The sequence below is a fragment of the Carassius auratus genome, chromosome 21, assembly GCF_003368295.1.
Source record: "Carassius auratus strain Wakin chromosome 21, ASM336829v1, whole genome shotgun sequence".
Taxonomy (NCBI): domain Eukaryota; kingdom Metazoa; phylum Chordata; class Actinopteri; order Cypriniformes; family Cyprinidae; genus Carassius; species Carassius auratus.
This window is the reverse complement of record NC_039263.1, coordinates 21915385-21976332: the sequence shown is the minus strand read 5'-3', so window position 1 is coordinate 21976332 and position 60948 is coordinate 21915385. Positions and strand designations below refer to the sequence as shown.

General features: G+C 36.5%; 1 protein-coding gene across 2 annotated transcripts; it reads left to right on the top strand.

The window, feature by feature from the left end:
- Positions 1-2056: 2056 nt before the first annotated feature.
- LOC113038945 (noelin) lies at positions 2057-32411 on the top strand. Of its 2 annotated transcripts, none has more exons than XM_026196760.1 (6): positions 2057-2517; positions 15133-15282; positions 16045-16200; positions 18984-19203; positions 25062-25168; positions 30102-32411. In XM_026196760.1, exons 1-6 carry the CDS (start codon positions 2452-2454, stop codon positions 30774-30776), a joined length of 1374 nt encoding a protein of 457 aa, XP_026052545.1. In that variant the 5' UTR covers positions 2057-2451; the 3' UTR covers positions 30777-32411. The 2 variants fall into 2 exon arrangements, with proteins under 2 accessions (XP_026052545.1, XP_026052544.1); XM_026196759.1 differs by lacking the exon at positions 2057-2517 and adding an exon at positions 13329-14009.
- Positions 32412-60948: the final 28537 nt, after the last annotated feature.

The window sequence follows — 60948 nt, the reverse complement described above, 5'->3', positions numbered from 1 at the left end:
GTATGACTTCACAAACAAAACTGCAAACTGGACTAGTACTCAGAAACTTTTACAAGTTTGCATTTTCATTAATTCATTCAAAAATGATTTGTATTAGCCATTTTTGTTTTTTCATTTTATACATTATGCTTCTGATGACTAAACTGCATTATAATATGACTTCAGGATACACCACAGGAGATCATACAGTAGCTCCAAGTCTTCTACAGTTAACAAGACCATTATTTCTCATGCGACGTTCAATGTAGCCATCTGACTTCTCACCCTAAAGTTATGGATACATTGAGAATCAATGAAATGATCATTTTCTCATTGCACAACCAGTATCAATAGACCAGGCAACCTGACGTGTTGCTCGGCAACAGAACCTGTTATAAAATGTATTAATTAATCAAATAAATATGCTGCCAAATGTTTGAATGGTGATGTCACCCAACATTTTGGCAAACCGGCTCAGACAAACAAAGCGGATAACCAGGCTTGTCTAATTGAAAACATTTTCTATTACAAAGTAGGAATTAAAACTTCCTTTGCAAACAGAGCCAATAGTTTTGTAATGCATCTCGAGAAAGCATCCACTGAAGATTAATGAAAAAAGCTAAATTGCATATACAAAATAAGCTGCACTACATACATTTACATGTGATTGTGTTTGGTCATAACATGAACATATCAAAACATGCTTTACTTTCTGCAAATCGTTGTTGGTCACAAAGATGTGAGTTTATTTAATAAGACAGAGATGTTAGAAAAGCACCTGCTATGATTTTATTCATAAGCACTGGCACAAATTTCTAAACCAAACTGAATCATTAATGCTTCTACTGAATCGTAATATGTAGCCTTCTCATAATTATATTAAATCCTGTGCTGCTGATATGAATCATGTTAATATTTAATCATATTTTTAAACACCTTACTAAATTATCTAGATGGTTGCTAGTCTGTATGTTTTAAGCACATTATTCGTCGATTCTGCAGTGAAATAAAGGCATATAAATTTGCCATAATAGCTTCCACACACCAATCAATAATGCACAGGACTGGAATAATGATGCTATTGATCATATAAATCTTGCAAACTGACCACAAACTTTCTACACACACAGAGAGAGTAGACCTAATAAATTTTTGGATACTTAAAATGTCTGAGTGTTATTGGAAAGATGATAAAAGATCAATTTAAGTGGCATCTTGACAAATGCCGCAGCATCTTTTCGGGAATTACTTAAATTTTCTTCATTTTTGCTCAATGACTTGTAACTTTAGTTTTTAGAGGACCAGTACAGTATATCTTACAATCTAAACTTCTTTGTGTTAAATGTTTTGCTTGAAAAGTGTTATGTGCTTACTTTCTTCAAGATAAATGACACTTAACCTTATGCAATTAAGTCAATATACAATTTACAGTAAGTGTGGCTTAAGTCACATTTAATAATCTCACAAAATTGTAGAGGTGATTATACAGTACATATGCCATGCTCACCTATAGGCTGCATTTATTTAATCAAAAATACAGTAAAACTGATTATTGTGAATTATTATTACAATTTATAACAAGAAAAAGCACCATAAAACTCCCAAGTCTTATTTGGTCAAAATGATATTTCTTTCTTTTATGCCAAAAATCATTAGGATATTTAGTAAAGATCATTTTCCCTTAGAGATATTTTGTAAATTTCCAACCGTAAACATATCAAAACTTTTGAGACAGCTTTAAAGGCTATTTTCTAAATATATATATATAAAAAAAACAATTTCCACCATCAGATTAAAGATTTTAAAATAGTTGTATCTCGGCCAAATATTGTCCTATCCTGACAAGCTTATTAATTCGGCTTTCAGATGATGCATGATTCAAAACAACCCTTATGGTTTAGTGGTCAAGAGGCAGATTTTTGTGGAAACCGTGATACAAGAATTACTAGATTTTCTTTATATACCATCTGACGCCGTATGCAGATAAGATGTCCTTACAAGTGTATTAAGACTGTTTTGACGCAGCAAGGTTCGACCAATTAGCTCAGTCCTGCTCTTCCTCCTCTCGCTCATCCCCGTTGAATTTCCCACGCGCGCTGTATGTCACATCCGGTTTCAGCACCTAGGACAGCTCGCGCTCGCGCTCAACAGTCTCTCCGCCTCACACAACCAGATACACACAAAGTTTTGGGCTAACCAGACCTCCCTGCGTGACGCTAGACCTCCAGAGCCGCTCATTTAACGGGAACGGGAGTCGCAGGGACGCTCTGCGCGCGAGATGCCCAGAGACGGCTGCGCGAGACCGAGTGCTGTTTCTCTGTCATTCTGTTGCTGAGAAGAGAGAGAGAGAGAGAGAGAAAGAGAGACAGCGAGAGACCGGGGACAGAGGAGAGAGCACCGAAGAGCGGGTCTTAACGAGGCACCGGACCGGATCTGCATGCGAGAGCGAGACCGAGCGAGCGGAGGCGCGAGATGCAGCGCGTGAACAAGCTCTTGAGTCTCATCGTGCTGGTGCTGATGGGCACGGAACTCACGCAAGTAGGTCTATCGCCATCTTTACCTCACACTCTCTCTTTCTCTCTCTCTCTCTCTCTCAAACACACACACACAGCGCGCGCGCGCGCACACACACACACACACACACACACACATAAACATCTATCACAGATCCGACTGCGGTGAATTAGCCGAATTAATGGGCAGAAGAGATTAACGAATGGGATTACAAACCCAGAAATATGAAGAGTCAATTCTTATACTCAGTGACAGCTCACAGCAAACAATCAACGCACGACCAAGTTGCAGGAAAAGCGAGTTATTTACATATTTGCACCTCGTGTATTAGAGCAAACATTTATGTTACTGTGTATTCAGCCCTCGTGTACTGTTTAATCTGACTTTGCATTCTTTGTTTGGGGTCCCAGGGACTACAATTCTGTAAGAGTAAAAATCATAACAGCTTTGTGAAAATCCTAACCATATATTAAGTACACGTTAATTTTACTACTTAAATGTATAATTACACTGTAGCAAGGACACCTTCAAATAAAGTGCAACCTAAGCTTTTTATATGTTCTTCTAATGGAATCAACCTCCGTCCAGCCGATATTATCCTAAAGACGACATGCACTTTACAGAAATGTGACCAAATGCTTCTGTTTGGGTCATTTTGAGCATTGAAAATATACAGTACATTTGCAGAGAAACACAAAACAGATCTAGCAGAAGTGTATTTTATGTTGCATTTCATTGCACGTATTCATGTTTCTGAGTCCTAAATTATGTTTTAAGTTTGATATAATAAACTCACATATATAATATATCAAGCTGATATAAGTACGTTTTTAAACTATTGAAGGCCTTGGGAGAACCCAAACAGAACTTGAGAAGTGCTAAGTAATATTAATGCACTTCAGATTTTGTAGAGCTGTAATTGCACATTGCTATTATTAGCACTACTAATTACATGAAACAGAGTAATTTGAAAAAGTGCACATTAGGGCCTAATTATGATTATTTCACAAAAAGAGAGAGAAAGAAAATTTACATTTCTCAAATTGGGGCTGGCAAGTCACCACCTGTCATAATGGTTTCTATATACCTTGGGACATATGCATATTTAATTATGCATGAATGAAAATATGATACAGATGTATAGTGTTTAATGGGTTAAACTGTACCTCTATGTTTATTTTAATTGTTCAGCCAATGCAAAACTCAAATGAGACACACACACACACAAACACTGTGATAAATAAACATGCCAAAACAATAAAACCTATAAATGCCCCTTACTTTCATTCATGTCATATTAAATATGGCATCTCCCCCAAAGGTTTACGTCCCTGGTGAAATGGACAGTAATATGGTAAAGTGTTACAAAAAGAAACTAGAGCTCTGCACTAGAGAATTGAAGAGCATTTGGCTGCTCTTACTAACATTACCCAGAGCGCAGTGTTCTTGGCTCCTACATATGCAAACAGGGCTCTTCACGCTTCAGTTATTCCTTTAACCAGCATCTCACTGTAGCATGTATTTTCATATTGATCAGAAAGGATGAGCATGTGAACCATACAGCCTGTGTAAATGTTGCATTAGGCTCGCTGCGGGGCAGCATGCTTACTCGGCGTGTGCGCGCAAGTAAATCTCAAACTGACTCTGCCAAACCCATCAATTACCGCCACGTGGCTCTGTTCATCTTCTCATCTCTGAGATTTACAGCCCATTGAATCGCTGACAATTTGGCATTTTCCTCAGCTTTAGCCAGTTTGAGAAGAAGACCTCGCAACATATACACAAACACATCAAATGTATTCAAGTATTGGATGAAAGACATGTCATATACAATCATTTCATATCCAAAATCACAACTGTCCCATAAATACACAAGAACAAAAAAAGCAAAATGCCATTCTGTGATTAGGCTACGGTCAGTGTTAAATTAAACACATGAAGTACCTTAGGAGCACAGGTGTGAGCAAACACAACAAAGTCATATGCTCGTCTCTCACAAATGCAGTGATCTAGTTTCAAACTCAGGAAATTGTCATTGTTTGGTAATTGTGCTGTGGAAACGGAGTTGGCCTTCAATTTGTGTGTTTAGGAGGAGCTGAGATGAGTCACAGGGCCCAAAGAGTTCCTCAAAGAGCTTTTATATCTTTTAGCTCTTTAGAAAACCAGTCGTGTAGTGGTGCTTTAATGGATCAAGAACCAAAGCACTTACCTCAAATATGTATGATGTGACTTCAATATCTTCCAAAGAACACTCTTAAAAATAAAGGTTCTTTATTGGCATCTACGGTTCCTTGAAGAACCTTCAGAAAGAAAATGTTTCTGACAACAGAACTGTTCACTGAAAGATCAATTGGGGGGAAAAAAATGGTTCTTCTTAAAAATAAAGGTTCTTTATTGCCATTGATTGTTCCATGAATAACATTTTACTTCCATGGAACCTTTCCATTGCAAAAAAAAAAAAAAAAAAAAAAAAAAACACCTTTCATTATAATGTCCTTCATAGCTAAAAAAAAAAAAAAAAAAAAAAAAAGGTTATTTTAAGAACTGATTACTGAAAGGTTCTTTGGGGAACCAAAAAATGGTTCTTCTGTGGCATCACAACAAAAAGAAAACCCATTTGGAACCTTTTTTTTAAGAACTCAAGAAAACTACACATAAAATCACATTGATGGTCACATGAAGAACCTTAAACATCCATGGAACCTTTACAGTCCACAAAGGGTTCACAACAGGGGAAAAATGTTCTCTAGATTTTTAAAACGCTCCTCACACTAAGAAAAAAAAGGTTATTTTAAGAACTGATCACTGAAAAGTTATTTGGGGAACCAAAGATGGTTCTTCTATGGTATCAGTGCAAAATCACGCTTTTGAAATCTATATTTTAAAGAGTGTATCAATTGTTTTTTTCTTATCAAGTTGAGAATTTTTTTTTATTAAAAATCTTTATTTTAAAGAGTGTATAGACCACATCCTAACACCACCTTCAAAAAAAAAAAGCAACACTCATTACTCTGAATGCAAACAAATACAGTACATGGACCATGGTTCCTAAAACACTACTTACTGAACACCATCCACAAACATCTCCTAAAATGTAAATACTCATCACAGAACACCCCTAAACGCACACAAAGCACTGCTTAAAACTGCTTACAGCAGCTGAACCTAAACTCAAAAGCTCAATAAGTACACCTACACAACCCACAAAACATCTCCTTAATGGAAATAGCACTCACTGAACACCACTAAGAAAAAAAGCCCATAACACCACCCACAGAACAGCTGATGGATCTCATACTACAGATTCCCATCATTTCACCCACTCATTATCAACAAGTTTCCAACCTGAACCCGTTTGACAGAATAAGGTCTAAACTGATCTCATTTGAAAATCAGTAACATTATTTAGGTCAGAATGCAAGCTGGAACAAAATATTTCCCCTGACCAAGTTATGCACCAACCATTGATTGGATTCAAATTGATCCACAGCAGTTTTTCTAAAGGGCTTAATAGACCTAAAATGATTTGAGTTTGTTTTACAGGAACTTTCAGATAGATAGTGAGGATAGAGATGAGAATCTGATCTTCCTAGTCAGGAGCATCATGCACCACTTAAAGTCCTAGGAAGACGTAAGACCAAATAATTTCTAATAAATGTCTAATAAATGAGTAGCTCTTTATTTGTATGTTAGATATGTCCCGCCCAAATGTCCTGTTTTCAATAGAAAAATCACAACTAAACTTGACAGCCAGGGATCATCATGAATTTTTCTGTAGTGAAAATGGTCTTGTGACATGAAGCCATAATGACAGAATGTACTTTTCAGAATGACATAAGTGCAACATTATTTTTTAAACTTCTAGTAATATTTATTTGTATTTGTATTTGCATTTATATACATATATATATATATATTTATAATTTTAATACATAATTAAAAAATAGTTTAATTGGAATTCATTTAAAATAATCTTTTGTATAACACTTAGCTAATAATTCTGACAGGGCACATGCACATTTAGTTTCATGGCATGATGCTTCTGTTCCCAGCGGTGCTTATGCTGTCTTTTCAATTTGTGTTAATGTCCTAATCGTATTTCAGTATGTAGCCCAAGTCCAAATGTAGAATCCATTCAAACTTCCATTAACGAGAGAGAGAGAGAGAGAGAGAGAGAGAGAGAGAGAGAGAGAGAGAGAATGGGGATAATGTCTCCTTCTTCACCAGCTATAGAATGAATGAGATTAGTTTTTGATTACCACGGTACAGATACACATCTTCTATGGTCTTATCACCTTCATGGAGATAAAGGTCATCACTACGCTCTCATAAAAGAGAATAATCTAGCCTGTGGATGAGAAGAATTATATTATTAGTAATGGCTCTGCCTTTAATCGATTGTGTCTGGTTTTGACTATGAAAGGGAGATAAAAGGAAAGTGTGTGCCTGCGTTTAAAAGGAAACACAAGCTGTTGTTTATATGATGGCATTTCACCAGCAGTGACACTCATTGTTTCTCTCTAGTAACCCAGAAATCACATGCACACACGTTTTTTTGAAATCACCAATCGATAGCAAGACCAATCTATCATCAGCATGCTCTAAATCTTTATATTTGTGTTGTCCATCATATAATTTTGTAGCATCTGAACTGTGAAAGGGCAAGTGTGTGTGTTTACTGCTTTGTAAAGAAAGAGACAGACAGCAGGAGGATACAGAGACACACTGACGGTCCCTTCTGTGTTAAGGGCAGTGAATGAAACGAAAAGGTGTGTTGTTACTTTCTAATAATCAGAAATATTTAAGGATATTATAGAGACTATAGGGCAGGCTGTTTTAATCTTTGCCACTAAGAAACTACCTTAAAACATCCAGAAACCTTAGCGAGGGAGAAAATATTAGCAAAAATATATTAAAAATAAAGATTAGCAAACATCAATACATTTAATACATGAGTAAACAGCCTAAACAGCAAAGCAGACAAAAGATAATATACGAACAACCATTCAGAACAGCCAAGAAACTGCATAGCAAAATATTAACAATAACTAAAGTACACTTAGCAACCAAATTTTTACAAATTACACTCATAACATCTATTCAGACCACCCTAGCAACACTATCATTCACTAAGATTACTTTAGGAGCCTAGCAACATTCCGGGAACTACCCAAAACACCCTAGCAATCAAATTGCTACACACAAACAACTATTTAAAACACCCTAGCAACTGCAAAGCAACACACAATCACTAAAAACATTTTAAGCAGCATAGCAATGCCCTGGCAACCACCCAAAACACCCTAGTAAACAAATACCACTAATAACCACAAATAACACTAGAGCAACACAAACATCACAAAGTATGCTTTAGAATCATATCAACAGCCCTGGTTACCAATTAGAACATGTTAGCAACTGTACAGCAACATATTTAGTACAAATGTACACTTTAATAGCATAACAACAACCCATAACACCCTAGCAATCCAACTGCAACACACAAACATATTTTCAAACCACCCTAGCAATTGCAAAAAATAAATAAAATAAATAAAAATACAAATTACTAAGCATACTTTAATAGGATAGCAACACCCAAGCAAACACCAAAAACACATTATCAACCATCTGCAACACACAAACAACTATTCAAAACACCTTAGCAACTGCAAAGCAACATAAAATCACTAAACACACTTTAGTAGCATTATCCCACCCTGGCAACCACCCAAAACACCCTTGAAACTGGCCTGTGAAATTTGCACAGCCGAGCACGACTCATTTTCTTCAAGGAAATGTAAAATCTACCATCTGTTCACACACGAACACACATCGCTCTCCTTCCCCTTACCAAGATATAAAACAGTATTTCCCCAATCACAAAATAAACCTCTATGTTCTGAAGTTTCTGAAGCAGATATTCTGTAAACTAGCAGTGAAAACAGCAGGAGGAACAGACTGCTTGGAGAGGCAGAGGAGGAGGTGCAGGGGTAGGGGAGAGTAAGTGTTCAAACAGCAGGGCTCCGTTCCAAACACCTCTGCAGTATCACGGGCACCACCACGCAGACCATTTCAAGTTGTGCAGGAGAAAACTTTGAGCTTTACTTCTTCCTCCTCTTCCTATCCACACTGCAGAACCATTGGGGAGGTCTTCAGCACAGACGATTGATAAATCACTCATATCGCATTGGACTGTTTTTTTACGCCCAGCCTCAAGCTGAAGGCTTTACAGACCATTACAGATGAGTAACTGCTGCCACAGTCTCCTTCTGTCCACCAGCTCAGATGGTTTCTGCTGGTTCATTCTGAGCCAATCATCATCCAGCACTCCTGATCTCCAGGATATTATCGTTTTGCTGGGGGCTGCAGAAATCGCACAGCCTACACATGAATTATTAAAAGATGATAAAAAGCAGAAAGAACAGTGTTAAAGGGAATCCCAGCTCAAGATTATGGTTTTGTTGCTCTCACATTGATGACAGTAAAATTGATCGCTGTTGCAGCTATAAAAAATGTATATTAGATGTTTACTGCATATCTTGTTTTAGAATTAATAGCAATATTGACCAATACCGACCAATACTTTTGTAAAACTAAAGCTGTTCACCTACAAATAAAAAAAATGATGTATTTGCCCTCATGTCGTTTGTTGGACACAAAAGCAGAAAGTGAATGTCAACGCATGCTGTCAAGTTAAAAAATGACAAAATAAATAAATAAATAACATGAGAGTGAGTACCAGAAAATAAAAAAAATAAACATTTTTTTTTTGAGTTTATATGTCACAGTTCTGACTCTATAACATACAACTGCAAGTTATAAACTCATAATTGTATGAATATAATCTTTTTTTCAGTATTGGACTTTGTATCACACAATTGCAAGTTTACATTTCAAAATTCTGATTTTTTTTTCAGAATTGCATGATATAAACTTACTACCGTATTTTGACTTTTTTCTCAGAATTATGGGATTGAACTCATAATTGTGTGTTATATAGTAAGAATTGCAGGATATAAACTTATAATTGCAAGTTATAAACTCAGAATTGGGATAAATATTTGCAGTTGCAAGAAATAAAGTCAGATTTGCAAAATATAAACTAGTATATAAGTTATAAAGCCCAATAATGAGAATAAAACATAATTTTCTTATAATTTAAAGTTTATGTCTAATAATTATGTGTTATAGAGTCAAAATAGCAAGATATAAACTCATAGTTCTGAGAAAATGAGTCAGAATTGCAAGATAATGTGCAAATCACTTTTTTTTTATTTACCTTAATTTCTCTCCAACTCCATATGACTGACTTTCTCCTGTTGAACACAAAAGTAAATGTTTAGCAGAATGTTCCTGCTGCTCATTTCCAGTGAAAATAAATGTTAGCAGATGCTGTCGAGGTTCCAAAATGACAGAGTAACAACATGATGACAGTGTTTAACAATCCCTTTAAGGTTTAGCTTTAACCTCATTGGATGAGGTTGTATGTTGATTAGTTGATCAGTGTGCAGCTTAATTTACCACAATACAAGCTTCATTTTCAATTAGTTGTCTTAACTTCATCAAACAACTCATATAGAAAACTTTTCATTTTTATTCTAGTGTTAATGTTTATAGAGAAATAGCAGATAAACTCTGTGAAGTCCCTGGTGTTGCATAAATTAATGAGAATAGACATTTGGCATTAATTTTAATTGTTTGATTCATTAGCCAAAAACTTTTATTGAAAAGTATTATTTAGCATAGCTTTTTAATTAATAGATCGTCAGCTTTTATCAAAAGCCAGAAAGTAATCTAGGTTTGAAAGAAGAATTTAATTAACACAGTCGAGTTCAGAGAGTTTAGAGAGAACTAACGAGACCAAATGTTACATCAAAAATAAAAAAGAACGTCCCAAGGCCACTAATTTGTAAATAAGTGTCTATTACAAGGTTACAAGTCTGAGGCCGTGACACAAGGTCAGCCCAACATCGAGAGCGTTCTAAAAGTCTACTGCACTATTTTCATGCAAAACACAGTCCTACCACGTGCACTGATATGCTACTCATTAATCTCTGAAATAAAAACAAGCCAGTGTGTTTCAAGTTGTATTGTTCATTGGCAAACACGCTGAGGGATCTCAAGGCCAAACAAATTCAAGCCCAGAGTGATTTGTGCTGAAGTAACCTTATTTCTATGGCTCTATCTTTCATTCACTCCGTCTCTCTTTTATGTCTCTCTCCATCTCCTCTCACATAAAAATGCACCAAGGTGCAGGATGGTAACCATGTTCCCTATAGGGATGACATGTTCAAAAGATGTTTTATAGGATCAGTTTGCCCTAAAAATGAAAAAAAATCATAATTTACTCACCCTCATGTTGGTCCAACCTCTGATTTCTTCCATCGAGCACCAAAGGAGACGTTTAGCAGAATGACAAAGCTGCTCATTTTCATTCAGTAAAAGGTAAACTGTGAAAATGAAGGAAATACATTAAAGGAATATATCACAAATGTGAATTTGCTGAAAAGGTACTCACCCTCAGGCAATTCACGATGTAAATAAGTTTGTGTCTTCAATAAATTAGGATAAATGTAGCATTGCATTACTTGCTCACCAGTGGATCCTCTGCAGTGAATGGGTGCCGTCAGAATGAGAATCCAAACAGCTGATAAAACAACAAGCCACAAGTAATCCACACCACTCCAGTGAGCAAGTGATGTAATGCTAAAGAACTCCATATCTGTGCGCATGAAGAAACAAACTTATCTACAACTTGCCCTGAGGGTAAGTTCTTATTTTGGGTGAACTATTCCTTTACAAAAGTATACTTCAAGTCGTGCATTAAATTTCAAGTCACATCATAGCTCTGCGAGAAGAACAGTCTGAAATTTCAGTCTTAACATTTCAAACTTCACTGACAGCTGTGGTCACCATTCACTTGCACTGTAAGGAAAAGAACACCTTGGACATTCCGTTATAAATAACTATGTTTGTGTTCTTTGGGAAACCATACAGAAAAACATACAGATTTAAGGACAGGAGGATGAGTAAATGATGGCAGTTCTAGTCCTTTAATGCCAGTACAGAAAGATCGGATCATTGTGGATCCACAAGCAAACCAAAAAAGTGTGCATGGGTTTGTATGTAATAGACAGTGACAGGCCCGGAAAGAATATCTGCCCTAGATTCAGTGTTTTAGATGTTTTCTGTCTGATGTTTTATTAAAGTGAGGTTGGATATGCTGACAGAGACACAACTGGATGCCTGACACTCCCCGAATATCTCTCAGCCCGTTTCTCTCTCACTCAAAGGTCATTCTACGTAAAGTGACACACCTATGACATACCCCCCCCCCCCCGTTTACTTTGGAATTGTAAACTTTTATAGGGTTTTTGTCTGTTCTTTAAATTCAGCTTCTATTCTCTTTTAAGGGGGAACACACACTCGCTGCATATATACAGTGTGTGTGTATATATATATAACTTGATTTCCCTGTTCAGCAAAACTTTTCATATTTTAAACTCAAGTCTTAAAAAGGCAGGATACCATTATGACAACTTACGCCATTTAGTATGACAAAATGCAAGTGCAGGGGACAAAGTTAAACGTACAAACTGAACTGTATCTATTTTTCCCTGGGCAATAACAGTATAATTATTTAAAACTTTTATGTAGCCTGAACTTACAGAAAAATTGTCCTGAGAAATATTCACTGGGAAGAAGTGTGACACGTAGTCCCGGTTTCCCCAGATTATTTATATTATATGGTTATTTTTGGGATCACGATTCATGCACCTCTAACTATGACGTGTTTTCCACCTCTTACTGTGTCACGACTACTCACTGACATGTCTAGGTCTGTGAATAATAGGTGTTAAACGAGTGATGCATGAGACTGCACTACTCGTTCTGTCATAGTTCCAGATGTAATAGCATGACAGTACCGCGGATCACAGCACGGGGGCGCTCGAGTCATTCTAATGCTGACTGAATTAATGCACTTATGGCACTGAATGTGTTAGATGCATGCAGGGCGGGCACTTTCCGGGACCCTCTTATATATATAATCCATCTGCACATGTGCATATCAGATATTTACATATGTTTAAGGTTGCAATAAAGAGATTCCAAGCAAATATGCCACTTATGTTTCCATTTATTTCAGAGGCGCTTCTCTTGACACATCTTGTGAGTTCTTTAATGGTAGCTACTATTTCTGAAAAAAAAAAAAAAAAAAAAGCACTGATTAAAAGTGACTTATGACAGGGTGCTTGTTAACATAACACTTTAGCTGTGTGCATTTAAAGTCAAAACAACGTTTCAGTAACAACAAGTGACATTACAAGTCAGAAAACACCAAGTCGCGATCGCCTGAAGCTGTATCCATAGCAACAGTATCTCGCTTGCGTTTTTTCTTTTTTTACATTCAGAATAGAACAGAAAACTATAGAACTGTCCTTTTAACCTCATTTTAGATTTTCAAATTACATTTTTAAACACACACACACACAAAACCGCAAAAATGTTGTTTAAAACGTCTTCTTAAACGGTTACCCGTTTGGCACCAAAGAGAAAACTTTGATTGCGCGAAAAGAACCTCAGGAGAATTTGCTGAAAAAAATATATATATATATATAAAATAAAATAAAATAATAATAATAATAATAATTAATATATATATATATATATATATATATATATATATATATATATATATATATATATATATATATATATATATTGACCGAAAATTTGGTGATGATCTCAACAGAGCAACAGCAGTAAAGGGCCCGCGGGAGAAATGGGATCATTATTCAGTCGCATTGACCCGGACTGGGGCGTGACATTGGGATGCTCGGTTTACAACCGTTCCAGTCGCGTGGCTATGAAAATATCGGGCCATTAACGCGATCCGTTGCCAACTGCAAATCCCCGGTGGCGTGTCTCGTGAGCAGAGAGGCGCTTGACGCGTTCACGCGCTCCCTTATATAGGAACGTGTGGCGCCGCCTCCTTTCTCATCCACGGAGAGCAGTCGGTGTGTGCAGTTGTAATCTATCCTGAGTAATTCACTTGCGTGGGGAGGCGGACCAATAAGGGCGTGAACGCACACAAAAAAGGCACGGATAACGGAAAAGACACCAGACGAGAGCAGCGCGCGGAGACGAGGGTCACAGCCGTTCAGTTTTGATCACTTTAACAACATCGGACTCCATTCAGTCACTGGCAATCAAGATGAGCACAGTGAAACAGTCCGAACCGGGACCGTCAGAGGAGATGATGAGGATGATGGTGATGCACGAGGCGCTCACGGGCAGCGATGCTCGCCGTTACGGTTCCCCGGTGGCTTGTGTAGAATGAGAGTTTGGGTCAGTGCGCAGAGATGTCGGTGCCTTTGCTGAAGATCGGTGTGGTGCTCAGCACCATGGCAATGATCACCAACTGGATGTCCCAGACACTGCCATCACTAGTGGGGCTCAACACCACCAAACTGACCGCGGCGCAGGGCGGTTATCCTGACCGGAGTATAGGAGTAAGTCTCGGGTTATTTCCCCTCAAAATTCAAACAAAAAGTTCAGATATTAAGCCTTTAATATGTAAATTAATTTCCGCTGTTGCAGCATGCCACAACTTCCGTTTTCCACATTTAAAGCGATTTTATATACAAATATTCGATCTTTTGCATTCTGTTCCATTAATTCTTTAAACATTTCCAATGCAGGACCGTGTGTACACGCCTCCTTGCGATTTCTCCGTTTAAAAAAGTGGCGTTCTCGGACCTGCTGATTGTGATGTCATGGAATTTCGAACGCTGAGCGCATTAATATTACAATTCACAATGTTTTCTCGTTCTAACTAGTTCTTTTTTATATCTAAAACACAATTGCTGCAATAAGGCAATAGATATCCGGATCATTTTTTGTGTGATTTTATTTGAATTAGCATGAAAAGCCCACTGAAATAAACAAAGACATGAAGCGTTTTAACACGACTTGAGTCCCTAAAGTTCTTTCGAACGCAAGAACGTGTTTTGAGCACATTTTAACTTATGTTAAAAAATGAAACAAATAAGCTACATCAGTAAACACACTGTAGATGTAACGCAGTTGTGTAGCTCTTTCGTGGTTCAGTCTTTTATCACTTTCAGGGAAAATTAATATAAAAAAATCTGTGGGGTTTACAACGGGCCAGATTAAAAATGGAACATAACACAAAAGGCTGCAAAGCAGGCGGAATCAAAGTCTTGTGTAGTGTTGTAATGCTCCACTGGTGTGGAGACTGTGGAGATTTTGGATTTCTCCAGACCTGCATCAGTGGATGTTCATCAGTCCTCCATCTGTCCCTCACTCTCCTCAACTCCAGACAGACTGTGATTGGATCTGTAACTCAACAGTAGTTCAATAATGACACCGCTGAGCAGGACAGATCGCCTCTCTCAAACAGCTGTCAGTCAAATAGACTACAAAACTGTGTGAGTGAATGAGGCTGATGTAAAGCTGCTGCGTTTTGATTGGTGGGTGGGGATGTGGGCGTGGTCTGACGTGGCAAGGGCAGATGGGATTTTGCTTAATTTTGTGTCATGTGATTGTAATGACAATAAGTCTGGGATTATAAATGAAAATATGAAGTTTAGATATAATATATTTTCATTGCAGGTTTTACCTGCTAACCCAGAGGAGTCCTGGCAGGTGTACAGCTCGGCACAGGACAGCGAGGGCAGGTGTGTGTGTACGGTCGTCGCACCTCAGCAGACCATGTGCTCAAGGGATGCCCGCACCAAACAACTCCGCCAGTTACTGGAAAAGGTGACCTCCTGACCCATAATGCTCTATTGCTTTGCCCTTGGGAATCATGTTACCTATCTGAAGTTGACACAGAATCCATGACAACCAGAGCTTTCCTCCAGAGATCAAAGAGACCTAGAGGCATGAGCCTAACAACAACATTATTCACATACAAACACTGCGAGTTAATGAGCTCCTCTGGAACACTGCTGGCGCAAAGGCAAACAGCCTTTCCTCAGAAAGACAATGATGCAACTCCTCGGACACATCAAATCATTAGAAGACGTGGTATAGCTGCAGAACTCGCTAGTTTAGTTTGCCGAAGGTCACTAGATTTGTTATATATTGATGTTTAGAGTTGATAAATTTAAACGTTTCTTCAAAAACTGATCATTTTAAGACTGGTGGAAGTTCAAGAAAAAGTTTTTGGTAAAAAAGGATAAGTTAAATATCAAATTATTAAAATATAAAACGTAATATCTTGTTAAATATGTAGTTATATTAATCATCGCATGTTGTCATAAAAATAATAAAAATAATTTTTGGAAATGAAAGAATATTATAAAAAATTAAAACACTGCAGTTTTGTTAAAGAGGATAACAAACTGAAGATATATAATACATTCATTATCATTTTATATTTATTTAATATATTTGTTTTCATAGTATATACATAACATATAACAAATTTAATAAATTAAAAATTCTAAACTAAAAAAATAAACTCAATATTCTGTGTATATATGTATATATATACTCTTCTTATTCTGTGTGTATTTTAAGGTGCAAAACATGACGCAATCAATCCAAGTATTGGACCAGCGGACCCAGAGGGACCTGCAGTACGTTGTAAAGATGGAAGATCAGCTCCGTGGCCTGGAGACCAAATTCAGACAGGTGGAGGAGAACCACAAACAAAACATCGCCAAGCAATACAAGGTGAACACACAATGAAATGCAAGCAGTGCACATATTTCACATGAATGCACACATCGATCCACACTTTCATACACAAACACTCCAGATTGCATGCACACTTATAAATACTTGTGTGATTTTTGCCAAATGTGCAGACCTGTCTGATTCGATCGAAACAATCAGTGAACTTATTAGTTTTGTATTTTTACGTTTGAGAACAGAAGAATGCAAAACTAAATATGCATTATTAAATTAAAAATAATAATAATAAGAACAAAAATAAACTAAAATAGAAATAAACATTACATATTAATTATAAATAATGGATCTGCACATTTCGCTTTTTCTATTATGTACCAATCAAAGAATCCCATGACACACTATACGACCTGACACATGCATGGACTGTAATTTTGTTTGCACTTTGTAACACAAGCATGAGTGTGCGAGTGCATGAGATGTGCGTGTGTGTTTGTGAGAGCACGTGAATGTGTTAGCTAGGTTAGTGAGTTAGCTCCCTGTGCTGAGTGTGTTGTTTCTTGCTTGCAGGGCTAACTATAAAGACATGATAGGAGAGCCAGAGGCCAGAAGAGGCAGGTCTAACCCACGATTGGCTGAAGTGGGCGTCAGTCACGCTGTTTATGTCACGATTCTCATATTCTATTCGACATTAGCTGTAAGAAACACTTCTTCCCCCTCCCTTATCCAACCACCAATTAGATCTCCTCCTGCATGCTACTCTAAAGAATTGTTACCTATTATTACGTTTCATTGCTATATTGCTATTATTATTACTACCATTATTATTCTCATCTTTGCTAGTATTGCTTAAGTTTTTTATTATTATTATTACTCTTATTATTTGTCACTATGAGTCTTTGGTTTTTGAAGTAATATGCGTTTTTGGAAGTCAAAAATTTAATCTTAACATCACATTGTTGTATGTGAGTTGTAATTTCAGCATGTGTCCCTTTCTGCTGTTGCATTCTAAACGACAACTAATAAAGTCTTTTCCCAATTGTTTACCGTGTTCAGAGCGTTTGATTTCGTCGATAAATGTTTGTAGATATATGATTTTTGTACGAATACGAGTAGTTTTACTGCATCTTGGCCTCTGGTCTCTCACTGGCTCTACAAGCATACACACACACAAACATAACCTGCTAAAATAAACTTTTTATTGGTTTATTGAAGAACTTCAGCAAAAAAATCCTCTTATTAAATATCTTTTCTCAGGGTTCTTGATGTGCTATATGCTAATTTAAGTATGTATTACAATTATGTTCTTGATATTAGCATCATTTGTTGTTAAAAGTATATTTTTTTAAGAATCAGTACATGCACAAAGTGGCCAAAAGTATGTGGACACATTAAATTTAAAAGATTTTCCACTACAACGTCACTTAAAGATGTATAAAATCAAGACTATAACTCAAAACACTATATTTACCTTGTGAAAAATAATTACACAATATAATATCTTTTATATACTTAAGTGCAGACTGACACTTACAGTAAGTGCATATTATTTACAATTAAACTGTTTTAGTTTACATTTATATTAAATTAATTTAGAGTGATTTTAGGACTTAAGTTTATTGTACTGCTGAATGTGCAGACAGGCATTTATGGTAAATTAAAATCATATCATTATTTACGGGTCCTTTGTAATGATTATATTGCGATTTAATAAATTAAACGTAACATTGCATAACACAGTATAGTTAAAATTATAATCAAGTACTTACGCCTTTAGTATGTTAGTTAACACACTGAATTAAGTGTATTTCTTCAAAGTAAGACAATTTGACATTATAACAATTTAACAAAGTGTACCACATCTGCCTCAAAGTAAAACATCTGAAAGCATTATCTGCAAGTACAGCGTTTTAAAAATATAATTTTAAAATATTAAGTACAATACAAGTGCACATTCAATACAACTAATACTATTCTATACGAAAAATACACTTCTTTTGGACAAGGGTAAACAAGCATTTAAATTAGAAGAGAGCATTTTTGCACCTAGCAAAGTAAAAAAAAAAAGTTATAATAATATGTATAAAGGTTAATCCAGTCGTTTGGTGGGGAAAAACTGGACTGACCTGCACATAACCCAGACCTGAACATAGAAGACCTTTGTAACCTTTTTCGATCATCCAACATTGATTCCTGAGCTGACTGATGCTCAGGAGCAGATCTCTGCATCCTTGTTCCAGCATCCAGAAAAACTTTTCCAGAACTGTAGAAACTGTAATAGAGGCAAAACAAAGATGAAATGCTCATTAACACCATAATCAATAGTTATAAAGATGACAATAACGTTTAGCATCCAGACCGATGCAAAATAACTTTTTCTTTATTATAAGCGCACTGCAGTTTTGTTGTCCGCTTGTGCTCTTTATAGTCAGGTGAATTATAAAATAAGCCATTATCAATATAATTGTGGTGTGGCCTCTGCCGTTCTTTTAAATTGAGAACGATATCTTTATCGCTATAGTTTTATCCTTGATGTGAACAGGTCTCAACTCATCGTAAATGCCAATGATTTAGAAAATTTTAAGCAGATTGGTGTGGTGTTTAGATGTCCACATACTTTGAGGCAGATGTGGTTTTCTATAAGAACTCCAATGGCTGTAAAACCCCTTTGAAACTTTTATTTTAAGAGTGTCCAGATGAACAAACACACTATACACAACAGTATTCGACACCTAGATTGTTCAAATTAAAAGCAAGGGTTCAGACAGGTTACAGAACGCACAGTAGGCAAGACTTTCCAACATTTCAACGTTACATACTTACAGGCCATAAAGGCAAAAATGGCGGAGCTGCGTCCGCTGATTCCCGTACTGGAGGAGTACAAAGCGGATGCGCGACTGGTTCAGCAGTTTAAGGAGGAGGTGCAGAACTTGACGTCCAGCCTCGGCCTCCTCCAGCAGGAGATGGGAGCCTATGACTATGACGACCTGCACTCCCGCGTGATTAGTCTTGAGGAGCGGCTACGTGCGTGCATGCAGAAGCTTGGTAAGACACACAACAAATACATGTTTATCTTTCTCAAAAAAGTTTACCCAAGACATGATAGTGGCTCAACACTGTTTGAATTTCAGGTACAGTATAAAATAAACTCAATTTGTGGCACAATGTTGATCATCCCAAAATTTGTTGAATGTTGAAAAATGTTGAAATACTCACTGTTTCAATATTACAGCCACAAGATGTAAACCATAGGCATTCTTTTTTGTGTAGATTCCAATTTTACCACTTTAGCATGAAAAAAATAAGTTTGATATTTTATGATATTTTATATTTGTTAAACATAACCATACATTTGATGTGCAGTGAAATGCTTTTTCGACTTTCTGCACAAATAAAATGAAATAATAATAAAAAACATAAAATTACATAAATTAACATATATTAGAAATATTAGGATTTACAACACCATGTAGTTAAAAAAAAACTTTTAAAAAAGTTTAAAAATTGTAAACCTTTACAGCTAAAACAATACACATATTAACAGGACAAATTTTATAAAATAATAATCTCACTGTAAATACTCCAGAAATCAAAGTTGGCCTGTTAACTTCCATTGTACGTGTGTTGTTATCACATATAATTGTCAAATTATTTTTGTGCCAATTAAAAGTATGCCACATGTTTGAACCAACGTTGTAGAATTAATTTAAGAAAAGCTATCATTTTAGAATTAAAACAAGCAGTATTTACTTAATTTATGAATAATTCTTTTTTTATTTGAGGACATTGCCGAGAGAAGAAGATGACTTTGTCTGATTTAGCTGCTCACAGACTAAACATGAGTCACAAATATACCGACTCAAGTGTGCCAGTAGACGCTGGACTTTCTAACACAAGTCAAAAAGTCATGGGTATGAGCCGCCATGTGTCACAATCAACTGACCATTAATCAAGAGTGCGATGGTAATCAAGTAATAATTAACGCTTTTAAAAAATAAACGTTCTTAGCAGCATCTCAGGTTCAAAGAATTTTCTGATCAAGATTTATTTTGGCCAGTTCCAAATTTTCTGTGTGGTTCTTTGGAAATTGAACAAAGTTTTTATCACTATATAGGTTCTTATGGTCATAAACACATAAAAAGAAATATCTTTATTGGCATCCGTTGATTCATTAATAACCTTTAATATCCATAGAACCTTTCTATTTCAGGTTTTATATAGTGGAAAGAGTTCTTGGAAATGGAACTGTTCACTGAAAGGAAAATGGTTCTTCTATGACATTATTGCAAAAAAAGAAAAAAAAAACTTCTCTAGGTTACGCATGTAACCATGATTCCTCAAGGGAATGAGACGCTGTGTCAAAAAACGCTATAAGGAACGCGTTTAGTGTGAGCGACTGAATATCGTGTGCAATCTGTCCAATGGAAGAGCATAGCACACTAGCAAATGGTCCGATTTTCTCCACAGGGCAGCTCTGTGGACGTAGGTGTACAGCACTTGAACTGGACACATACAGTTTATCTTCTCTTGGTCAGGCTCCCAAAAGGGAAGAGGGCAGAAGGCCTGGAGCACTACAGGTTGTGGTGTGACAGAGGGAAACTTAGGGACATATCCAGCTCGAGGGTATATGAACGCTTTGGCCATGGCAGATGAAAAGCCAAGATAAGTAGGGGCCACTGAGAGGGCCTGAAGATCTCTGACTCTCCTCAGAGAGGGGATAGCCAACAGAAAGGTAGTTTTGAGGGTTAGATGTCTGTCTCATATGTCTTGGCTCAAATGGAGCTTTACAAAGGGCCTCTAACACCACGACCATGTCCCACGGGGGAATACGGGACCGTACTGGAGGTCTCAGCCTCAGCGCACCACGGAGGAAACCGAGAGGGACATGGTTGGCCGCATTGGCCGCTACATAATGAAAAAAATGGAGTGGGTCAACCCCGCAGAGAGCCTGGCTTGCAGAAACTCCAGAACTGTAGCAACTTGGCAGTTAGCTGGGTCAAGCTGATGGTCTCTGCACCATGAGGTGAAGAGTTTGCACCTCAGGGCGTACAGTTTCCTCGTTGAGGGAGCTCTGCATTGGAGGATGGTCTCAACATCCTCGGTTGAGCGACCAGATGCTATGAGCTGTGGCCCTTCAGGGGCCACACCCACAGCTTCCACAACTCCGGGCGAGGGTGAATTATCGTGCCCTGCGCCTGTGAGAGTAGGTCTGTCCTGATCTGTATCTCCCACAGAGAGCTGTTGAGGAGCGGGACCAGATCTGCGAACCATACTCAGCCCGGCCAGAACGGGGCTACTAACAACAGACGGACCCCGTCCCGGCGTACTCTCGCCAGAACTCCTGGGAGCAGAGCATTAGGGGGAAATGTGTACAGACGAAGCCTCTCCATATATCTGCTTCACCACCTCGGGGTGACGATTCCATTCCCCGGGCCTCGGCCCCTGCCTCAACAATATGTCTGCTCCCATATTTAATTTCCCAGGAATATACACTGCTCTAAGTGAGAGGAGTTTGCCCTGGGACCACACAAGGATCTGGTGCGCCAGCTTGTACAAGGGGCGGGAACAAAGACCTCCCTGGTGGTTGATCTAAGAGACCACTGATGTGTTGTCGGTGCGCACCAACACATGGTGACCTCTCAGGTCTGGGAGGAAGTGGTTTAGTGCACGTTAAATGGCTAGCATCTCTAGATAATTGATATGCCATGTCAGATGGCGACCTTCCACAGACCACGGGCAGGGTGGCCACTTGTGACCGCACCCCAACCAGTGAAGGACGCATCCATTGCTAGTGTTACATGGTGACAAGGAGCTCCCAGCACCGGGCCCTGATTCAAGCACCAAGGTTTCTTCCACATCTAATGCACGTAGGCATCGCCACGTGACCTTGATCAGTCGAAGTGGATTTCCCCTCGAGGAAAAACCCTTGGTCTTTAGTCACCACTGTAGGGGTCTCATGTACAGCAGGCCAAGAGTTGGATGTTGAACGCAGCTGCCATCAGACCCAACAATCTCTGAAATTGTTTGACAGTGAGTGACCTTCTTTGACTCTCTCGACTGACATGAGAATCGATTCTATACGAGCAGGGGACAAACGTGCCTGCATCATGGTCGAATTTTACACTATGCCTAGATTGGTGATTCTCTGTACACTCTTCTTGGTGTTCAGTCTCAAACTCAGCTCCCCCATGTGTGCGAAAACGATATCTCGATGTCGAACCGCCATCTGCTCTGACTGAGCTAAAATCTACTAATCGTCGATATAATTCAGAATGCGGATGCCCTGCATTCGCAGAGGAACCAGAGCTGCATCTACACATTTCGTGAACGTGCGGGGTGAGAGTGCAAGGCCGAAGGGAAGTACTCAATATTGGTAAGCTTCACCCCCGAAAGCAAACCTCAGAAATAAAAGTGTTGTGGAAGAAAGTGTTGTGGAAGGATGGAGATGTGGAAGTATGCATCTTTGAGATATATTGTGACAAACCAGTCCTCGGATCTGGACCAGCTATCTGCACCGGGGGACAGATAGCTCACGAGCGTCTGTTCCACCCGTGGCATCACTCTGTAGCCACACTCTCCCATCCCCACCACATTGCAATAGTAGTCAGAGCGTGCTTCCGAACCCAGGGATTGGGCGCGGGATCTGACCGAAGTGGAAGGAGATTGGGACTCGCCCGTCTCCATTCCCTCTGCAAGATCCATTTGCGAACCTCACGAGTGTAGCTGCCGCTCTGCCTCGCGAATGCTCCCTCCTCGAAGAGAGCCCTCCGGGATCTAAGCAGCCGCATTGGCAAGCAGGCAGACCACGCACAGACTGTGTATATCCCCACCTGTTATATATCGCCGGCAGGGAGGAACACAGCCTGAAACGTGATCCGGATTCGCCTTTTAGATGTTTAGTTTACGCCTTGCTCTTTGACATACTTGGAGCTTATACTGGTACAGACAACAGTAAATAAGACTCACAAGACAAACTGAAGACATTCACACACAGAGCGCTTCCTGAAAGACGCGAAGCTGACGCTGGCTATGTGGCACATGTCTGTATCCCCCCGCCCGTGACGTCACACTCTTCCAATGGACAGATTACACACGATATTCAGAGTCGCTCTCGCTAAACGCGCTCCCCATAGCATTTTTTTACGCAGCTCGAGTTCCTGAATAGTAACCTTTGTTTTTAAATGTGAACTAAAGAATGATTTAAAAAGATTGGGTACTAATTAAGACATTTATAACAAGAGAAATGAAGTCAATATCAGAATCTAATCTCACCTGTCTCTGATTCACTCTAATCTGATTTCTCAAACACGTTTTCTGCCATTTCTTAATGATGAAGAACAATTTCAAACAAGATCTCTTTAAATTGACTGTTTCCTCTTGATGAAACGGAGAGCAACACAAGACTTCTGCTACTTCTACTAAGATCAAATGTTCTGAGCTGCTCTCCACATTAATTTTACAGCTCTGTACTCTTTACTGCATGTCGAATATTCTTTCATTTGGGTCTGTTTTTATTTTAGCAGAAACATCTGAGATGTAGCTGATACTTAAATGAAGCATTACTCAGAACTCAAGTCTCTTGAGCTATAAAAGAGTAAAAATATGCATTCACCATCACAGCCTCCATTTCCCAGCATTTACAGTATGCACACCAGTATCTTTTCTCTGGTGTGTATCATCTTTCTTTCTCCTTCACGCCGAGTTTCTGGAAGAGAAATCTGGGCCAGTTTCACTGTACGATCAATACGACTTTAAAACAACTGATTGATCTCTCCTTTCTCACACACACACTTGAACTTCATCTTCTGATGAATATGAAACATTTACAGGAAAACCCTATGAATTTCACATATTCCCATACACATTTCATCCCACATGTGACATGAATGAGTCTGTGCTTTGTGGAGGAAAGATGTATTACTATTACTGTTCAAATCCATCAGATTTACAGCAAAAACCACATTTTCATCAGAAACATAAAAATGTAGTTCACTGTTTCACTTGTTCAAACATAAATTGTCAAATGCCATTTTGATTTAAATTCATGTTTTGTTTTTCCTGTATGGTGGACAAACAATTGCCACTCAAAGATTACTAGTAAATGTCACAAATAATGAAAAAGAAACAGCAAGTAAAATCAAATTAAACGTGAAATAGAAGTAGAACGACTGAAATCCTATTCTCTATTCTATTCTCTATCTATTCTAATAATCTGTAATGTAGTGACTACATCCAAAAAACAATAACTTTTTTACAGTGTATATTGACAATAATGAATCAGTGATCTCATATGTTGCTTCATTACATTGTGTGAGAGGGTTGTGTGTTTTTTGCAGATGTGTGTCTGCAGTGTGAGAGAATCAGGGCTTTAGTCTAAAGATAGTAGCGTAATAATTTAGTCCTGTATCTCCCCCCAGACAACTGATTACAGCAGCTCAGTGTGTTAATCTCAATCGTGTGTGTGTGTGTTGAATGGGCAAGGCAGAGTAGGAAAACACACACACACACATACACACTATCACCACACAACATCAAAAGCAATAATTTGTTTATCTTATGATTTATCTATGTATTATATTCTCTCTCCCTGTCAAACACATGAAAAACATTTGTATGTTTTCCTCTATTATTAATGAAGACTTTCTCTCTCTTCATCATGAAAACTCATAATGAAGCTCAGTGTGACTCAATTAAAGTCATTTAATCATAACCTTCACACCAAGATATAAGATTACCACAGTAATTATGACTGAATCAGACTCATCATAGCATTACAGCATTAAATCTCTAAACTCATTAAACTTGAGTGTGTGATAACATGCTTCTCGTGAGAAAGCGTTTGTGTGTGTGAGTGCAATTATATATGTGTGTGTAATTAAATGTGTGTGTTGTGCATCCTGCAGCGTGTGGTAAGCTGACCGGCATTAGTGATGCAATCACTATTAAAACATCCGGGTCTCGGTTCGGATCCTGGATGACAGACCCTCTTGCTCCTGAAGGAGACACAAGGGTGAGTGTAAACGCAAAAACATATACATATTCAATAATTTTAATTATCTGTAGATGCCATCAGAGAAATGATACCATTCAAAAGTTTTAGGGAAATGAAGTTTCATGTCAAATGAAGACTTTTGCTCACCAAGGCTGCATTTATTTGACCAAAAATATGGTAAAATCACTAATATTGTGAAATATTATTACAAATGATCATAGCTGTGTTCTATTTAAATATATTGTAAAATGACATTTATTCCTGTGATCAAAGCTGTATTTTCAGCATCGTTACATTTCTTCTTATTATTAATGTTTAAGACAGTCGTACATCTTGATATTTTTGTGGAATTCTTTTTTTTTTTTTTTGTGGATTCTTTAAAGAATCCAAATAAAATAAAACAACAGCATTTATTAAAATAGAAATCTTTTGGAATATTATAAATGTCACGTTTAATCCATTTAATGTGCATTCCTTGCATTTCTTAGTATTTGTACAACAGAATTCCTTCTGTAGGACAAACAGGATTCATTTCTGAGATTCATTAACATGCAGGTGGTGGAGGATAGCTGCTTATTTTATGCCGGCAGTAAAAACCCACAAGCACATAGCTGCCGGCAACCGCTTTATAACTATGTTGCTTTATAACCATAAGAAAAACAAACCTCAAGGCTGAGCCATCATACACAAATTCTGAAGTACACAGAGAAAAGTTAAAACACACAATGAAGTTCTTTACCCTCATGCCCTTTCAGAAAACACGTACATCATCTAAATATTAAGTCCATCATCAGGATCTGTGAGTCCACTGAAACAAGAATCAGTTCACAATAAACATTTGTTTGCGAGTTTACTTTTACACTGTTTATCGTTTGGAAACATTTGTTAATCACTTGGGAACAAAAGAATAAAAAAACAAGCAGTTCATAATAACTATTCATTTGCTAGTTTTCTTTTACGTTGTTTATCATTCCAACAACTTTTGAATCACTTGGAATAATAATAAAAATAAATTCAGTTCTCATTTGCGAGTTTACTTTTAAAGCGGTTTATTATTCAATCAACATTTATGAACAGTTTGTGAATCACTTGGAACCAAAAGAATAAATAATAACAATAATTAAAAAAAACTATCTGAGAGAACTATTTGTTTTCAAGTTTACTTTTACACTATCATTCAAACAACATTTCCAAACAGTGTGTGGGTCCACTGGAACAAAAGAAACAAACAAGAACAAGCTGGCAATAATTGGTTTGTGAGTTTACGTTGACACTGTTGAATTAAAACACATCACAAATCACTTGGGAAAAGATCCAGTTCAAAACAGCAATTCGTTTTCAAGTTGGACATCCATGGAGCTGAAGTCAGGTCACTAACACTCGTGACGAGGGGACAATAAGTGAGGCCAAATAATTTTCCACTCGTCCAGATGTGAAGTGCTCCAGCGGGGCTCGTAATGAAGGCCGCCGAGGGGCTTGTGATAACGGGTGGAGGTTAAGAAACAGCAGACTGTGGAGGATGAATAAGGGCAGCTGGGAATGAGTGTGAGACGTTCAGCCCGTGTGAATAAGCCGATTCTTTGCCTAATCGTTTCTCAGACATTTGTGAGAGTGTGAAGAAGGTTTGTGGTGATGTATGGAATAGCAGAAGTGTGCTATGACATGTGACTTATTTATCAGTCAGATTGCATGCCATTGTGGTTAAAGATCTGGGCCGGTTACAAAACGTTATAGTATCGGAACCAAAACACACATTCACCTCAAAATACACAATTACGAACCCAAAAAGCCATTAAAGTGATGCCTTGCTCAAGCTAGTCCCTTCAATCACCATAAACGCAGCAGAGCAATTATAAATCAGGCTGGTGAACACACAGTATAACCTTCATTCACACCCACAGACCCGGTTTTAGTGCGTCCCCCTCCCTCTTATTCTGTTTTTCTCACTTTGGGTTGGAGGCTCTTGTTCTCAAAGAATGATGAGACCGTAGGCTGTATGTGTGAGACAGACAGAGCGTGGAGAGAACGTGTGTGTGTGTGTGTGGGAGTGAACAATAAGCAATATCTCACAGCGAGCGAGTTTTTGGCTCTTCAAAGATAAAAGCTTTGGCAGCTGTTGCTCTCAGAGATAGCAAGGAGAGATGGAGCAGCATTCAAGCTCTGCATGAGCATTAAGTTAAAGCTGAACAAATACCCTGTGACCGACCAGAATATGGTCAAATATTAATGCTGTGTTCTATATTCTGATCATATTCCTATTTCCAACTTCTGACCATAAAGGTATTTTTTGTGGCCTGAAGATGATGCATAAAATAGCAATGCTACAAGAAGCTTTACAAAGCGACAAAAAATGTCCCCTGGCATCCAAATTGTTCAGGATTAGCTAATATTTATTCTGCATGAATATGATTATCAGAAAGGATTATTTACTGTGTTTTACACACTTGTCATTGGAAAGGAGTTTTATCAGCGTATAATGATTGACAGCTGACTCGCTAAAGCAACTTATTTGCATATACAGTAAACATCACATTTCAAAACTCAAAATGAATAATTTTGTTGTACTGTTTATTATAAAATTGTGTTGCCTAATACATTATTTTTTAGTTAAGTACACATTAATTTGATCAAAGGTGACAGTAAAGACATGTATAATGTATAAGACATGATTTTTATTTCAAATATATGCTATTCTTTAGTCCTTTCTATTTATTAAAAGCAATGTTATTGTAGTTAATTAAAACTAAAAATTAAAACCATTAAAAAACATGTTTTTACTTATAAAATAAATAAAATAAAATTTATTTTAAAAAGATTTCAGCTAGTTGCTAGTAGTTCTCATTTTTATTTAGTTTAACTTGATGCACTGAACTAATAAATAAAAATAAAAATAACAAAAACTATTGGCAAACTAAAAAAAAAAGAAAAGAAAAAAAGAAAAACACATGACCAAATTACTATAACTATTTCTAAACTTAAAATAAAAAATATACAAATCAAACCTGATTTAATAGCAGCTCAATACTAAAATAACACTGCATCAAAGAATTTACAGAAAAAATTATCACAAAAGATGCTTAAAATTCAGCTTGACATCACAGGAATAAATTACATTTATATATTTAAATAGAAAACACTTATTTTATTTTAAATTAAAAGAATATTTCACAATATTACTGTTTTTTTTATGTGAGCATAAGAAACTTCTTCAAACCACATTTAAACAACAACCCAGTTTTACATGAAAAGCTGACCAGATCCTGGCTCAAAAAAACATCAGCTTGGAGGGAATATTGTGTTTTTCATGGTGTTTATTTGGTGTTGCGCAAAGGATGATCTCCCTTGGCTGATTCTTGGCACTTCCTTCTACTTTTGGGGATTTTATAGTTGCCACTTCTGCCCAGGACTCACTCTCTGAGAGTATTGCCACACTGCTCTGTGTAAAGCTGCTTTGGAACAGTTTATATTGTGAAGAATGCTGTTAAAACACAACAAAATCTAATCAAATGTTATTGCTGCAGCCTTACAGTGAACAACTGTGGGTTTCAAAAGAGATAAAGGTTGTGCAGTATGTTCAAACATGCAGAAAGGGAGGGTTTGTATGTTGATATATACAGTAGATGTTGTTTACTGCCTCGTGCCTCCTATGGAGAGCACACAGACGTCCTGCTGGGCTGCGAGCCTCTGGAATATTCCATAAGCATGACTGCTCTACCTTTCCATTCGCTCACCAAGAGACAGAAGCTCCAGCCATGCTGGGAAATCTCCACGGAGAGTCGCTTTTATCCGGAATTATCTGGAATTATCCCCATAGGGTTCATAATGCCTGGCACACAGCAACTTCCTGGCTGTCAGTTTTCACTGCCTGCGTTCTGCCACAGTCAGGAGGGGATGGACACCTTCAGTCTGGAATTTAATTAAGACCTCGCTGAACACGTCTTGCTGTGCTGGCAAATTCATGCCAGAACAAAAAAAATCGAATGCAAGCACAGACAAAATAAAGAACAACTTGACCTACTTCCATTGATTGTTGAAAGGATGAGTCTGTGGTTTAACCTTCTGTACTCAATGTCAAGCCTGAATCACCAACCATCGATATATCCATCCAGCCATCCATCCATCTACCCATTCACACAACTATCTATCCATCCATCCAACCAACTATTAATCCATCCATCCATCCATGCATCCATCTACCCATTCACCCAACTATCTATCCATCCATCCAACCAACTATTAATCCGTCCATCCATCCATCCATCCATCCATGCATCCATCCATCTACCCATTCACCCATCTATCCATCCAATCCAACCAACTATTAATCCGTCCATCCATCCATCCATGCATCCATCTACCCATTCACCCAACTATCTATCCGTCCATCCAACCAACTATTAATCCGTCCGTCCATCAATCCATCCATCCATCCATCCATCCATCCACCCAACTATCTATCCATCCATCCAACCAACTATTAATCCGTCCATCCATCCATCCATCCATCCATCAATCCGTCTCTGTCTGTCCATTTATCCGCTTATCTATCCATCCATCTGTCCATCAATCCCTCCATTCATCAATCTGTCCGTTCTTCCTTCCATCCATTCAGCCAACATTCAAGATTCAAAATAAATCTGAATTTCAACTGAAGCTCCTGTTAGCTACCTCTCATTTAAAAATGGTGCACAACCCTGATGAACATCTTAAAAAGATTGCGTTCAGTATAGATTCTGACAAACATCTGCTGCATGTTGCGCAAACATCCGACAGGGAATGTTTCGGCAGACATACTCTAGTTGAGCAAAAGCTAAAAACGACATCCTCCAGATGAAAACGAATGCACATCTGCTCAACTTACTCTACAGCTACAGGGATGTGTCTCATTAACTCAATTCCTTGTATTGTTAAGTCATTTATATTAATCACTTACTCTCTCACTTCTGTTCAGGTGTGGTACATGGACGGCTATCATAACAACCGTTTTGTGCGGGAATATAAGTCTATGGCGGACTTCATGACGTCGGATAACTTCACGTCTCACCGCCTGCCGCACCCTTGGTCCGGGACGGGTCAGGTGGTCTACAACGGCTCCATCTATTTCAACAAGTTCCAGAGCAACATGATCATCAAGTTTGACTTCAAGACGTCCACTATAAGTAAATCTCAGCGTCTGGACAACGCGGGCTACAGTAACACCTACCACTATGCCTGGGGTGGACACTCCGACATCGACCTCATGGTGGACGAGGGCGGGCTCTGGGCCGTCTACGCCACCAATCAGAATGCGGGGAACATAGTCATCAGCAAGCTCCACCCCCTGACCCTGCATATAATCCAGAGCTGGACGACCAATCACCCGAGACGCAGCGCCGGGGAGTCATTTATGATTTGTGGGACGCTCTACGTGACCAACGGCTACTCGGGAGGGACGAAAGTCTACTACGCCTACCACACCAACTCCTCGACGTATGAGTACATTGATATCGTTCTGCAGAACAAGTACTCGCACATCTCCATGCTGGACTACAACCCACGAGATCGCGCGCTGTACGCCTGGAATAACGGACATCAGGTCCTATACAACGTTACGCTTTTCCACGTCATCCGCTCGGAGCAACTGTAACCTTGGAGGATTTGAGTGGGAGTATCTGAAGACAATCTTTAGCAATGTTCTTCGACGGATTGTTATAAAAAAAATGCTATGCTGAATGAAAACTAAACCTGAACAATAGACATGTGAATGGAAAATAGAACACAAAATCATGAACAGATGCCAAAAATATAAAAAATAAATAAACAATGCCACGCCTTTCTTTTCTTTTTTTTTTAAAGGACTTTACTTTCTAGGGCACTGTCTGATCAGATGTTTTCCAGTAGCACTAAAAAGATATTTCTCCATGCTTTTCTGCGCACTGAAATGTAGGGAACGTTGGGATTAGTCACGAACTAGTAGCCCACACTCAACCTCATAAACTGAGCGTGTGCAGGAAAACCGATGGTGCTTCACTTGGCAAACTAACACAGACGGTTTACCAGTCTGTGCAATATCCTAAGTCCAACCTGTGTGCTTTGCAAAGCTCATTTCTTTAGGAAAAACGAAAAAAATTTGATTGGGTGAAGGCGTTGACTGTTGAAAGCTCGTTCAAAGGATTCTCGTGAGATTTTACTTGAACTTACCTGCGATTAAGTTGCTGTGATGCGGACCATATCATGGTATTTTATAATGACCTACATGTATGTAGCACCTGAGAACAGACCAAAGCGTGCTATTAAAGTCGACATGAAATCACACATTCCCTTACACACTTAATATGCATAATTACCATAACTTGCTCCACCTCTGAAATGACCTTCACTTTTGGATCCAGAAAACGTATCCATCATTCTGGTCATATTTACCAGTGCAATCAATTCCCAATGAATAAAATCAAGTCTCTCGTACAGCGTTTTTCTTGTTGAATATCCTAATAACACAGAAACATAATTTCATGTTGACTTTAAATCTTCTCTGGTGAGTTTATCACCCTTCAGGCTACTGATACACACATTGTTGTGCTTGTAAATGGATGTCAGCTGCATCTGTATCATGATTGCTACGATACACCAACTCTGTGTAACAGATGTGCCAGTTTTACTAGCAGATGGTTCAGGTACAATCTTACTCCGATTTAGTCTCCGTGCTGGTGAATTCTTGTAAAATGATCCTTTAGTTTTGCATGAGCAGTTTTTACGTGCGCAGGTGTGCTCAAAGCAATGTTTACCTGTGTGATGCTGTACATGACTGATTTGGGATCGGGAGGGGGGGAGGTTGGGGTTGGTTATAGTCTCTTAAAAAAAAAAAGATGCTTGTTTCTATCTGGTTTGTTTCGAGTGGATTGTTCCTTAACGCCCATGCTTGATTTTTGTAGATTTACAGTTTGATGTTTTTTGTAATTTACAGTAGTACAGTCTGCTTGGGTGATGCTTCAGTGTCTTTGTTTTAGTTCGTTGGCGTTAGAAATCCACATTTCTGTCATGAAAAAGATTGATATCAGAATGTAAAATGTCTCATTTGGACAACATCTAAAATATGAATATGAATCATTGAGCAGTCTAATATATAATGTACTCATTTTATCAAGGCTCATACTGTCTTATGAAGCTAATTAGCTAAAGCTATTTCCAGCTGTCATTCTTTTTGTGCTTAGCTGGATGTGTGTTGTACCTACAATACGATGATTCTTATCAATAAAAGAGGATTTATGTCCTGATGTCATCATTTGGTATTAATCTTTGAGTTTGTTTCATTGGGAGGTCAAGGTTTCATCCCAAATGTTGAAAGAAAGTAGCACAAAAACTGGCTTCGGATGCTGGTTTTTGTTGTAATCTAACCAACAAGACTACATTAATTAACTAGATGTTAGTTAGACGAGCTTCATTAGCTGTTATACATGTGGAGGATAGGAAAGTTCATGAACAGATTCTGCATAAAAATGCTAAAAGGTTTTCATGGCATCCAGTTACGTAACATGACTGATCAAAGATTATTGCTTTCCTATTTTTAGGCCCTGTGTGAAAAATATTCTAATGATTATTACTGTTATTATACAGTACAAACTACAGTCAAAGCCCAGCAGGCACAAAACATTTGTACAAAGTTGCATTTTAGTTGCAAAAATAAATTTAATAAAAAATATATATATATTATAAAAATGTTTTAGCATCCACTAGCATCCAATTATATTAAAATGATATTATTTGCAGACACTTTCTGACCCAAATGTAGTGGTAGTACACAAATCACTTTACTGCCATCTACTAGGACTGGGGCTAATAATGACACAATATTAAACTTGCTAAGCTAGTTTTATAAGGGTAAAAGGGCAGGAGTGCACACCGTTTTGACTTTTTTTACTGTATTTCTATGTTTAATATCATTGATGTTTTGTGGATTGGAATGGAAGGAGCAGATACTAACACTAAAGAAACAGCAATGATTTTAGAAATGACATATTGAAAAGATGTTTAAATATTGATTTAAACTTTTATTGAAAACAACACTGCTATTCCATCCCAAATGAAGATGGTATACACACACACACAAACACGCGCGCACACACACACACACACACACAAACACAATGTGCGCGCACACACACACACCTATATATATAAGTGCTGTCAAACAATTAATTGTGACTAACTGCATCCAAAATAAAGTTTTTTTTTTAACATATGTGTGTGCGCTGTGAATATTAATTATGTATATATAAAGACATACACATACAGCATATATATTGGAAATATCTATTAACATGTATATATTTATATTATAATATAAATTATATCATATATATTTAATACATAAACGTAACATTTATCTTAAATATATACATTTATGTGTGTGTATTTATATATACATAATAAATATACAAAGTACACACACATTTTATGCAAGCAAAGTCTTATTTGGGATGTGACTAATTGTGATTAATCGTTTGACAGCACTAGTTTATATATACGTGTGTGTGTGTGTGAGAGAGTGTGTGTTTGTTTGTGTGTGTCTACTGTATGTATGTATTAACATATATTATTTAAGTTCAATTAGAATATTATCATTTATTAAAATACAAAATAAAACCTGACATAACACAATAATTTTATATAATTCTAAAATATAAAATAAAAGATATTGTTATTTTAAATATATAATTTTAACATTTTATCCTGAAATAAAAATGTATGTATATATTTAGACCATCCAAATAATTCTTAGTGGAGAAATACCTGCCATAGTTTTCTTACTGCTTCACCACTAAGAAATACCTGGAGCCAATGAGTATCCAAAGCAGTTTTATGTTGATTTAAAACACACACACACACACACACACACACACACACACACACACACACACACACACACACAGAGGAACCGTTTCATCAAAACATTCAGAGGAAGTGTTTCACCTTCTAAGTTAATAATAATGGAACTGAAATGAACAGATCCAGCTGCACATGAATATAAGAGACCGGAGGCAGTGACCCCTCGTGTCCTGATGAAAATATGATGGGATTTAAGCAGAAAGCATTAGACGTGTCGAATGAGAAACTATCATCCCTCTATCTCTCTGGAAACAGCCCTGAAAAGTCAAACGCTTCCTTCTGAATCTCTTTCTCTCTCTCTTTCTCCATTTAGATAGTGTTCTTATCTCTCTCATGTGTGTTTTTACAGTTTCTCTCAGTAAAGTTCAGCGATAAATCTTCAGTCTGCTAATTCCTCCCTTCCCCCTTCTCTCATCCTTGCTGTTTCTCCTGCCCTCCGTAAACTAGCTTTCTTTTCTCTCTTTCTCGCTGCAAGCTGTCCATGCTGTCATTCTCTCCTCTCCCCCTTCTCTTTCTCTCTCATTTGATGTTTCAATCGATGAATTAATGATTGTTTCTATTCTGAGCCGCTAGGTCTGGGAGAAACGGAGGCACTGAACAAAATACGGAGTGAAATAACAGAGTCTCTCTGTGTGAAACAATGCGCTGTCATTTGGACTGAATCAATCTACATCCTAAACAGGGCAGAGAGTCTTCTCTCCAGCTCAGCTCTTCTCCTCACATCTGTCATCTTCCACCTCTTCATCAATCACTCTTTCTCTCATCTTTTTCTCTCTCTGCCAGCCAGTTACACCATGGATGCTCCACTTGTGGCCAAAAATGCACCGCCAGTCATTTTAGAGTGGAAAAACTCAACAGTTGTCACTTAGCGGAGAGCGGCACAAAACGTGACCATGTTTAAGGTCTGTCATGCAAAGGTTCAGATAGATTATCATACAAAAACTGTAACACTGTCATTATTTCAATCTAAAAATCACCCTGAAATTCGAAGTAGGTCTGGGTCCTTGAAAAGTCAAATACATGACACGGACCAAATTTCAATCTGCATATCATCCACCCTATGAAGTGTGTTAGATTAACATTAGCATGTCCCAAATCATACTACTCTGAAAAAAAGAATGAAAATTGGCACCAGATGGTACAAAATGTGAAAATTGCTAGTCAATTTCACCATTAATGATAAAGAAATAGCTCATTATACATTGAATAATCCATGAAATTATGTAGTAAAAAGACTTAGTATTAATTTATACAAGTAAATACATATGTTATATAAATTTTACTTTTTAATTACAATCTTTTTGTTGTTGTTGTTTTTACTGTGACATTTCATAATGTTGCATAAATGCTGGAAATTAAACCAAAAAGCAATTTAGATGAAATTATGTCAAAATACCAATTTTTAAGTTAATTAAATATATTACAGATTAATGTGCTTCATCTTCATTACTTTATCTTTTGAGAAATGTTTGCAAAAAACTAAAATCTAAGTATACAAAAAAAATTATATACATGAAATACAGTAAATGATAAAAATACATCACATCATAATGCATGTCTGATGCATGTCATGAATTGTTTATAAGCAGCTTCCCAGTAATATAAAGGAAAAAAAACTAAATCAAGTAAATGCTAAATTATTTAAATATTATACAAAATTAAAAGCTGAAAAGTACACAGTGTCATTATTCAGCTCAAGCCAGTTCAGTTCAATAAGCGTCTGTGTTGCAAAATTAATCAGATTCTGAAATTAATTTGATTCATCTATAAAGCTGCTCCACAGAAGTGTCATGTTCAGTTAAATTCACTTCGAGGTTTGTTTTGTTCTCATCCCACAGCGTCATTGCCATCAAATTAATATTATTACTGAGTATAGTTGTTTTTAAAGCCCAAATAAGCACAAAAAAGCAAAAAAAAAAAAAAAAGGCTACAGTGGTACAGTGGTACAGTGGAACCCTAAACTCCATCAGGTGACAGAAATGGAGATGAGAAAATTGGCAATCTGGTTGGCTAAACAATCAAACACTTCTCTGTGTTGCCACTTATTTCATACTTCTAAGAACAGTACATACTTTTCCTATGAAGAATTCTGTAAATTGGGATTCAAGGCTCACACATGTGCAGGTTGCCAGATTTGAGAGTGTGATGTCAGGCAGATTAATCTGGGCATTATGATTTTTGCCAGACTGCTGCCTGAGTAACACCTGCTCTCCTCATTATTCAAGCGTTCTCCAGAACGAGTCTCTGCTCTCACGCACCTGTTGAGCGGGATTTCTGGCTCCAATCACACAGCAGATGAGAGAGAGAGCTGCTGAAATGAGCTGATGTGTATGCCACATCTGGATAAAAGCCATGGCCTGAGATGACACACACACACACACACACACACACGTCAGACATGAAGATTAACCTTTACATTTAAAACAGAGGTGTTCAATAAGGAGTGAATTACAACATTCAAGTAAAATTAGTAAAATTAACTTCTCAAACCTGTATCTAGACTTTTGTGACCCGTTGTATTCCTTGGTGCTATAAATAAGTAAAAAATAATAAAATTAATTATTTAAAAATATAATAAAATAATGCAACGTGTACACACATACACTCACACTGTTGTTCAAAAGAGTAACTCAGGCTTCTTAAAGTAAAATAATACTTTTATTCAGCAAGGATGTAAAAAAATATGTAAAATATTATAAAAAGATGATAAAGATGTGTATAATTTTAGAAAAGCTTTCCATTTCAGGTACATTTTGAATTTCAATTCAATAATTAATTCTGAAATAAAATTTTGTATGGTTCACACAAAAATATAAATCAGAATTACTGTTCTCAACATTAATAATATTAAGAAATGTTTCTGGAGCACCAAATCTGCATATTAACATGATTTAATGGAGTAATGATACTGAAAATTCTGGAGTTAATTCCATTTTAAAATGCATGAAAATAGAAAACAGTTATTTAAAAATTTGTCATAATATTTTACATTATTACTGTTTTCATTTTCACAATATTACAGTTTCTTCAGCAAAAAACTTACAAAATCATGGGGAAAAAATGCATTGTATAACCCTGAGCAATAATAAAATAATAACTGAAATAAATTATTAATTGTACCACTCTGAGAATTTATATACTTTAGTCTAATTAAATTCATATTTAAAAACCTATTCTGGGAGTAAAAGTATTTGAATCTTTCATAATGGCAGTTTAATTGTTACAAATTTGGTCTTTATCAAATAAAATTGTATCTTTCAATCTTCTTACTATGTGTCGGTATATTTCCCATCTGTCCTTTTCTTATTGATGGTGTATTTCATCTAAAATCTCATCACTTCACCAAGGGATTGCTCTGCATCTAAACACACACACACACACACACACACACACACACACTCCCTCTTAATGTGACAGACGCATCCATCGGCAGCTATGAATAATCAATGAACTCCATCTGTTCATGTGAGACCTGAGGAAGAGAATCAACTCACACACCTAATGTCTACACTTCTCTGTACAGATGTGTGTTTGTGTGTGTGTGTGTGTGTGTGTGTGTGTGTGAGTGAGAGAGAGAGAGAGAGGCTGTAGGCCACATCCTTGTCAAAGCAACTCTATTAGTCATAAAGACAAGCTGACAACATTAATTGATGAGAATATGATCAAATTTCCATTTCCTGCAAATGAGCTTATTAATCTACAGAGGAAGCAAACATTTACTCCTTATTTTCATATGCAAAATGTCTTGTGTGATGATGTTTGTGTGTAAATGGACCACCTTGGTTATTTGAAGTCTCTCTCTCTGTGTGTGTGTGTGTGTGTGTGTGTGTGTGTGTGTGTGTGTGTCGTGCCCTGGGGTGATGCAATGGCCACTGAGTTTCAAATGGAAATCAGTTTCCACTTTCAACAACTTACAGTATGTTCTTTGAGACTGTTGCAGGCTATGTGGTGCATGCATGTGTGCTGGGTGCAACGCACGCAACCATGATTCCACAGCCAAAACATAGAGTGAAAAATATATGTCAAACCCACTTGCCGGCATACTGCCATCTGATTTACCACACCCTTATAACATTTACAAATTTATTTCATAATTAACAAATTAAACTAAACAAATAATATTTAATAATAAATAATATAAAATAAAAATACACATTCTTAAATGGCTACAACAGGCCACATGATCTCTTTATGACACTTTACCGGTTATTTTCCAGTGAAGTCTGTCTGTGTGAAAGGGGCTAATGATAACAGGGACACGTCAGAACACCCTTCAGCTGAAGCTGCTGGACACAGATGGTTCATTATGACTCTTGAGCATCACTGTCTGACAACAACCCCAAATCATCCGTCCTCGTCTTTTAATGGACCTGCCCATGAGTCACCAGATGCTCCTGTCCACATCAGAGGATCTGCACCTCACACCAGATCCTACATGGATGTCAACAGCTGCAAAAATCTGATTTAAAAAAAAGCATCTTCTGATTCATTATTTACATTTATATTGACATATATAAATTCCTATGCATCATACACATTATTTGAGCATAACGATATGATTAATCCGAGCCGGTTTACTAAATAAATCAACAAATAACGTACAAACGCAATAAACAGATAATTAAATCAAATAAACAACTTATAAATAAATAAACTACATTTATAAAAAAACAACTAACATACACTTAAACTAACTAAAAAACTAAACAACTAAATAAAAATCAAACTATAAAAATTAACAACCGACTAATAACTAAAAGTACTAAAATAATGTAACAACTAACAGACTAAATAAGCAAATAAATGAATAACTCAAACAATTACTAGAAAATACTTAAATAAATCAACAACCAACAGACTAAAACAATTAACTAAATAAAATAAAATAAAGAGCCAACTAAACACCTAAAAGAACCAAACAACTAAATAAATAAATGAATAAAGGGAGGGGGTGCTGACTATCAACTAACTAAATAGCTAAAATAAATAAATAAGACTAACTAAGAGTAAAACATCTAACTAAATAACTAACTAAAACACTAAATAAACAACTACCTAATAAATAAACAACTAATAGACTAACTAAAACAACTAAATAAATAAAAAACAACTGACTAACAAACATCTATAGTGTAACTAACTATCTAACTAAATGATTGATAGATAAACTTGAGATAACAAATGATTCAATAAATAAACGATAATCAATCAATCAAACCAATCTATCAAACATTTCTGTATTATACAGATAAATAAACTTTTGAATGTTTTATATACGTATATAGTATTTTATAAATATATAGTTTTGTATAATATAGTATTTTATAAATAAACATTATCATTCTTTTCCAGCTACCGTCTTCTGAAAATATTTGCTCACATGCCATTGATTAGAACATACTTTGCCAATTCTGTATTAAATTAAATAATAATGAACTCAGGTCTTTCACATCATGTTCAAATATGTGCTCACAAAACCAGCCATGAGTGAATCACTTAGTTGCACTTTCATCTGTTTGTATACTGATTTCGGCTAATATTGTATTTTTTACAAGCTCTCATTGTCTTTCTGCAGTGGAAAGAGATTCCAGCTTTCACAGGTGCACTGAAACAGTGAAATACACATAACTTGAATAACACATAACTAGTCTTTTATAAATCATAACTCATTTTCTTTAACTGCACGAATCAGTGTGAATGGAATTAAAAGGACTTTCAGAAATGCACGTTGAAGCTCATTGGTTAGAGCCCTCTCCTCCCTCCATCTCTATCCAGCAATGTCTATTTATTCCACCATGACCTTTGACTTCTGTCTGCACTGTTCCGGAGGAACTGCTGATGTCCTTCAGCTCTCTGCAGGAGGTCAGGCCTGTCCCATAATGCACTGCAGCACTGCCAAATTGTTAGCATGCAGTGGTCTGGCTGGCTGTCTGGACAGGTTTCTTAAACAGAGCCAGAGCAGGAAATCCAAAACTATGAGCCATATATAAATAAATAAAACACCTATTCATCTTGTGGCTCTGGTTATGGATGAATGTCTATCTATTAAAACAAATTATAATACAGCATCAGTTTCTCGTTCTTTGACTTTTTCAACTTCTGTCTTCACCTAGTATGTTATTTTGAACGGCCCATGTAGTTTATATTTTCTTGCCTTTTATTCCTTTACCCATGATCCTCCTGTACTGACCTTTTTTGCTATTGTGAGAGCAGATTTAATGTTATACAACATGTATTTCTGTAAACCATGGCAAGTTGACAAGAACAAAAAACAAGCTTTGTTTATCGATTGGAAATATTTTTGTCGCTACTGTATTTGAATGTTCATCATGTGAACACAAAAGAAAACTGAAATCACTGGAAATATCTGGACATCTGGTGATTTAGTGAACCCTGAACCTGTTTGTACATGTTGCTGGATCAACAGGAGAGATTTTAAATTATGGACAAGACTGCAATTGATTAATATATCAAAGTGTTTCACCTCCAACCTCAAGTCTGCAAATGGACAACTTCAGTTCACAAAATCTTTCACTGAGAGACACTGTAGAAGGATGACATTTCCATTCTCTGTTTGAAGCATTAACACACAGAACGAGTGAAGCTGTAATAACGGTGCTTGAAGGAGAAGAGTAGTCTTTACAAGAACAAAAGAGCAGGACAGACAAGTCTTACTATCCGGAGGTCTTTTCACAGCTGTAACAAGGACATATAAAATCCCAGGCTTCTCGTTCTCTCTCAGATGGATTTTTAATAAGCGGTGGAGCTGTAAGTGTGTGACACAACTGCTGATGGTCACGCAGAGGTTCACAGGCACAATCTGGGAAACTGAGGGAAGACAGCTGAAGCCAATTGAATGCATCTCAAATGCACCTCCTGTGAGCACTTGTGATCAGATTCATAAAGTGAACATCCCCCAAAAACATTTAGACACTTAAAAACACTTAAGTTTACAGGAATGTCTTTGCATTAAATAAAATCAGTGTGGTATGTTTCCCAGCAGATGCAGAATTTAAAAAAAATGTTTATAAATAAATAATGTCATAGGAATGTTCTTTTAATTTTTTTGTTTCCCAGAATGTTGCATGGAAGTACTTTTTAGTTTTTTTTTTTTATACTGAGAATGCAATATACAGAACGTTCCCTAAAGGTTTTTTATTTTTTTTATTTTTACAACCATAAGATAGCTTTAAAAAAGTTCCCTATATGTTATCTTTAGTAAACATTCTTAAATTCTAGAAATAAATTACTAGTTCAGTAAATAAAGTTTGTATTGCAGAAAAAAAGTTTTTTTTTATGTTCTGAGAACGTTCTCGGAATCAAAAAACTAACATTCCAAGAACATTCAGGGAAGTTTTTCAAATTAATTAATTTTTTTTTTTAATATATTATAGAGTTTCCCTAAAGTTTATTATTAGGTTTTATTTCCACAACCATATAGCGTCTCCAGAATGTTCCATAACAGATACAGTATATTAATATTTCACAACCATAAAATAATTTACACAAAACAATTCTAAGTAGATATTTTTAGGGGAACATTCTGTGAATCTAAAAATAACATGCTTTTTCCTTAAATAAATATTTCTTATCTCAAAATGTCCTTGAAAACATTTTAGGAACGGAAAATTGTTAGCTGGGTTTAAAGAAAGTTAGCACAAGAAAAACACTCACAAAAAGTTTATTAGATTTGAAATAAAAAGAAATAAATATATTGCAAAAAAGGAGAAGAAGTGACTTTATAAAATGGCTAAAAATGACCAAATCACCAGTTGATTCACTGCTTCACTATTTAGTATCTAATGCACTGACACTCGACATTTTTAAGTGTCCAACTCTAAAAGTCATGTCCTTTTTAGCAGCTAAACACTCTTTCCAGAGCAGCGGTCAGCTGAAGGCCATTCTGTTCATTTTCAGAGCTGCATTTTATTTCGCTTTTACGATATTCAGTCATAAACAACCCAGAAACAATGCAGGGCTTTCATACTCAGTCTTATAAAGCAGGTAATTCATTATTTTGCACAAAGAACAACCTTCACTGAGTGTTAATTAAAAACCCTGCCTACATACAGTACATATGCATTCACTTCCTGTCTCTCTCTCTCTCTCTCACACACACACACACACACGCTCACACACACACACACACAAACAGAAAGAATATAAATGTCCTCCTCCGCTAATACTTCCGGTCCATCCAACTCTCAGGGTGTTATGCTCCAATACACCTCTAAATCTTCCTCTCTTTCCACTTCTGTCTCTTTCTCTTGCTTATGTCAGTGAATTGTGTTGCAGGTGAAGATGATCAGACAGGTTAGAGGAGTAGAGCTTTTTTACTAAGTTAATTAACACTACATTTATTCATAGCATGCAATAATGGCAACTGACAACATAAATTAAAATAAAACAAACTGTTTGCTGAATTTCCGATCTGTATTGTACATGGTTTAAATAATTTCTCTGGCGAAATCCCTTTGAATCACTCACTCAGTTGTCTTTCTTACTCACTTTCCACAAAGCATTATGGGAAATGTATTCTGAAAGCTTAACAGTGTAGTATCAAGGCACATTAAATATAAAACATTTCTGTTATTATTATTCAACACTATTATTAAACATTCATTTGACCTTTATTCTAATTACTAATAAAAGTCAATGTTAAATGCATGTTAAATAATAACTAATATTCTAATATTAAGGGCTCTATTTTAACGATCTAAATGCAAAGTGTAAAGTGCATGGCGCAGGTGCACTCAGGGCGTTTCCAAATCCACTTTTGCAAATCCACTTCGTTTTCACTCAATATCCTGTTAATCTTGAGTACCTATAGATTAGTACTGCATCCTTCATAACTCCAAAAAGTCTTTAGTTTTATTATATTCATAAGAGAAAGATAGTCTGTACCGATTTTACCCGGAAAAACACGACCGGCTGGAGGCGTGACGTGTGGGCGGAGCTAAAGAATCACGAACACCAGTAGGATTTTGTGTTGAGCGCGTCTGGAAGCTGTGACACAGATCCAGAGGCTGAAATTTAACAAGAGCAGCATCAGCAAAGGCGTCTCTGTGTGGTATGTACTGAAACTGTATATATTTGCTTAGCGGTTTTGGAAGACGAAACTAAGTTCCACTTTATGTCGTCTTTTTTTTTTTTTTTTTAAGCTGTACATGTGGAAAGTGCAGTTTGATGACAACATTGCATGTTGTTTACTTGATGTGCTTACGCGCTGATAGCTAAGTTAACAACACAGAGATATTTGAAACAGTTTTACTCACCGCCTGCGGTTCCAACACACGATCGTGACCCTTTTTCATTGGGACTGCATTATCCTTAAGAAATAAACGATACGCAAACCCGGCGTCAAACTGGGCCTTGTTTGTAAAACAAGCATCTTCGAAATGCAGGGAACAAACACAAACACTTGCACAACTCCGTTGATGCTCTGTCAAAATAAACTGCATCCACTGGTCCTTTAATGCAGTTTTTTTTTTGGTAATCTGTGCAGGGTTGTCTTGCCCTGGCAACCAAAAACACACTTCTTTTGTGACATTTCGCGACGCTCTCGCTCTGATCAGTGAAGTCTGTTGTGCTCTCAGTGCTCTGCTATATGGGAGCACGCGCTCTTCTGGCAGAAGTGTCCCTAGGACCCATATAAGGAAATTCCGCTCCATCTAACGTCACACAGAGCCATACTCGAAAAAAACTTTCCGAAACTTGTGACAAACCCGAAGGAGTATTTTTGTTCCAAAAATACTCCTTCAAACGAACAAATTAATTTTTGAAACTTTGTCCATGTTTAGCATGGGAATCCAACTCTTTAACAGTGTAAAAAACTCAGTATGCATGAAATAGCATTTCACCCCCCCTTTAACGACAGAAAACGGTCTGTGCGCCGGGTTCGTGAACGAGTCAGTCTTTTGTTGTTATCTGGCTCGGCTCGGTGTTCATCTTCAGTTCTCTCTTCACAGCAGTTCAGTCAGTGTACTGTTTGAGTGCATGAATTACTCCGGGATATTGGTTTGTTTGAACTCAGAGAGAGTGTCAGCCACATTAAAAAAGTTAACAGCTTAAGTAATTTGTGGATTAATGCATATTAGAGATGTGAACCATTTAAAACGTGAACTGATTCAAGAAGATCAGGTTACATCGAATGATTCGTTCGTGAACCGGATATCACAAACTGCTTTGTTTTGAACTCTAGAGTTGGGTCCGAGTCCACCTTTGTCGAGTACGAGTCAAGACCAAGTCCACAAACATCGAGTCCAAGTCCGAGTCCGAGTCCAAAAGGGGCCGAGTTGGACTCAAGTCCGAGTTCTTAAAGGCCGAGTCCGAGTCGAGTCCGCCCGAGTCCAGAAAGTAATTAAATTAAAAAAGATTATAAATTGGTATTGTACATTTTTACATTCTATTAATACTTTAACCTTTCAACCCATTAAACCAATGGCAATATAAAAATGTAATAAAAAAAATACCACTGTTACATCTAGTCATTGCCACTGAACATTTTTATTTTATGTCAACAGAATTAGTTTCCTATCAAAAAAGGTTTCAAAGGTTTTATTGTATTACAAGTGCATGAAAATACAAATGAACCTATTTTATTATTGTATCACACTATATTGTCCTCCAGTTAAAGCTGACATTTCAATTATTTAATGCCTCTCCCCCACATTTGACAGAGGTAAAGTGCAGCCAATGAGGAGATCCTTAATGATGGCATTATGAATTTCTTGTTGTCTTGGAGAACTTGCAACATAAAGTTGCACTGCTTGTTTGGTCAGTTCTGGTCTTGCAAATCCTGCAATGCTGAGCTGTGCAGCATCTGTTGGTTGCTGCTGCTGTCTCTGGTAGTCGGTTGCATCGGTTTTCGGATCACCAGTACACTGAACCGAAAACCGTTTCTTTCGGAGGCGTCCGATTTGAGAACCGATGAACTGATGATACTGCGCATGCGTGTAATTTTTCAAGTATTTTGTTAAACATCGGAAAGTGTGATAAAACTATAAATATATATATATATAGGCTATATATATATACTTTTTTTTTTTTAAGATAGGGGCTACATGTTTCTAATCTGTATATTGTAGATTATGTATGGGCCAAAGGGGTTTTCAGGGAAGTTGGACAATAATTAAGACTCTAAAGACTCCATGTTTAATATGAATAAGGGATGATTTATGAAATATCTGTACTGTATTTATAGTTAATGATGACAGATTCACAAACTGAGTTTGTAGTAAACAGAACATGAACACGAGTAGAGCAGCTGATGATACTGAACTGCAGCACGTGCCGGTGTCCTGACATTTTATCCTACCCTGTCAGATTTTCCTACCCGGGTTTTGAGCGATTCTCGTTCTCGAGTCAAGAACCGGTTGTATCAGTTTTCAGATCATCAGTAAACTGAACCGAAAACCGTTTCTTTCGGACGCGTCCGATTCGAGAACCGAGGAGCTGATGATACTGCGCATTCGTGATTCAGCATGAAGAATGACTCACACAGCGCGTCTGAACCGAACTGATTCTTTTGGTGATTGATTCTGAACTGATTTTGTGCTAATGTAATGAGTGCGGGTAAACCGAGGGCTTGAATGAAGGGCAATCTGACGAAACGTAAGTTCATTTAATAACAAATACATCGCAATTGATTATGTATCCGGTGAACTGTTTTTTTTTCAACCGGTTTATTGAATCAAACCGTCCGAAAGAACCGGTTCGCGTAAAAGAATCGAGCTTCCCTTCACTAATCCACATTGATATCCAGTGAGTGGTGCGTGTGTTTCGTCTGCAAGCATGAGACTTCTGCCTGCCGGTGTGGTGCAGTAAAATGACAGAAGGGGAGACATTCATTAATTTATCATTTCAATTTTATGCTGGTTTTATTGTTACACATGACGTGGACTCGACTGTACTCGGAATATTTTCCGAGTCCAAAATGTTCAAGTCCGTGTCAAGTCCGAGTACAAATTCATCCGAGTGCGTGACAAGTCCGAGTTCATTCAAAATTGGACTCGAGTCCGGACTCGAGTCCGAGTCCAAGTTCGAGTACCCCAACTCTATTGAACTCTCTCACAACAGACACGGAAGAGAAGACAATGCTGAATAAAGTCGTAGTTTTTGCTATTTTTAGGCTAAAATGTATTTTCGATGCCTCAACAAATTCTTTTTTGTTCCTTAAAATAGCATTGCGCCAGCAATGCGCCTGATCACACCTCTTTTTTAGACCAGCACGACCGTGGGTGCACAAATGGGCGCAAATGCATTTGCTAATTAAACGACGTGGCGCTGGACGGGAATATGCGAACAGCGCCGGACTAATACTAGCAAACACACTTCCGCTGCGCCTTGCGTCGGTGTATGATAGGGCCCAATATGTTTAATGACCAATATTCTAATTTATTCTAATTAATTCACCACATGCATAGCATTTTTTTAATGAATTAATATATTGATTGCTAAGTTGCCATTGTTTTCTGGGATTGCCTTATCCACAGAAGATAAGGTGTAATTATTAGTATCATTAGCGTGTGTGTGTGTGTGTGTGTGTGTATTACGTAAGTCATTATCTCACACACTCTCACTCTCACTGTATGTTCATTTTCCGAGAAGTTTTAAATTAGCTGCAGGTAATTAAATTCGCTCAGATCTGTTAACATGAGACTCTGCTCTCGGACTAGGAAAGATAAAGGCAGATTTAAACTGGAAGGATTGATGAGCAATGTATCATGTGATATCCTTGATAAATCCATAACTCATTTTCTCTAGTAATGATCCTCCTCTGTCTGTGTGTGTGTGTGTGTGTCTGTGTGTGCGAAATTCATGAGGGTCATGTTTCCAAATGCAGGGCAGATGCTTCACATGTAATAATATTCAGCTTATGTAAAATGTCAGTGAGAAAGGAAGAGAAAAGAAAGAGGGAGAAGAAAACAGAAACAGATCTGTTTTCTATGCTGTTTTTCTCTTACAGAATGCAAGATGTCAATCTAAAATGAACACCAGAATTACTTATTTATAATGTTAAAATTATTTTCATTTTGAAACATTAATATCATTGATCTAAAATGCAGCTTAGACAGTTTGCTATTTAAAAAATACAAATACATGATTTGCTCTAAAATTTAACATTATAGACACAGATATTGAAATCTTGATTCTAAATTAATTTTAAGTTGGCCATCAGTTGTGTTAACCTATTATAATACACATTTCTTAAAACATATTTATATTTAGGTCAGATGGAAATGTTGTAAGTTGTAGAAAAATACAAATCCTTCATGACTCAATGCACAATAACAGAGTCCTACAGGCCTTACATCATTTCTAAATCTACATTATATGAGACAATGGAGAGGATTTAGTCCTGAAAGGAAGAAACAGCAGTTGTTGAGAGAGATTGTGTTGGTGTTAAACGCCCTCAGAGATGCACAGGCCAGAGATCTTACAAGAGTACGCCATTTTTATTCATTCTGCTGCATGAGAGATGATGAAAACATCTCCAGTATCCAGTAAATAAACCATACATTTCACAAACAACAAATACATATTTGTTATATGTTGCTAATATGTGTGTTTCTATTTTATAACAAAAACACAAGAACCGAATTCCTAGGGAAACAAATTGTCATATGAACAGACCAACAAACACACACACACACACACACACACACACTCCCCTGAGCAATCTCTAGCCCTGTGCATCTTCAAATCCGATCAGAGCAGATCACAGGGGAATGATGGATTTATCTATCCTTCCCCTTTTGCTCCCGGACACACATTAACGCTCACGCAGTCGGCCTCTTTTTCAGAGGAAAGAAAACACATGAAGGTGGTATTCACATGCACAGAAACCAAATGAGCAAATGGTTTATTCGCTCTCGAATTTCCTCCCCGTGTCGAGCGCTCGAGGAGAGGACGTGCTAAAAGAGAGAGAGAGGTGAGAGAGAATCCAAAATTCCTCCCATGATCATTAAATAATTTAGGGACACTGCTCCACTGATCATTAGAGAGACGAACAGAGGGAAGCGGCGCGGGAGGGAGAGCGAGGAGATTGCAGAGAGATGGGAAGCAGGAAAAGTGGGTGTAATAGAGCGGAGGATCGTTCTCGGAGGCAGAGAGAAAGAAAGAAAGAAGCTGGAAGATGAAGAGAAATCTTCCAGTTTTAGAAGAACTTTTTCATTGTCCTCTTTGAACCACTGCCACGTCTGAGGGGAATTGCGCCAGCATTCGATCAGAAGGCTTGAATGTCTGCATTAATGGAGCAAAGATAAACCTCACATGATTCATTCTGATTTGTCTATCCTCCTCCAGAGGTTGTGTTGGGATTAATTAGTACCCTATTCACAGTGTTAAACTTCTCAAAAAAAAAAAAAAACATATTTGATTGTATGAAATCTATCTAGATATCTATCCAGTGTATACATACATACATACATACATACATACATATATGCATATATATACATATATACGCATATATATACATATATACATGTATGTATATATATATATATATATATATATATATATATATATATATATGTAGAGAGAGCAAGTCTTAATTTTTGGGTGAGACGGGCCACTTGATTTATTTGAATTACAAGTTTAATACTTACGGTTAGAGGTTTCGAAAAAAAAAGTGGCAACTGTAATGGTGATGCTTAACACAGTTAAACAGCACTTACTACAAGCTTTTTCCATTATAAGCCTTCCACAGCCTCTCTAAAACCTCACAAATCTCTACTTGGCACACCAGCAAATATCCAGAGTGATCGCATAAATGCTTTAGGTTTGATCCCATGTGGATCTAGAGAATTATTGGCCTGCCCAACCTCTACTGTTGTGGCCTTGAACGAAGCACTTAACCACACGCGGCTCCACAGGGGGGTCTGGATAATGACATAAAGCCTTGAGTTTGACCCGGACTAGATGTTTTTGGCCCCAGTGTCTAACAGCAATGATCCAGATGAACAGTGTTCATATGCCCAGCGACATTAGCAGTTTTAATAAGGAAAGGCCTAGTGCTTTATTTTGACTAGAAAAGAAACAGCTAGGATTTCTTTAATTGAATGGATTTGTGTTTTTATTTAAATAGTTAAAACTACTTAAAAGATGCAAAATTATTTTACATTATTATTATTATTATTATTATTATTATTATTATTATATTCCCACAGATTTGCAGCATGTCCAGAAACAAAAATTTAATATTTTGTTTCTTGACCTATGAGATACAAACAACTGTGAAAATTGAAAAATAAATTGTGTTTATTTAATTTATTCATAAACAATTACAAATTAAAAACATATAAAATGTATTCATAAAAACACGTGAACAAAAATACTTTATTGCAGTATACCAAGAAACATAAAGTTGTAGTTTTTCAACTATATCTAACTAACTAAATAAATAAATAAACTATCTTATGATTTATTTATCTTAAAAAATATATATTACAGCAATTTGAATGAAAAAAAAATTGTTGAAAATTAAAACTTAAGTTTAAAAAAAATACTGGCAAAATTATTATTTTACATAGTGCCATTCAGTTATTTGTAGGTGTAGTTAAAGTAAAATACAGTTTTACCTCAAGTAACAAATTTCTCGGTATATATATATATATATATATATATATATATATATATATATATATATATATATAGAGGCTTTCAACTCACACAGCCTCATGGGATAGCAACCGATGCAGCAGGTGTGGCATTGTTTGTCTACTTTTCACCAATATTCTGGAATCCTAGTTACATACTTCTTTTTGCATATAATGTAGTAGGATAGCATACATATTTGTACAAATTCTGTCTAGATATTATTCACCAACTTGGATACAGCCCTAAAAAACAGATCCATCCAAACACCCAGAAGACTCAGATGAGGACCTCAGGGAGAGTAAGTTTGCCTAGAGAAAACACTCATATGATTGATTAAAATCCACTTTGAGAATGGAAAGAGTCGGGTCAGCTTGAAATCAAATGGGAATACAGCACAGAACTGATTCAAAGCATAAACTCTACACTCTTAGAAATGAAGGTTCCCTATCTGTCGGTCACTTTGAGTTGTCGTGACATTAGGGCTCGAACAAGAAGTCTTGTTTTATGGGTAATTAAAAAAAAAATGGAGTAATGTCAACTTTGCATCTACCTTGATAAAAAAAAAATGCACTGGAAAACACAATTCTGAGAGTTTTGTGGATCACACTTTAGTTTGGGGGGACCATTTTCAACATTAACTACTAACTCTGCCTCAATAAACTCTTAATTTGCTGATTATTAATATTTATTAAGGTAGTAGTTAAGTTTAGGTATGGGATAGGTTTAAGGCAGTAATTCTTAAAGTGTGGTGGTCCGCGAAAAGATGACCTAAAACTCTCCTCTTTGGAGCCTGACATTCAGAAACTGATGTGTGATAAGCAGCACCACCCATCTCATTAATATTCACGTTAAGTTTTATATGGAAATCTCAAAATCTAAAATCCACAGATCTATTAGTTTTGTAATGTACTAGTTTTTGTTTCATGTGTAAAATCCCAGTAATTTCAGTGATATTGGACATTAAGGGGAACATTCTTTTCAGCATTTTATTGTTACCATAGTTACAACCATAGACTTCCTATACCCACCACCTCAGTTTTAAACTAATGGCTCTTTGGAATGGCATTAAGTGGGACCTAGGCTGTTACATTATGTTTAATTGCTGTTTTTTTTTTTTTCCACATGTGCAGTTTGTTGTTCATATTAAGCTGCAACTCATTTCGCATTTACTTTTTCAAATTAAATAAAAAATAATATAATAATTTCTGATCATATCATTGCATTTGTGTTTGAATAATTAGTTTTTGACTTGAAACAGTCGCATATTAAACTTAAATGTATCTTATCCTTCCTATGTTGTTGGTTTTTGGTGGCGTGTTAGAGTGGGATTCTGTTAGGTGGTCCTCAGAAAAAAAAAAAAGGAAGATAAAGTGGTCCTTGGGCTGAAAAAGTTTGAGAAACACTGGTTTAAGAGATCTACAATACAAAACAAAGCATTAATATGTGCTTCAAGTAGGCTACTAATATAAACATCTGTTAATAATATGCATGCTAATAAGCAACCAGTTAAGAGTAAGAACTGGTCTCTAAACTGTTACTCTATTGTGCTACGTAATATTTCCATATTCTTTTCCATATTAAAAAGTAATTTACATCAGTTGTTATATTTCGAACTTTGAAGTGTTGCTAAGACATCTTATTGTGTTGTTCTTAGACATTTAAATTCAGAGAGCATATTGATGTATTGTGTTCCCTTCAATTTATTTCTTAATTTTTTTATTGGTCTGGAATAAGTCTTAAAGTATTAAATTCACTTTCATATAACTTGCATAAACCCTGATATAAGTGCACCAAATCCGCTTTCGAAGTGAAAAAAACAAAAGAACCCTAACTTTCTATTTAATATGTGCATTTGGAGGAAATCTAGGTCATATCCCAGTGCAAGGCTAGTTTGTACAGTAGTTGTACTTAAGCGCCCCGCTGATCTTCCTCAGGAGGAGTTAATTTGCTTTGGGCTTGAACGTAGCATACTGAAACCTCAAGACCTCGGTGTGAAACACGGATCACTAACACACAGATACAGATACAGTGGCCACCTTTGAGACAAAATACAGCTGCATGTGTAACCAGGGTCAGAGATAATGATGTGAAACTAGTTCTCCCTCAGAGTCAAGCCTCTTTGTCGAACAACATTTAATAACAGCGATTTCTCTCAAGAGGCGAGACCAGACCTCCAAAACTCTCCTGACCCGAGCTCCTCAGCACTATATCACAACCTTTATCTCCAGCATCCTGGTGGTTCTCATTTAGACGGCCTGTTTGATGTCATTTTGGACAGTGAGGAGGTGAAGCCGTGCACACAGCTGACTATGTGTGTCTGTCTGCTTGTCTAGCGCTCTTTTTCTCCTTCCAGGCTTTCTCTCAAGCTACACTTTAATATTTAATGCATATGCCATACAGCAGATGGTACCATAAAAAAAGAGCATCAATATTTGATGCAAACTCTCTCCAGCTCTTTCTGTTCTCCTTCTTTAGATATTTATCTCGCTCTCATTCATGTCGTCGGTCTTGTTAGCGATCGCCGTTGTGTCACGCGTTAGTGTTGCTTATGAAATATTAAATCTTTTTTGATGGTTATGACATGGGTAGTGAGGCAATTTGTGGTCTCGTCAGAGTCATTTAGAGATGATCTGTGCTTGGTGGTTAATTTGGGTCGTACATCAATGCCGCTCTTTTAATTCAAGGCTTTGTTGTGCGAGGTCAGATCTCACTTTGTATGATCCTACTTGTTCAACAGCCATCGGGCGTCCAATCAAAGGTGAGGCGGAGCATAGGAAATGACTCATTTGCATTCTCGTTATATGCAGATACTTACATTTCTGAACATAAATCACAAACGCCGCAAGAGCGGCTCTTGTTCCGTTGCGGCATTTGATCATTTCAAAACAAGAGAAATGCCATTAATCAATCAATATTAAATGCGTCAACTGTTTTTTTTTTTAACTAATGTAAGGCAGAGCTACTCATTAATCAAAAGAATAATATATCAAATGAAAAACAAAACCACTGACCGTGGCCTTTTGGAAATGGAAATGCTAATCCAAACCGCATATGCATGTTGAGTTTCTTTTTCAGAATTAGTGGTTTGTTTGTCATATATTAAGCATTAGTACCCAGATGAAAAAAAAAATAAAAATAAAGCACTTCCATATTGTTCTTAGAGTTTCACACATATATTTTTTACTTAATATACAAAAAAATCTTTAGCACTTTTTTAGTTACCACTTGTAGTACACTTGAACCCATCTCTCACTAGTTGGTTCAAGTGTACTACAAATGCTAATTGGTAACTCAATACATTTTCTGAGCACAGTTTATTTCATATTCATGGTGTCCCAAAATAGCACAGTTGAGTACACTTAGATGTTCTTCTTAGATTATCTTAAGAAGTACTAAAGAATCATTTCTTGTATATTAAGTACAAAATTAGTGCGTGAAAATAGAGAACTCCAAGTACATTATGGGAGTGCACTTTTGTTTTCACCTGGGTATGCAGGGTTATTCTTGTATACTCAAACTATTCATGACATTTTGTTAACTGAAATAAAGATGGAATTAAAATATAAATAGAAGACTGAACACTTAGAAACTAATAGAAAGGTTGAAATAAGTTTAAGTTAAAATAAAATAAGCAATAAAATAAATAACTGGCTCAAAGAGAACTTATAGATATAAAGTAAATTAAATATAAATAGTAATATTGAAAGGAACATCAATAACAATAGGGTGTAGCCAGACCTTCAGACTGCCAGCAAAATGTGTGGGAACCATTGCCACTTAGAATGGTCAAGGCCCACCCAATAACTGACAGGTAAAGCAACCAATCACGTTTCGTTTTGTGCCGCATAATGTTTGGGGGGGCTCAAATGTTCAAACAGCAACAGACCGGGTCTTGGACATATTTTAAAAATTCTATGCTGCGATCTTTACATTTTTTCCCATGCTATTAAATTAAATTAATTATAAATCCAAAGTTTAGTTGATCTGGATAAGTGCTCAATGTCACGGTTATAAGCACGATGGCTTTCTTCTTCCATGAAGGGATTTGGCATCACGGCATCTTTGTTTATAGGTGGAACGTTAAACAACGTGACACACGTTTCCCAGAAATCCTGTATAATTTAACCAATCCAATGTCGACTTCAAAACTTCCAAAGTGTTTCCAGCTAAGTGTGCCGTTTGCATCGAACGTTCAGCTAGCGATCCGTGGGCATGACGTCTGAGGCTGAGAACGCAACAACAACAATAAGACCAAAGCACATAAAATTACTAAATACTAAACTGAAATTAACATGAAAACTGAAAATATCAAAATACATTTTATTTATGATTTTGCACCATATCAGCATCAAATGCTATACTCATGATAAACTCAAGAATAATACAATTTCAAATAGTCTTCATAATAACAATATTTCAATTAATTGTATGCAAATTACCAATAATTGTACTAGATAGATAGGCAGGACACAAAATGTTTTACAATCAAGGAACAGTAAAAACTATAATACTGTATAAATGTATACTAAAGTAACACTTCTCGTGTGAGTACTAGTAATTGATTTTTGATTCTTGCCTTAAAAGGCATTAAAACCAAGAACAATTGTAGATTGATGGATGTTGTAGCCACGAGGACTGTAGAGTTAAACTGTGCGACAGTTTAATGTTGCAAATGGAAAAGCAAATGCTCTCAGATAGAGTGGTCTGTTGGTCCATTAGTGGATTGATGAAGATGAGCATTTCTCAAGGGAATGAACAGATGCATGTGGGGGTTGCAGATCTGTACATAATCCAGTATATCCTGGGCATTCGCTACAGGCCAATCCGAAGGGTTCATTTTGCTCAACCAACCAATCAGGAGGCTCATTCAGTTTAACTGAACCAATCAGGACCACACTGGCGTTAGGAAGTCACTTTTTGGTGAATTAACACAACAAGAAAGATTAAGGTCAGATTTAAAAAGTGTGAAACAGATGCGTGTGTTATAATGAAATTCTTTATTTAGTAACAAACTATTCCTGGAACTATTCACACTCACATTTACTGTGATTATGAGATTTTACTTGAAAAATTGTTAAATTATGGAAGCTTCAAACTGCAAACATGATGTCATAAACAAATGGAATTTGCTACACTTAACAACTATGATGTCATAATTAAAAAAATAGTTTGGACTCGTAAACAATGTCATAATAACCTAATGTAATTTGCTGCTGAAAACTATGATGTAGTGAACATGTGGAAGTTAAGTTTGCACCAAAAATGTACGTAATTTCAAGTTGAATGTGTCAGTGTAAACTATGTAAACTGACACTTTCCATTCATTTGCAGCTGGTCACTTCTCGCAGTGATGGATGATTCAGTTCAAGCAGAAAATTTGAGTAGAGAGGAAACGGTGTGCTACTACGCATTCTTCCAGTGCTGCACTCAGACTGTCAAACACTGGAGTCTCACAGGAGTCAGAAACACTGAATCTGATCCTTGATGTGCTCAAGCCAAGTGAGAGTTTATCTGGCCAAGAGTGAGCCAACGAGCCACTCAACATCATGCTGGAGAGCATTGACTAATCAAAACACACTTCAGCAAAACAATACAAATAAACAACAGGAAACACAACTAGATCTGGACATTTTCTAAAGCAGTTGTAGCCTAACCATTCTAAATAAATGTAAAGATTTGACTTTAAAGTGACTATTCTGGCTAAATAAGTTGGTTAATTATGGCAGACCTGGTGTTCACCTCCTATTCTCTCTGGTTCTCTAATGAGTCATAACAAGCCATGTGCAATTATAATTAGTGCAGTCTGAAAATATACTCAAATACATCAGCACATATGACACCCATTTTTAGATTTCAAATGATGCATGCATTTAATTATAATGAAAAGTTCATATAATGATATTATTTCGTATGGCTGTTAAGTGTCTATATTATCAACAGCTACACAATGCATTTCAAAGTGAAATGAGTGATATTCAAACTCGATACATCAGGCTTTAGACCATTAGATCAAAAGTTTATTTTCTCAGTGTTAAAAAGGTAACATTTAAAGAATAAAAAAAACTGCAGTGCTATAATTTGCATTGGAGGTTAACAAAGATGTCTGATTGTTAACAAAGCATCTCCCAGCAACCAAAGTGCAGAGGACAAATCATGCTATACTGTACTAGCATTTACATTGCAAGTATGAAATTATCAACAAAAAAGCAGATGTGCAGTGTTGCACACATTTGTAGATGTAATATGAACAAACCAAGCTTGCAGCATTCTGTTGGATTCTTCAAAGAATAAAGTTAGAATTTTTGACATTTGAAAGCTGAATGGAATTCTTTAGCAGGCTGTGAAATAAGGAGGAATTAAAGATGAGGAATGACGGGGAAAGGAAATGAATTTAGAAAAACAAAAGAATTATGTATGTAGCACCAACGTCGAATTCTGAATACCCACTTTGTATAAAACTAACCCTGAAAATCCTGTTTATACACCATCTGGACTCAAAAACATATTTCTCCATTTAAAGTAATAGTAGATGAGTTTGTTTCTTCATTGAAGCAGATTTGAGAAATTTAGCATTACTTGCTCACCAGAGGATCCTCTGCAGTGAATGGGTGCCATCAGAATGAGAGTCCAAATAGCTGATAAAAACATCACAATAAACCAATTTCTCTAGTAAAAAAAAAAGTCTCATCCGAATCAGGAGAGAAATGTGCAGAGATGAAGCCCCATTTACATACTGGTGGATTTCTATGTGAGAGGACAACGGGAAGATTTGTTTCTTAAAAACATGCAGCTTTTCTCTTCACAAGATGCTTGTAGTTTTAATGGATGCGAGTGGTGTGGATTAATTGTGGATTAGTGCAATGTTTTAATCAGCTATTTGGAATTCCACTCTGACGGCACCCATTCACTGCAGAGGATCCATTGTTGTGCAAGTGCTGTAATGCCCAATTTCTCTAGATCCGTTCTTATAAAGAAACAAACTCACTAACATCTCAGAGATAGTCTACTGGTGAGTTCAATTTCAGCAAGAATGCATTTTTGAGTGAACTATTCCCTTAAAGTCATTTAAAAACAGCCAGTGTTGTGGCAAAATAAAAGTTGCATGCAAAATATATTGCCTAGACTTCACAATAATGAATGTTTCACCAGTGTAATACTGCCTTTGTCATCACAGTTCAAGACATATGCTATAACGCTAACAGATTGCTCTCTCCAGGTACTATAAACCTCCCTAAGCTACATAAACATCATCTGACTACATGCACAAGACCTCTGTGTTTTTTCCCTAGAAAAACTTGAGAAAAGGAAACAACTTAAAAGAAAAAAAACATCACGCTATTACTTATGATGCAACTGTTGTGTTGGGAACCTTTCTGACAAGATAAATTTCTCTTCATTTTATTTATTTTTTCCCTCCGAGATGATAAAAGAACAGAAGGAGAGAGAAATAAAAAAAGAAGCACGCGTCTGAAATTACAATAAATACAAGTGCAAGACTGCAGCAACTGAAGCTACAATGGGATTCACCTCTTCAGAAGTGGCATGTTTATGAGTTGTTTTGTGCAAACACATTACGCTCCCAATAACAATTTAATCAGCAGGATTGAAAAATGAGCCGTCCCAGACTTGAATTTATCCTCACACTAATCATTGACTGCGGACTTCAATCAAACCTATTTTGTGTTGACAATCAGGATTCCCCCAATCATGACGTGAGGAGCGAGTTTATGCTGCCAGGGAGACGTCGTTTCTCAAGGTTTTAATTTGACAGATGCACCAGGGACGTCTCTGGGCCTGATATGACTTCATAAATCAATTTCATTCTTTCGTGCTTTATTTATTCCTGTTTCGTGTATGTGCATCTGTCAATGGCGGCAGGTCAGCCCTTCAGAAAAATGTGCTTTGAATAATTAATCTGCTTCTCTCACAGGAGCACAGATACATCTTTAGCAACACATTGTTATACAAGAGACATGACAAGATGAGCTGACATTTAGAAAATATAGAATTCTCTAATATATCTAATACATTTGAAGGCTGACATTTGTTTTATGACACTAAACTAAAGTGTGAAACTAATAAATAAACAAGTTTTCTTCAAGCATGCCACTGGTTGATTTAACATTGTAACATAAACCTAACATACTGTAAAGGTAAGTTAAAGGGATAGTTTACCCAAAAATGAAAATTCTGTCATCATTCGCTCACCCTCAGGTTGTTTAAAACCTGAATGAACTCCTTTCATATGTTGAACAGGAAAGAAAGATATTTTGAAGAATGTTCGTAACCAAACAAATGATGGTAGCCATTTCTTCCTAAGTTTTTTTTCCATCCTAATAGAAATCGATGGCAACTGTCAACAGGTTACCAGCATTCTGCAAATTATCTTCTTTTGTGTTATTTAAATATGCAAATGAGGCATTATCTATGGAAGCCTGTTCACACCATAGAATAAAAAAAAGGTCATTTTGGCTTTAAATTTTCTTCCCCTAACAATTCGGAGCTAAAAACCCGAAATTTGGAGTTTAGAATTCTTGTTTCAGTTTTTTTTACAGAGTGGATTTATGAATCGCTCCAGAAAATACTGTCAACAGACAGAAATGGGGGGGGGGGGGGTAGTTAAGTAAAAAAAAAAAAAAAAAAAGACAGAAAGAAAGAGACACACCTCTAGGAAAAAAAAGAGGAAAAAAAACGAATTTTGACAAAAAACTTGTGTATTGTAATTGTAACATACAGACACAAATACATGTAATGCAATAAAATAAACACTTAAATGTGCATTTGGGATGTTTTCTTTCCATTACTCTGAATGAAGGCAAGTTATGGAAGCAACATCAAAAATAACACAAATGACAAGTGAATAAAAAAATTGGACAAACAAAAAACCAACAACAGTGTCTTGTTTTAAATAAAGTAAACAAAATGTTAAATCATCACAAGATTTTCATACATTAAATAAACAGTCCCCCCAACCCCATCTTATTTTTGTCCATTAAATAAACCGTCCCCTCACCCCCATCTGCTTAAAGGGACAATCGCAGACAAATCAGAATATATTTGAAGTTAAACGTAGATTTGCAGAGCTGGATTTTGGACCATCCAGCACATTCCTATTCATACCTGTCAGTTCTTCAGACCATCAGAGCTCTAATAACACTCTGACCTCAGTAATTTATGGGCATGTCGCTGTCTAATGAAGGTTAATGAGACGAGAAAAAACTCTGTGCTGAATTGACATTTAAAATGACTCTGACAGTCCAAACTGCCATCAGATATTACATAGAGCATGATGACTCTATGCAACACACAGACTTAAGCGTGCATTTTTTTCCAGTTGGTTTTACAGGCATGCAACAAACATACAGTATAATATAAACTATTTCTAAGGCATTCCATTTATTGGATAAGTTCTGGAAGCACATCTATCTCTTTGAAAAATGGGACTTTAATTAAATATAAATGCAGAATGTGTCCTGTCTGCACTGCTAATCAAAAGCACCCTGCATTATACTGCAACCGAGAGCGAGCCCCATTTTTCTTTTGAGCGGAGACAAAAAAGATTAGACAAATATTAATTCATTCATCAGTCTGAGGCTCATGCACACAAAGCGCTGCATATTCAACATTTCGTTCGCTGTAGCCTCAGCTTCCCTCACCAGCCTCCCCGGTCTCTTGTTTGATCATTCATTATTTCTCCCTTCTCTTTTGTCTGAGCTTCATAAACGTAGCTCCAGGATGTAATGGAGCTCTCAGTGGTGCTGAAGCAGGATATTGGCTTCATTAACTCACAGTCTCGTGGTCTGGAACTATCCGTGGTACTGAAAACAACAGCCAGCGCTAGTGTGTAAAACCAGAAACAATTACAGCGGATATGCTGCACTGCTAGACTGTCAGGAAAACTAATTACTCTAAAATACATAGAGGAGAGAATATGATTCAGATTAATCCAAAACCCACTCCGGATCAATCTATTTCATGAATGTAGGAGGAATGAAAAAGGAGCACATAAGAGTGTAAACATCAATAATTTATTGCATGAAAATGGAATACCAGCATACTTTTAAGTGCATACTGTGCAGTATATACTGTAAACTGCACACTTGTTTAGAAGAGTGTATGAAACAGAACATGCTTCGTAGCAATAAACATTACAGACAGTAGAATGCTACACTGGTCAGGACAGGGATAGGTTTACATTATTTTGGAAGTATAGTTAAACTGCTTTTTTAAACCAAATTTGTGTAAATGTGTGTTAATGTTTGGCAGTTTGATCAAATAATTATGTAAAAAAAAAGCAGTCAATACTATTACTACTACTAATTATATAATTAAATAATATTTGTTATTATTATTATTATTATAAATAATTATTTATAAACAAATATGATTACAATAATAAGATTGCTATTATTGTTATTAAAATTGTTAATATTATAATGGTTATTATTGTTCTAAATATTATTGTTGTTGTTTATATATATATATATATATATATATATATATATATATATATTTAAACATTTCTGGAAATGTGCATTAATGCCATTTTTAAAGTTTAAATAAATAATAAAATACTACTACTCCTAATAATAATTAAATGATAATAATAATAATAATAATAATAATAATAATAATAATAATAATAATAATTATTATTATTATAAATATCACTGAGTAATAATATTAATCATAATGATCATATCTGATCAAACTGCCAAAGATTATCCCACTTTTTAATTGCATTTTTTATTTTTAATTACAATTATATTATAATACAATTATTATAATATTATTATTAATTATCATAACAGTAATAACTATTATTATTATTATTATTAATATTAATATTAATTGTGATTATAATCAATGAACCAACCAATCAAGCCTAAGAACTAAATATTTTTATTAAATTATGAGAGAAAAAATATTTTGCCTTTTGATCAACAGAAAAGAGACTGGATGGACTGTGCATCTCTCCTCACAACCTCATTTTCATTAGTCACAAATTAAACATGCCTGGCTAAGATCCAGTGGTTCATTCATCTTACTGGTAATTTAAGGTGAAGAGTGCGTTGCATTATGGGATTCAAAATCCTGTGCAGTGTGCTCTGGCTGTACAGTACACAGAGTCACATATTTCATACTGCAGAAACACTATGTGTTAGTATGCCATTGTGAACAGAGCCTTAGCAGCATATAAACTAGGTGAGCAAGTGTTAAGGCAGGTGTTCGCCTCTTCAGTGTAGCACTGGCCAGCAAGTCCTTTTTTATGATTGAATGACCCAAAATGCACCACAGCTCATTCTGAGTGTGGCTGCTTGAGGAAACAT

Coding starts and splice junctions, on each gene's coding strand:
- LOC113038945 (XM_026196759.1), top strand. CDS start 13,860: ATGTCGGTGCCTTTGCTGAAGATCGGTGTGGTGCTCAGCACCATGGCA. Junction 15,283..16,044: donor TCCGCCAGTTACTGGAAAAG/GTGACCTCCTGA, acceptor GTGTATTTTAAG/GTGCAAAACATGACGCAATC. Junction 19,204..25,061: donor TGCGTGCATGCAGAAGCTTG/GTAAGACACACA, acceptor TGCATCCTGCAG/CGTGTGGTAAGCTGACCGGC.